Source organism: Cupressus sempervirens, chromosome 4 (assembly GCF_028749045.1).
Source record: "Cupressus sempervirens isolate cs-2001-9-10 chromosome 4, ASM2874904v1, whole genome shotgun sequence".
In the NCBI taxonomy this organism is placed as follows: domain Eukaryota; kingdom Viridiplantae; phylum Streptophyta; class Pinopsida; order Cupressales; family Cupressaceae; genus Cupressus; species Cupressus sempervirens.
This window is the reverse complement of record NC_143121.1, coordinates 607,484,796-607,556,884: the sequence shown is the minus strand read 5'-3', so window position 1 is coordinate 607,556,884 and position 72,089 is coordinate 607,484,796. Positions and strand designations below refer to the sequence as shown.

Sequence of the window (72,089 nt, the reverse complement as noted above, 5' to 3'; positions counted from 1 at the left end):
TTCCAAGCATCACCACTGAAAAAAACCATAAACAAGAAAACATAAGAGATTAATCAAGCTGAGAGACAAAAGATGACTCCTAAAAATTGGCTATGTCTAAAATCCTAAAGCCTTGAAATTTCCTAGAATCTTTATCTTAGCTCGTAGTGGTTTGGAACCTATCTCAAAAGACACATCACATATATTAAAATATATATCAAGTATAAGGAATTAAATATACATCAACTTATACTTTAACAATATATATTGTAAACCCCTTAGGAAATTTGTTTTGAACTAAGAAGGTGTGAAACCTAAAAGGGTGTCCAAAACCAACTTTGAACTTTTCTCAGACAAGCCTAAATACCCCTTGTCTTTCACACAAGACCAAAAGAGATAATTTCTTGCACGAGGAAGTGCAACACACCCTACAATAAACTACCATCTGTATGAGAAAGTGCACCGAATGACATGAGAAAGTACCTATCTCAACAACTAAAACTAGTGTTGGGTTTCACACAAAGAAGTGCAAATTTGTGCAAAGAAACTCAACACACCATGTGAAGACTTGTATTCTTGTACAAGAAATTGCAAGTTTGCACGATAATCTAGGATAAAAAGCTAGAAAAAAATAAAGGAAGTAAACTAGAAAATGAATTCCTCCACATCAGGGAGTACCAGATCCACATTTCGAGGCAAGGACACTCAAACACAATACTGAAAGATGGAAATAACATCTAGCCATCTAACAAGCAGTAAAGGAAAAGTATAGAAAGAAACATCATAGTGTCTAAAACAACATCACAATAAATAGAAATAACATCACAATGAATAATACAACCAAACTAAGTATGTGGTTCCTCCAAACCATAATAGCATCATAAGACCATCATGGGCCCTAGCCATCCCCTATACGTAACATCCCAAGCTACTAAAAAGATAATTGGTACTATCATAAGAAGGAAATCAATACTAAAACATGCTAGAACATAAGCATAAGGAAATCTAACATGCTAAAAGTAAAGCATAAGATAATCCTACAAAGTAGATAACATCATCTATCATATACTAACCATCATAATAAGAAAATAAAATAGTAACTAACATCATCTAAACATGATATACAAGCATCCCAATGAAAGCATAAATCACAAAAAAACATACTCCAAAACTTGAAGCACCAAGTGAAAACATCCAACAATGGTTGCACTAGGACAAAAGACCATCTTTGTACACCAGTCGCTAGTAGTGATATAGGTAGCTACACCTCCCAACCACATGGAACCTATAGGTCCACACTCACCATTCTGATGGAGATAATGATCCAACCAAAAACACATGCAAAGAAAACATCCATGACTAACACACACACCGGGCAGTATGATGACTAAAACCAAGACATAGACAATGCATAAACTACAAGTCCTAGTCAGACACTCAATGGGCTAAAAAGTAGGGGTTGACATCATGGAGAGTTTCTTGGCATTGACAAGCCCAAGCTCAAATTGTGCAGATTCAAATCCCTCAACAAAAGGCTCAAGCACAAAACATTTTTCATTATCTTAAGTTTTATTACGACCCAGTGTTTTATTTAGTTATCACTTATGTAAAGCTCCCTCTACCAACCCATGGCATCATGATCACTGGGCTGGGAGATATACGCCCCCTCTATATGCTACCCTACCCTATCCATGCTCATCCAACAATGAGTGCCCTTGGGCATGCAAATTCCCAACCCAACTCCAATGATCATAACTTTTGAAAGTACCACAGAAGATTGGGACTCGTAAGTCACCTAACAAATGTACGTACATGTACTTGTGTGTGGTGCACCACCATCATGAAGATCATAACACAAGGACTCAATGAGAACACAAAGTAGAAAGTTACTCAACCAAAAACATACTTGGGAGGATAGATGTGACATGCATCCCAATGCAACATAAAAATGCAATAAAGATCTGGCCAACATCCAAACAGATTGTCTAGGTCCATGATCAAACTCATGCCAAGAAAACCTAAGAAAATAGGGTGGCACATAAAATGTGGTAAAAAACCCAAAATTTGGAAAAAATTTGAAATTAAAACCCATTTTTCCTTTGGGTACAAAAACCATGAAAATCCAAAAATAATTAAGTTCAGACACCATATGTAAAAATGACCAGCATAACAGTGCAAAACCCCAAAATACCATTCCAAAAATAGGGAAAATGTTCATACCTGACCAACTAGGTAGAACCAACAAACAAAAATGGAGGGGAAAACTAGTTCTTAGCATCCTAACAAACAACTACCAAAAATAAAAGTTGAAATAGAGTAGAAATGATAAAATGGGAAGGCCCTACCTAATGGAAAAAGGGGTAGAATCTGAAACATGCATGATAAAATAAATAACCTCTCGATACTGCCAAAAATCATGGCAAAGCAAGATCTCCTCAAGCTAGATCCAATGACATTGATCTTGCAAAAATCCCATGCTCACAGCTCCTAGAATGAACAAAAATCAAATCCTTCAGAAGAGGATTTTAGAAAAGCTCTCCAAATTTCTATTTTCAAAAAGTGAGAAGTGAATAATAAAACCCCTTTTTCAATACTTATTCACTTTTCAAGTGAATAGTTGATTAGGGAAAATAACCAATTAGATTAGCTAGACTCCAAATCAATCCAAAAAAAAAAAAGGTTATGCTCGTAATGAAAATTCACCCAAGGCAAAGCTGCCAAAAATTAAATTTGAGAAGATTTAAAGCCTGAAAACCCAAAATCATAGAAATCACTAAACAAGTTTTGTGATAATTCCAACCTCTAAATGCATAGACATGCTCACTAGTCTAATCACATTATGCAGATGAGTTTGGATTTAATAATAATAGAAAGATTTTAATTTAAACAATTAAAATAAGGATACATAGACCATATAGGGATGACATTGGTAAAATATGAATAGCTGAATCACTAACTCCGTGTGCCATTGCCACAGATATAATTCCTGCCACTAAAACACATAATCAAGTGTAATTGCATATAATATCATACCTAAAGCAATAATGAATTAAATTTCTTATTAATCCATTTACACCACTCACATTTGCATAAAGTATAAAGAGACAAGAATGAAGTAAATAACCATAGCATAAAATCCATCACATAACATAATCAAAAAGTATGTCCAAATACCAGATAATCAGATATCATCATAGATCTACTGTCATCTCAAAATGGAATCAATATGAAAATATGATAAACTGAACAACATAACAGTAAAGCATCTATGATACTAAATCAAAGTATAACATCCAACCCTCAGGTCATCACAAGGTACATAAAATAAGAGTATCAAGTATCTCTCAAATCAAAATAGACAAGGTATAGACTGCAAACACGAGAGGCACTACATTAGAGAAGAGGATCTTGTATCTTGCTAAATTGCAAGAAGAAAGAGAAGAGATGGTTGATAAAATCACTGAACACTAGGGAAGAGTCAAAAGGTTGTTTTATAGAAGAGTAAGGCCTAGAAAATTCATGGAAGGTGATTTGGTGTTGCTATGGGATAAGAGACATAAGCCAAGAGGTATGCATTCTAAATTTTAGTTTTTGTGGAAAGGGCCATTTCATATCATACAAGTGAATTAGAATAATTATTTCAAGTTGGCATATCCCACTGGAGATACCCTTCCACATTCTTATCATGGAAATGATTTAAAGTTGTATCAAATGTAAAATTGAAAGCAAGTAACCCGTGCATAGTAGTTAGATAGGTAAGTTTTCCTTTCATGCAGTTTTCTTTAGCTTAGTTACTTGCTTTCCTAGGTAGTTTTTTGCTATTTTCCTAGTTTAGTCTATTCTTTTTGTTTCCAAGTTGTCACCTTTTGTGTGGAACTAGAGATTTCTAGAGTTCTTTCAAGCATTATCATGCTTAAATCCCCAGACAGAGCTAGATGTTGTTGAAATTTCAATTCATATCTTTTTGCTCTAGGGTTTTGAGTCAAGTCAAGTGTTAATGTCTTGAGTCAATATCTAGGTTAAGCTTAAGGAAATTATCTCTCATCTATCGCTTTATGTGTACTTAGGTGGGAGTTCAAAGAAATATAATGCATTTTTTCATTTGAGGTGATTAGGAAAAGGGAGGGTAAGTTTATGCATTTCCCAGATGAGAGGGAAGTTGTTAAACAACCCTAACTCTATGATCAAGTATTTCATTGAAGACATAATATAGGTAGAATGGAGAGATTACAGGTATATTCAGAGAAAATGATAGAAAAGAATACAAGAATTGAGGCTAAAAGATGATATGTAGATCATAGGAACATCATGGAAACCAGAGAAATTTGATCAAATGCAGGAGAAGTAGATAAATCCTTAGAAATGATAAAAGAACCTAGTCAAAGGTGGTATGACTTTATTTGAAATTAAATTGATGACTAATATTTGATCTGATCATCTACATTCCAAAGTTGACAAGTCATAAGGCTCAAAGACTAAATCCAGATCGTCAAATGAAGACTAAATCGATGGATGATGTTTTAAAGATGGAATTATAAGTATTTAATGATGAATCTCCTCAGCTATCAGATCTAAAAAAATCCATGCTTGTGTTATGTCACTATGGAGTGTTGCATGAAGAATAACTAAAGAGAAATAATGATGATTGGACACATGGAACATACATACCCACACTTTGAGGAAAATAAATGAGTTAAGATCTTTAAATTATAAGCTGTTAGATCAAAAGAATATCCACCATCATCACTATATCATTATAAAAATTTGCTCTATCAATAGTCATGGTGAGATAGCAACAAGTTAACACTTGTCCATAGGACCCAACTAAGGTGGGACCTTCTTTGAGTCATACACAATAATCAAAGGCAACAATGAAGATCGTTGATCTTGGGAAAGATCTATGGCTATTTTTATGTCACCATGGAAAGTTTCTTGATCGATAATCATGGAAACATAGTGACAAAGTAACATGTGTCCTATTCGGTCCATCACATTTCATTAGATGCAGTCAAAATCTAGTCACATATTGCCTCAAAGTAAAGAAATTTGATGTTATATTCTCCAAGCAATGAAATTGTGACACCTATTTGCCATAATGTGCATAGCTGGAAAGTGGACCCACGAAGCAAAGTAAACAAAGGGTTAAATGTCTTTTATCACTACCATCAGATCAAAAGGAGATCATCACTCATCATTATGTCACTATAAAAATTTGCAAGGAAAATAATCATAGCAACATAATGATGACTCAACACATGTACTTAGGTGGACCCACAAAGAAAGTGATAAAATAAAATGGATTGGTTTTAATTATAACCATTAGTTTAAAATTGACAACCACAATTAAAAAATGTAGTGATCATCGTAATATGAAATACGCAGGCTTGGCATGAAACAACATAAGATGGAGAAAAAAATGATTTTCTACAAGATTTCATGGAGATTACAAGAAGATAAACAACCATTACATATTTCTAGAAGTGCCATAGATTCAGATCATTGATAGGAAAGATGCCACGTGGATAATTTCATATTTTATTTCCTTTTCTATCTTGTGACACTTGCTCTGCTAAATTGAGGGATGACAATAAACTATAAATGTATCTCATTTGACAATACAAAGGTTAGAAAAATTGATGGTGAATAGGTCTATAATTCCATTTACCCTATTTGCTTGTCATGTTTTGTGGCCTATGCATAGAGTAGTTTTGAATTAAGAGTTGGAAGACAATCAAGTATGATTCTATGAATAATTAGATGAATTCCATTTTACTTTGATGTTTGTAGTATAGTGATTCCATTTACTTTATTCATATATGGTTTTGTTTCTTCTCTTGTTAGTTTCATAACATGTTAGATGGTTTCATTGGTAAATGAAAGATAATGTGTATGAATCTATTAGTTATTGGTTGGATTCCATTTCATTCAAGGTTGATAGTGAAAGAAATTCCATTTGCCTTCATGCATTTATCTTCTTCATTCCTCTTCTACATTTAGATGGTTAATCTGCATTTAAGTAAGGGTTAGAAATTTCAAGATAAATTACTATAGTCATTCCATTGAGTGTTATAGGTTATTGAAATCCATCTTGTCTAAATCATTTGTGCCTACAAACAATTTGGTTGTCCTTTATTTCTCTCAAGTTAAGAGATTATAATATCAAAACTTCTAATCTCATAAAAACATATTCATTTCATATCATTACAAATCATAGGGAGCTATATCTAATAATTCAAAGGGCAGTGATAGAATACATACACTGACCCATTTTTTGGTAAACATCCTTTTGTCTCTCCAAAACATTAGGTATCAAAGAGTTATTTATAAAATTTAATAAGAGGACAAACTGTTAACCAATAGACATCCTTATCCTTATAGGATTGGCTGGTTACAAGGTGAGCATGCTTTAGAGGGAAGGGAGCAAAGCCTCGTTGATTTCTAGATTGGGAAATATAAGGATCAAGTGTTGTGTGATATTATGGACATGAATAGTTGTAATGTGTTGCTTGGTAGACCTTGGCAGTATGATTGTAGAGCCATGCATGATTGTGTCAAGAATGTATTTATTATTGTGAAAGGTGGCTAAAAAAATTCACTAATTCCTTTGTAGAATGATGAGATTAGTATGATAAACCTAATTATTGGTAGCTAAGTTGGGTTGAGGGATTTTGAGAGGGTTGGATGTCAGCATAGAAAGCTAACCTTTGGAACACCTAACATGGATGTGAAGAAGTAGAAGAAGAAAAAGGGAAAGAGTGTGCAAATTAAAGACTTGGAGGATATGTAGGTGAAGAACTAATTTGGAATTTATGTGCTAAATCCTAGAAGATGTTCTTCTAGCTACTAAGACATATTTTCAAACCTAGGGTGTTTGATGTAGGAGAATCCTAGGGTTTTTAGATATCTTGCATGTTGGAGGTGTTTTGGTTAAGTGTTGTGGACTCAGTCACCAAACAATGGTGTTCGATTGTTGAAGGGTCTAGTTTTGGTTGAGGAGCTTGGTCATTGAAGGAGGCTTGATCATTGTTGGAGCTTGACACCTTATGTAGTGCTTGGTTTGTATTGGGTTGCTTGAAATTCTCTGTGTTCTTGGCATGTGTTGGTTTCTTGAAACTCTTTATGTGTTTGACACGTACTGGGAGCTTGACATGTACTAGGAGCTTGATAGTGCTTGGGAGTTTATTGATGTTCGACTTGGTCTTTCTAACACTCAACTTGGTCTTGGTTCCTATTGGTGTTGAGTTTTTGTGAGCCAACTTTTGGTATTTAATTTGTGTTGTAGCTGACTTTGGGTACTTAATTTATGTTTTAGTTGACTCGTGGCTCAATATATATTTAATGTAAAGGTTTTAATTTAATTTTTAATGAACTGGGCTGACTTGTGGCTCAGTTGGGTATAAGTAAGGGGTGTTGAGGAATCTTTTAGGAATTATGATGAGATGAAGTGATCTATCTTGGAGAAGAGGATATGAACTTTGAAGGGCTAGTAGCTATGGCTTGAGAACCAAAGAATAGGTTGGTGGACTTGAGGTATAAGTATGGATTCTTTTTGGTGTTCTTATCCAGTTGTGGATTTGGACTAGTTGAGATTAGGTTTGTACATTGGATCTTGCATAACTATTATTGTAATTGCTATTGTATTTGGCCTTAACCCAGAAGGCCTTACAACTAGGCATATTGCATGTAATTAGTTATCTGTGATTAAAGAGTTGTGATTTGGTATCATATCTTATCTTGTTGTTGCATTGTTATTCTGTTTCTATTGTGTGGTTATTTTATGGGGGCTAGGACATCTCATTTGGAGATTCTCCTACCTTGTACTGCATGAAGAATGCTTTGAAAAATATTGTTGATTAGAGTTCCAAGATTTTCAAGGCTTCCAATGAGCATGATAAGATTCTGATCAGCAAAATGGAAAATTCTACTTGAAAGAAGGCTAGTGTTGTTGTTCCAAAGGATCCATGTGATACTATTAAGAATAAAAAAGGGATTGGAAGAAGGACTAGGGCTAATACTAGGAAGAAGGCCATGACTACCACTTTAAACATCAGTCAAAATAAGGAGGCTTCTAAGAAGCTAGACTAGGAGCACACATCATAACTGCTATAGAAAATGGGTTAATTCATAATTTTTTCCTTGTTTTATGTATTTATTTTGTGTTTTCTATTAGTGGTTGGGGTGGTGTTTTTTTGTTGCTATATTTGTTCATCCATTGGCTCTGTCTCTTTACTATCCTATTTTGTCTTATGGGATTAATGCCTAATCTTTAGGATCTTTTGTACAAGGTTTTAGGGGGCCTTCAAAACCCATTTTCTTAATAAAAAAAAGAAAGAAAATAAATCAATCTAATCCCATAAAAACTAGTTTGTAAGGTGTTGTCGTAGGCTTGACATGGCTATGTGAAAAACTTGGAATAGAATAAGTAGATGTTGCAAAGAGACTAAACAAGATGGGTGTAAAAAAATGGTGGATCAAATGTCTTTATGGATATACATAGCTGATTCAATAATCAACTTGATAAGGGAGTTAACTAGCGAAGGGTTCCTTTAGAAACCAATCTTAATTACCAATTAGGCATAATTTTGTCACATTAGTTAACCCAATCAAAAGAAAAACATAGATCCACATTTGAAATATTTCTTGTAGAACTAAAAAGGGTACACAAAATAGTATTTTTTTGGACCCTTGTTGAATTTTTTTGAAAGTCATAGCCATAAAGGTCAAATAAGAGGGTTACTTCCTACTAGGCCTTATGCCCCAAATGGTGAACTAGTTTTCTCAAGTTGAGATCCAAGGGTTGACTTGAGTTAGTAAAGATAGGGAGAGAGTGAAATGCATCCACAAGCCCTCTTTACAATGTATGGTGATAAGATCCTCATATGCTTGGGTTAGGTGAAAGGGAGTCCTTAAGGGAAAGAAGGGATTTGATGTGAGAAGTTTAATCTCACAAATGTGATAAGATTTTCTAATGTTGGAAGGATACAATAGTGTGGTCCAAGGCAAGTCCTAGTGTGTTAGGGTATCTTGAGTAGGACTAAGGAGTTGCGAGACCTAGAGTTGGCTCCAAGAGGAAATTTAGAAGAAAGATAAACTAATCATGCCTTGAATTGCTCTACATTAGTTAAAAATATAAAGGGATTAAATAAGAATCCATATATCTATTATAAAACCCATATTTTTTTGATAAATCATAAAGATTATAGGCACACCCAAATTGGATACACCTGCACATCACAAAAGGCACAAATAGTGAAGAACTCATAAATTGGATTACAAAGATAAACAAGTACATGTTATGAATCTCCATAGGATCCCAATAAGGTAAAATTCATGAATGTGAGATTAAATTCCTACAAAATTTTATGGCATGACAATGTACAAACTATAATATGGAGTAAAAGGAAAGAGACAATTAAAAGTTACAAAAAATGGTTCAAAAATGGAGGAAAAATTCTTATCTTTAGATTATTAATTAATTTTTAATTTTTTTTTCTAAAACTTAAGACACATGAAACTCATGTGAAGGATTATACCAAGGAGTTCTACAAACTCAAAATAAGGATTGGACATGTGAAAGATGACCTAAAAAAGATAGTAAGGTATATGAATGGTTTGTGTTTGAATATTCAAGATGAAATTAGTATGCTAAAATAAAGATGCATCGATGAATCTTGTCAAAGTGCTATAAAGGTAGAAAATAAGTTATCACTTGAGGGCAACAATATAAATCAAGATGACAAGAAAGTTCCATTATTGAAATGAACATGAAAGTAGTGACAAGGAAGATTAATGTGACAAAGAAATTAGTGTTTCACAAAATGATTATTTCAAATAAGGTACAAGAGAAATGATATTTCTCAAGAGGAAGAGTCTACATAGGCTCATGTTATCAATACAAATAAGTTGGCATAAAGAATTTGAATGTCCATAAATATAATAAGATGATAGTAAAAAGATAATGGATAATAATCATGTTCAATATTAGATACAAAAAGTTTTGTGTCACTTTAGCATAGAAAATATCTAAAGTAAGGAGGACTATCAATGTTTTAAGAGATTACAAAAAAATTTATATAAGATATTGTGCAAATAAGGTAATTATGGAAAGTGGAGATACATGAGAACAAGCCTCTCAAAAATTGCTGGAGAAAGTCAAGTAGATGTCATGTGCCTTTGGAAAAATATTTTTTTTAGGTGCTTATCAACCCAATTTAATTATTCCTAGGATGAGGTAATACAATAGGCATTTTTTCTATTTATTTATATATCCTTGAAAAATTTAAAACTTCAAAAATATTTTTTTAGAAATCTAAATTAAAAAAAAAAAATTTACACCTCTAAATGAGATGCAATATCTTGGTGATATCCCCAAGTTAGACAAAAGTTAGTATTATTACAAGCAGGTTATTCAAGCATGATGAGACAAACCACTTTAGGAAAAAATATTAAGTAGTAAATTTAAAATATTATATTAATTTTCCTCTATGGTGTATATGAGATTGTTCGGGTCATGTTTGGTATAAAAAATTAATTGAATCAACTAAATATAAAATTGTACCATAAAACATTAAAGAGGTTGCATCTAAAATAATTATATGACAAAGAGAAATACTAAGCATTAGCAAAGAAAGAGTCAAGGATGAAAAAAACTAAATAATTTAGAGCTCACTTTGGGAAAATTAAATCTTTTGCCTCTTCTAAATTTGATAAGACTACTATGAGAGTTTGGTTAGTAAAACTAGGTACTTATATATCTCTCAAAATAATGGTTGACTTAATGAAGATATACCCTTCATCTTGAATAATTTTCTCATGACCATTGGTGTGGATCGATTACAAAAAGTCATAGTCTCATCCATGCCTGTGCATATTTTCTTGATCAAAATATTTTATTGAAAAAATATTGAGGTTCATTTCAAAGAGTTAGCCCAACACAAGCATAAAGTTAGTGTGGATGAGTATGTTTATAATTTTTAAAAGCTTTTTGTTATAGTAGCTAATATTTTAGAAAAGATGGTTATTGTACTATTTGTGGAATGATGTTTGTTTCAATTTCACAAGGGGATAAGTCACAATGCATTTTAATCCCACTGCATTGTTATAAGTAACCATAAAAAGTACTTCTTTTCAATTTTATTTTATTTCTAGGAGGTGGCAATGCCTCAAGAAAAGTATTATAAGGGGCACATAAATTCTATACAAAAAATATCTAAAAAGACTCACTTTTTTAGAGCTTGAAGAGTTTGTAGACTCCCAATATCAGGTGTAAAAGGAAATTGAAAATGTAGAAACAAATTGTGGTACACATGTATCCCTTTCCAAAGCACCCAAATATCACATCTTTGGAGTCTCATAAATATTATTTAGTTAGGAGGGATTATGTTGATTTATAGTGGGATTAAGATATTATTTTTGAGAGAGTAGTTGCAAGATGGGGTTGAAGATGACAAGACTCAAGGTCTTTAATGTCATACTATTTGATAAATCTACTCTATATTATGCAATAATGACTATATCAACTCAACAAAACTTGTATCAAAATAAGTTATATGTGTTGACATTCCAGTCATGTTTGTTATTAGTGACATACACTTATTAGGATTGTGAGTTCATACTGAGCATATTGTATAGTTAACAGTGTGAACCAAGTCCTACAGTTGCTACTGAGTTCTATGAACATATTTTAGTTCAAACCAAGTAGTTACTATAGAGTTGAAGATCAACAATTTAAACTGAGCATTACAGTGTCTGCCAAGTTTACCATTGTAAATTGAGCTATGTAGTGGTTAATGATTTCATAGTTGATGTGATGTGAGTCTAGTGTTGACTGAGCTACTCAGCATTAACCAAGAGACTCAGTTTATACTAAGCTCAAGGTGATAGTGTTTACCGTGCTATGTAGTGTTAACCAAGTGATTCAATTTATATGCCAAGTTTCATAGTATTTTTCGAGTCACCAATGCAGACTGAGTTCAAGACTACTTGGAAGTGATCAATATGGACTAAGCTTCTATGTCTATCAAGTGCATGATGGTGCCAAGTAGCGACAGTGGATGCTAAGTATCAGAACCTCATCTAGTTAGTCTTCAGAGCTTGAGTTTCTACACTTTGGTTGACTTTGCAATATTATGTGTAAACTTGTATTGTGGCTAACTTTGTAATTATGTAATTGGATTGATATAATGTAATGTGTTATATTACATCCAATGTATGTATGTATCAAAAGGAAGTAGTGTAATCATCAGAGAAGAGCATAAGAGAGAATTATAAAGGCTATAGTAGTATAAGGAGCAAAAAAGATTCATCTATCACAACAAGGTGATTTGTACACTCAAAGGAATCTCATTCAGCAAGCCAAGTTGTAGATCAGAGACCAGCTACCATTTCATCCTAATTGGTGGATCAATCAAATCCTTTAACAAGGTAGACCTAACAGTTTTATGTAAATCTCTTTACCAAGTGCATACTTTATTGTATGTTTGTAAATCCTTTCACAAGGTGGACCTAGCAGTCCTTATTGCTCCTAATAGGGCAGATCATCAGAAGTGATCAATATAAGCCTTAACATGCCAACTTTATACTGCAGTACTAAAGCTTGTGGGTATCATCCACACCCTAGTTTTACTTTCTATTTGGAGGGTTTCTAGGTCACCAAATCTTGTGTCAAAGTGTTATGTATGCTTCCATGTTTTCTCAATTTCTAATGCATGAAGTTAGATCAAAATTTATATAAAGGATTACTTTCTAATTGGGATAAAAGTTTTAGAAGTCACTGATTCACCTCCCCCCTCTTAGTAACTTAGTTTGTCATAATATTTCCAACAATTGGTATCAAAGTATTGTGGTTCTTAGTGAAAAGTTTAATAATTTGAGCAAAGATCAAAGGCAATGGAGGTATTTAGACTTGACAAGGCTATTGACAATGAATAACTAGATTTGGAATTGGCCATTGGACAACTCAAGAAAGAAAAAGAGCAACCCTCCCAATCCCTGAAAAGAAGAAAAGATCTTGCAATCCAGATGAATGATTCACTTTACATTGAAAAAAGAATTCAAGATATCATTCCAAGCAATTTAGATGAAGCTGATGAAGCTATCAAAGAAATACTAGAAAAGAATAATACTCTTCAAGAAGAAGTAATAAAACTAAGAAGAGAGTAAGAAATTCATTCAATAAGATTGTGAAAAGTCATGGAAGAGAAAAACAAGACAAGAGAAGAGATAGAAGGAAAGAACAATGAAATTCAACACCTATCCCTTCAACAAGCACACTTCATTGATCAAATCACCAATGCAAATGAAGCAATCATGAACTTGAGATTAGAGAATGAAAGATTGTAGAATGATCTAAACATTGAAAGGCAAACCAATAAAAGAATGTTAGAATCCCAAGCAGACATGAATCAGTTGAATGAACAAAGTCACTTTAGACAAAAAGAAAAAGAAAGAATTGAATATATAGAAGAAGGAGAATCATCCAAGCAAGGAGCTCAAAGGAACTAAAAACCTACTTGTAGTCACTATGGTAAGATAGGTCATACTTTAAACAAATGTTGGAGCAATGGGAAAGAAAAATTTAATGGAAAAAGCTACAATTGTAATCAACATGGTCATAGAGCAAATGAATGCAAAGAGAAACCAAAATTTGAAGGTAAATGTCACAAATGTAAGAAGCATGGGCACAAATCATCAAAATGAAAAACCAAGATATTGAATCTAGCAGAACAAATTGTGAAAGCTATATTTGGTTGGGACTATAACACTTAGTGCAGATGCCATTACTTGTGGATAATTCAGACAGATTGGTATGAATTGTGTAAAACATCACATGAAGAAAAGAGATACTACCAAAAGATGTTTCATTTGTATAGAACTTGGTCACCTTGCCAAGAACTATATGAATACTAGAAGAATAGAAGATGAAAAGAAGGAAAAATATGACAACATTAGAAAAAGAGAGAAAACAATGAGTTCCAAAATCTACTAAGAATGCAAGTCTGGGCAATGATGATCAAGTCACTCAAGAATTGGGTGACTCTACTATTTCAACTTGATTTCTTAGAAGGAAAAATGGAACTAGGCTACCAAAGAAGACATCTAAATAAGTTCGAGCTATTAGGAAAAAATATCTATATCAACATTCAAGATGTGAAAGGGATCACCGAGTAAAAGGTACTACCGAGTTATCTTTCTTATTGAGTAAGGTTGAGTCATAGACTCTATCAAGAAAGATCAAGAGTAACTAAGTTTTACATGTGCTTACCAAATGATGAAAGACTTTACTGAGTAATCAATGCAAGCAAAGTGGATGACAGTCTTTCAAATTCATCTAACTTTTGTACTAGTCATTTATGGTAAAATTTGATAAAAGGAATGAAATTGAAGTCATTTTCACTGTGAATTTTTGAGAGCAAATTGTGCAGAGTGATCTTCAAGGGTATTCAAGCAATTTGAGTGATTTTTCATCAATTTTTTTTGAATTCTCTCAAACCCTAATGAATGAAGATGACAACAACTAGTAGCAAGGCAAAGTGAGGGTTAGACATGCTAGTTCAAGGTGTAAAATGGAAGGCACAAGACTTCAAGCTCACTCCTGCAATTGTTGAAACCCTAGACCCGAATGGAGTATAGTCACAAATCCCTTCCAAGGTACTATTAATAAACAACATCCGTTCTCATTTTAAACATGTGATTCAAGATATTGGCACCCTAGAAATGGATGAATGTTTAAAAGAATTATGTGTTGATGGAATTTTGAAACCTGAGCACCAACATCTTGAGGCCAAAGGTTTAACCCATATTCCTTACATGCCTCGTGATTTACAAGTCAAATAGATTAGGTATATTCTTAGCTGTGTGCACAATGGATAGTTCTAGTTGGAGCAACCTATTTTGACTACAAAGAAGATGATTCATAGGATTATTGGTCTCCCTATGTTGACTCAAGCTAAAATGACAAAAACCCTAGGTCAGGTTGAACTGGAGAAGTGAACCCTAGTTGAGTGGGATGGTAGGGAATGAAAATTAGTAGTGTCACTATCATGGAATTGCAGTTTGGAATTCATGTTATTGCACACAAGATCTAAAGTTTGAGCAAGTTGAATAGTGTGTCATGCAAAGTAGTTTGAATAGTGTGCTGAGCTACTTTTGAATCAATTCAACAGGAACATGGAGAGCATCAGAACATCAAAGAATAACCCATGTAAGTTTGGCTCTCTATTAACATGTTTATTCTTTTATGCTCAAAAATTCTTTCCATCAAAATGTACTGTTGTGTGGAAATATGTGCTAGTACTATATTAGATTAATGAATATATTGCTAAGATGGGATAAAATTATACCAGTGGCATGGATAATTATTTTGATGCTTTTAAGGAGAAAATGAATAATAGATACTAAATCCCCAAGAAACTAGTTGAAGATTATAAGGATGATGTATGTTTTATGGTGGATAGGGATAAGGTATATATTTAGGCAATTAGACCTAGAATTACATGGGTGAAACCTCTAGGATATGAAGTAAATAGTGATGAAACCAAGGATATATTTGAGGCACTGATTAATGAACTAGTTGACCCCAAGGCTACATATTTTGGAACATGTAATGAGGCTAAGGCTTGGATAGAACTAGAGGTCAAGCTCCCTCAGGCAATTAGCAAAGGCAAGAAAATAATTGCCAAGTTCAAAAAAAGTTCAAGCTCTACCCATTTCAAAAGGATTAGTTCTTTGAAAAACATGTTGATATAATTTCTTAAAGACAAGGCCATAATCATAGCTACATTAGTAGATATCCAAAATATGATACTGTTAGAAATAGAAATAGATAACACATTGACCAAGGTTACCCATTTCTCACCCGTGCGTACTACATTTACAGCACAAGACATAGCTTAGGTGTTCTTGCGGGACATTGTTAGACTTCATGGTGTTCCTCGTAAGATCATATCTGACAGAGACTCTTTGTTCACTTCTTCATTTTGGAGAGAGTTGCAGTTGGCTTTGGGCACTAGGCTCAATTTTAGTACAGCGTACCATCCTCAGACCGATGGCCAGACTGAGTGAGTGAATCAAGTTTTGGAGGACATGCTACGTATGTACGTGATGGACCATCAGGTCAAATGGGAGGCATACCTTCATCTTGTTGAGTTTGCCTATAACAATGGGCATCATTCTTCCATAGGTATGCCACAGTATGAGGCTTTGTATGGGAGATCGTGTAGGACACCCTTGAGTTGGGATAGGATCGAGGATCGAGTATCTATTGGTCCCCAGTTAGTAAAGGAGATGGAGCAGCAGGTGACCCTGATTAGACAGCGCCTGAAAGAGGCATAGGATAGGCAGAAAAAGTATGCAGATGCGAAGAGGATAGATCGAGAGTATCAGGTTGGTGATAGAGTGTTCTTGAGGGTACGAACACACAAGAGTCCGATTCGATTCGGAAAGGGCTCTAAGTTGGCACCCCAGTTTGTTGGGCCATTCGAGATCCTTGAGAGGATAGGACCTGTTGCATATCGTTTAGCTTTGCCACCTAGCCTGTCACGCATCCATGATGTGTTTCATATTTCTATACTTAGAAGATACATTTATGATGAGTCTCATATTATAGATTGGGATGCTTTACAGGTGGAGTCAGACGGACAGCTAGCACTGGAGCCTATCTGCATTATTGCCCGACAGACCCTAGCACTTCGAGGCTGAGAGCTGGACCAGGTTAGGGTCCAATGGGATTGTTACGATGAGGTCACAGCTTCATGGGAGGATGCAGTGCAGATGCGATCTCAGTACCCATATCTTTTTGATGAACTCCAAGAGGAAGTTCATGCCTAGTGGGGGAGGATGTGAGGCCTCTCCCCGGCCCATCGTAGCATAGTGATACATTACTCTTATTTTTGTTATCCGTAACTCAAGATGTCGAGACATTATATGATGCTTAGAACATATTTTATTATTTCATGTTGTGTGATGTTATTTCAAGATATATTTGATGATTGTCATTTAATGTTCATGTATATGTATGTTGACGAAATCAGTAGATGCAGGATTGAGATTTGATTTAAGATATTTCAAATGGTTAAGAATTATGAAGGGAGAAGAAACTTTATTATGTATGTTTTAAATTATGAAAATTTTTGATACATATACATTTATATACATGTGATTTTACGGGACTACTGATGTGTGCAATGAGTGTGCAGATATTTAGCCGAGAAACCCTACTGAGGAACAAAACTGATCTCCATGTGCTAATTTTGGAAACCTTATTGTTCATAATTCAAGTATTGTATTATGAGATGTGTGAATGTATCTTTCCATGTTAGTATTTGTGAATGTCTCGAAATTATGTTCTTTCAGTGTCGCTTGACACTCCTAAAATGTTTATGTGCTTATTTTGCTAGTTAGAGTTGTTAGATGGACCTATTTTATTCCTAGATTTTATTTTGTCTCTAAACCTCTTTCCTAAGGATTTTAGCATGTTTTTATTCTAACCTAAGGGTATGGGTATGGGTTAGGGGTCTTTTCCAACCCCTAAGCCCCTAGCTTTGACTTTTGAGGGCACTCAAAAAGTCCCTTTTTGCCTTTGTGCGAAAATTGCAAGTGGTTGTCATGAGTTGTCTTACCCCACCTCCTTTTAGGGTTTAACCATGGTGTAGGTTGTATTAGGAGTTTCTAGTGTGGCTAGTGGGTGAAAATAGTTATTGCTCCTTTTTGGGTGGTTGAGTTGGAGGCTTATTTAGAGGCCTTCCTTGGTCTAGTGGTTTTGTTACCCAATCTCTACATTTAGAGAGGATTTCTTGAAGCTTGAAGGAAGGAGGGATACTCTACTCAAATTGGTTCATTGCCATTACCTCTTTGTGAAGGTAGGAAACTCCCATCTCCCTTATTCAGTTTTTAGGTTTTGTTTCATGTTCTTGTTACCTTGTTGTTGTTTTACTGTTGTATGGTTGTGGGTATGTTGGGAAGATTTTTAAACCTTGTTATTTTGGTTGTTTTCCTTTCTTGTTTATGTTTGCAATTTTGAGTTTCCTTGCATTGGTGTTTTGGTATTACTCACCCTAGGAGAGGGCAGAAGCGACCAATTTTGGGAGAGGTCTGTTTAGTTGGACTCCAACCTGTGTAGGGTCTCTTCTCAGGATGAGAAGACGGATGAAGGGTAGGGTGTTATGGGCCCCTACCCGTCAGCACAAACCTGGTATGAGTATGACAAGTTTAAATGGAAGAACATAAGTTCTTGGTTATTGGCCCCGATTGGGCATCTGAATTGGTGTTGTGCTTGACTTCTCCAGTTGGAAGAATCCACCTCTCCCTAGTCTTGATTTACTGTGAATCCTATTGTGTAAACCATGTATAATTATGCATGCTTGATGTTCTTTTGGCTCTGCTTGGTTGTCACCCGATCAGTTATTGATTTCCTCCATGGTTCTTGAAATGAGATTCAAAAAATATTACAAACTCCTTGATTATGATCATGAAGAAGATTGGATAAAAATTTTGTAATTGGGATTGATATCCTATGAAGTTGTATTTTTAAAACCTTATTGTATATGGCAACGAAGCCGGGTTTTCTTCCTGATTCTTTCCCGGCTGAGCCTTGGATCAGGTTTGCCAATAAAATTGGTGTTTTGAGCATTATTTTTGGTCATGTGATTAAATTTTGTAACACATTATTTTGGATGGATGCACATCAAAAAAAAATTAGGATGAAATGATGATGGTTTAGTAAGCAAAATTTTCTAGTTACTTTTATGTTCAAAATGAAAATTATGATTGAGGAAGGAAAACAATGGCTATGGTGGATTTATTGAAATTCAAGTTATTTAGAAGATCAAACTAATCAAGTATTATTGTGACAAGATTATTAACACCATGTTTAAATCCATTCAATTCTACTCCCTTGTATAAGTGATGGAAGGATATTGATCAAAGTATGATCTGTGAATGCTCCTACATAAAATTTGGTGTGAATTGAATGACAAATTCAGTCCTGGATCAATCTATTTTAGATGTGATAGAAATTGTATTGAAACTTACCTTAATCATCTAATAGATTAAGAGATGCTCTATCAGTTTTGTAAGCCATAAGAAATTTTAAGAATTAACTTAAGATTATATTAGCAATATTTTAGCCTTTCAATTTTTGATCCAATTTAAAGTGGATTAATTTAACTTTTCATACCACCCTAAGAGGATATTCATATGCAAAAAAAATAATAATAGAGGGAACAAGAAAATTTCCAAGCACCCACCTACAGGATGCTGGAAATTGTATGAGGAAATAGTCTATTCTCTTGTTGAACAGAGAATATTCCTTTGATCCTTTAAACAAATAAAAATATATATATTTCTAAATTTTAAATGATATCTGAATTAGTTTTGAGCAATTAAAAAGATATTCTAAAGACTATCATCATAATTTAAAAAAAACATAACTTATACTCTTACCTAGAAAACTTTATGCACTAACTCCTATTCTACCTCCTTCACCCTAGGTGATTTGACAAGCCCTCTTGAGTTGACTTGGAGTGTAGTGCTTACCCATGCAGACTGCCATGTCAATAAAGTGGGCAGATAGATTTGTTTGGGTTCTTTGATTGGTTGGAAGAGATACATTAAAGTTTCCCCCTTCATATCTTATTTCACCTAGTTGTTTTCCTTGTACCCCACCCCTTGTCTTTCTAGGCGTGCACCTTCTTGAAAGGAAGACAAGACAAGTGCAGGCCTTGGATCACGTGTTCATCTACTTGGGGGTATGTGGGTCCTTGTGCAATAAAAAGGTTTGTATGCAGGATGATGTTTTTAGATCTCAAACCTTTCTCCCCCTTGCCTTGTTTGTGCTGAGCGCATCTTACAAGGAGGAGCTGCCTTGGGCAGCGTAAACTTTCCTTGGGATAGCGCACCAGCCTATGGGAGGCTGCCCATGATTGTGGGTGTAGGGTCTATGTGGAGCTAGGTTAGTGGGTAGGGTTTTATAGAGTTAGGTTATTATTAGCATAGGTTGGTTAGATTTCTTTTATATGTTTGTTAGTTTATTAATAAATTTGATAAGTATGATGTAGTGTAGTATATGTTAGTATAGGTTATTATTCTTTTTCTTTAGTGTTTTAGTATTAGTATATATTTTTAATCTATTTTAGTTTTAGTTTAAATTTAGCCTTTAGAGTGAAGTGTAAATATAGTTTAAATAATTATTTGACAGGTTATGATAATTGTTCTTTGCTTTTATACTATGAAATAGTTAGACTTATAATTCTTTTTGATCGTTATTCGAATAATCTAAATATATTTTTCATTAAAATATTTTTCTTAAATGATGCTATAATGGTTAATGTTAATAAGATTAGATGTAGATTGTGTTATTCTCATAGATCTAATAGATTGTTGGATTACGTATGAGTTATTGAAAGCCAAATTAAAATTAATATAATGTTTAATATTGATGTAAAAATGAAACAAATGTCAAAATCAATTTAATAATGAATGTGCAAATTTAACGACCTAATTATACTCATTGACTTTAAACTTAAAAGGGATGTCAAGACATTGTTAGGAGACCTCATATCTGTTTTTCGTTGACCTATACCTTAACGGGTGCAAATTAAATTATCAACTTAGTGGTGTTATTTGTCTTTATAAAAAAAAAAAAATTGTGTGTTTTTGCCCTCGTGGGTTTGGGCATGATAGACTTGCTCAAAAACTTGGATAACGACAAGTTTTTAGCTGAAAAAATCTTAGAGCAAAAAAAACTTGTCAGATTATTCTCTGAGTTTGACATCTATGATGGAGATGGTTGACTATTAAACAATTAAGTGTACCTACTCTAAATTATAGGCAAGCACTTTAGCATAATCAATGGGCTTATGTACATCTTTGATTTTCATTTGTGTTTCTATTTCCAGTATTGATTTGAAGGAATTCAACAATGTGATTCTATATGGTTGGATGGATTAAGGTCCATGGGCAATCAAGTACATCCATTTTAATTATAGCTGGCAACTATACAATCTAAATTCTTACTTTTCTTTTTGTATTTATTATGCATTCCCTAATGTGGATGTCCGATATGTAAGAATTTTAGTTGTCCACTCATGACTCATATATTTGGAACATTTTAGTTTTCATTATAGTATGCACTTTAGGTAGTCTATTATGAGAATTAGAGCACTGTGAAAGAACCCACCTACATATTGCTTCAGGTTCAAGAGGTTTTTAATTTTTATCCTAGGTGAAAACTACTTTCTGTGCTAGAAAGTGTTCAACCTTTTTATTTTCAAATCATCGGGTTAAAACACTAAACATGAGATAACTAATGATAAGAAATACAACACAATGAAAACCATAAAGTAATGTATTGGGAAGGTCGAATAAAAGATCAAAATTCAAGGGCAATTGCTAGCAAATTTTCTAATTCTTTTCTTCATTTACAATTTTTCGAGAGTTTTTGTTAATTGTTAAGTATACCAAAATTATGTTTATTGAGAATAACCATTTCTTTTATGGTTTTACAACCTACTACTTAAAAAGAGAAGAATTTTGTAAGCTTTCAAGGTCATGCAGTCTAATTACATAGGTTGAGATTCAATATTTCTTTCTAGTTCAATTTAATTTCCTTTACTGAATACTAAGCATGGAAACTATGGGTGCTATTCAATAACTATTTCTGGTAAATTCCTATATGTAATAGTTTACATTCCTTGCATGCAGACACTTGGAATAGGAGCTTAAATAAAAATGTACACGTTTCATTATAATATTTAACTTCAATTCTAAGTCTACTTTAGAAGATATGACTTATCTTTAGAACCTTGTAACTAAATGATCTTCAAATCGTAAATGCATTTGAGTCAAGAGTAATAGCTAATGATAGATATGTATGTATGTCAGACAATTAACAGACATTTTTTGTTTATTTATTCAATCTAACAACATACGAGACACTTAAGGCTTCCTAACACATTTCAAACTTAATCACAAGAAGTCCAAGGTCATTTTATATCTAGATGTACCAAGGCCCTATGGTATCTCAACCTCTGGGCATGAACAATACCCATATTCATGCTTCATTGTCTAGTTATAGATCATAAGAGCAAAGGGAATTGTTACATTAAGTACCATGGTAGATTCAAAAAGAAAAACAACATCAAACATACCCTTATTCTTGTGGCATTCCAGAATGAATGCAGATTGATGGAAAGTTGCACTCCACAAGAAGCTTGTTCAACTCTGTAGCTCTGTTAACACTCTTGAAAAATATCAGAACTTGATTGAAGTTTAGTGCATCAAGCAGATCATTTAGCTTTTGGTTCTTCTCTAGCTTGCTCAGTTTGATGTAGTGCTGGAAGAATCTCAAGACATCAATACCAGACACAACAAAAGAGAGAATGGTTTACTATTTTATTGGACATTATTAAACTCAAATAAATTCAATACCTAAACTAAACCATGAAGTGTCAATTTTTCCTTATCATCAACATATATCTCCATAGGCTATAAATGGAAACAAATGTGTGTAACATTAGGTGGTGCGATTGCCATCAAGAGCCAACAGTGCCACAACAATCCCCTCATTGATCCAAGGAGCACATGTTGAACGAAAAGTACTAAAAAGGTTCAACTAGCAGCTTTGTGGTCCAATATCCTATCCCTGAATTTTGAATTTAATACTTTGCTATATCATTGAATTAATTATTTGTATTGTTGTCACAAAACTAGTAACCCATGTCTCTGCCATGTACAATGAACAAAAGTTGGCCACCATAGAAAATGTAGCTCTGCACTACCTCCAAGGCAACTCTATTTTTGTGAATGCAAAGAAAAGGATTTAGGTAACATGCAATCCCAACTTTGGAATTACAATAAAGCTATGGCAGTCTAGTATTGATGACCGATGATGAGAAAGAAAAGGAAAACAAGGGCTTGGCTAAGAAATATAGAGCTTCAGGGAAACATGTATCACCTTTGCATATGTGTGCTATCAACTTATGGTCAAAACATGAATCACCTTTGCAAGGGTTAAATAAACATCTTAAGATCAATACTATAGAAATAAGCATAACTAGTATTCCACCTGAATAAAGCCAATTTAAATGAACTGACTAGTTTCCCCAATCATTAAAGTAATATATAATATAGGATTAAATAGGTCAACTTATATAGAAGACATTACATATTGCATGAATCTCTTGCAGACGGGCCAAATCTCCTTGCTTAGAGTGGCAGAGAACATCATAACTTTCTTGTCATGAGGGGTCATGTTGAAAATCTCTTGGACATGTCTCCACATGTCTATAGCATTAAAAAAATAAAAAACCATACTAAACAGACTATGTAATTAGAATCTATTTAAAAAGTTATCTACTAACATACCAAGTAATTTTGACATTCTATCACACTCATCAAGGATGAAATGTTTGACATTTTTGAGACTCAAATATTTTTCCCTTGCTAGAGCAAGTATCCTTCCAGGAGTACCCACCACTATGTGTGGACACTCATTTTTTAGCAATACTTTATGGACTTTAATGTTTAGCCCTCCATAGAATACAATCACCTTCAAGTCTATTAAATAAGTGATAAATCTCTCAAATTCATGGCATATCTGCAATATAAAATAGAACTGGTAAGAAAATATTATTAATGGGGATCCTTATACAAACCTTCAAATGGTGTCTATCCTTATAAAAACCTTCTAACTTGCCAAACAAATGGGGATCCAATGGATTGCTAGGGGAATGCCATTTAGCAAAAAATGTATTAGAATCCCAATGAAACCAGCAACAACAAGTAGATCTCTAACATATAGTAGATCAGGCAACTGTTCCTTTGAACAAAAAATACCATCTATTCTTAGAGATTCAATATTAAACTTTTCAAGAGCAAAAAAAATCCTCTTGGACGCATGGGGTGTTCCAGCCTCTGATGGCATGTTGCAAGTATTTTCCCTTGAAATTTCCTCATCTCCAATTTTATGATCTTTGAAATGTAATAATCAATATTGAAGGAAATCAATGAGACACAACATTAAATAAGCATAGCAAGCCAAAAATTCAAAGCTTGCAAAAAAAAAAAGGGTCTTTTCTTTGGGGAAAGCCATTTGAATTACAATGTAGCTCTTCCATTCCTCTATCTACACTTTACTTTTTTCAAAGACAACTATTGAGAAAATTAGAGCAACAAAATTCTAAATTAATATTAACAATGAAAGAATATAAAACTACCTCTTTATCATTTTGGTATTTGGTTATACTCATAGGGTTCTGCGAGCACTAAAAATCATGGAGAACAACATCCATAAGTAATGAATCTAATCTCAAATATCGTGCCTTGGTAAATACTTTTAAAAGATGCTACAGATTCACCACTAAACTTACATCCATTATGGCAGCTTGAACTTTTGGATTCTCAAATACCATGACAACATCAAGATTTTCCATGATTTTTGAAATCACCTCTTCAATGTGAGTCTTATTTTCTCTGCATAGAATAACCACACAAAATTAAAAAATCAAGATATCAAAATCAAGGCTTCCATGCATGATATTTTAGTGACAATAGTATATTGTTGAATTGAATAACATGCAAAAGAGGCTATGAAGTGTTAAGGTAAACAAGATGAAGCTAATAATGATAAAAATATAATTTATGGCTGAGCCTTTCAAAGGTTCCCCATAACAAAATCATCCTATGGCTCAAACACAGAGGTTATACTCATGATATTCTAAAACAAATTCAAATTCTTGATCCCAAACAATGTCTAGGTATTCTTCCTATTTCCTCAAAGGTGGTAAACACATAGTATCAAAAGTTAATATTTTGAACTTCGAAAGTGAAAATAATCTCATTTGGAAATATCAAGATCAGACAATAACCAAAAATAATAATCATCATCAGCTTCAAACAAAATGCAAAAATATTAAGAAAAGACAACCCTATTGCTGAAATGCGGACCCACTTGAGGCCAACATGCATAATTAAAGAATGTGATTAATAAAATAATGTATGTGACAACAAGAATATTTCTCAATCACATGTTTGGCAATTATAAAGATATTGCTACCACAATAACACTGAGTGATACATGGAAAGAGGGACAGATATTATTGATGGAGTATAAACTCTTCAATCACTTTACCTCAAAGTTATCAAGCATAACTCTAAGTTAACAAGAAGCCTTACCAATGATGTAGTGACTAGATACATATCTACAATAATCATTGGAAGTGCCAAAGTGGTGCACATGAAAGATACTCCTTGCGAAGACCTAAATGTTTCTGTGTGATATCCCAACAACAGTTATATTATTCCTCAGACTTGGAAATTAAAGGCCTATGAGATCTAAGGTGGGAAGTAGCAATTTTCAAATAGTACATTGAGGACAGACAATGGGAGAAAGTTCACCTCAATGGTATTCACCAACTTTTCAAATCAATAGGGAATCCATTAGTAGTGTACGACATCATGCACTCCACAATAGAATGGAGTGATCAAACACATAAATAGGAAAATTGTTGAAATGGCTAAGTGTATAATGCATATTCAAAATGTAGCATACCATTACTGGGAAAAAGTAGTACAAACTACTATACACATTCTCAATTGATGTCCTAGTGAGTGTTTGCAAAATACTACTCCTAAAGAGTTTGGATAGGTCTTAAGCCTCCCATTGATTATTTTTGTATTTTTGGGTCTATTTCTTTTGCACTAGTTAAACATAACACTGAAGATAAACTAGATGCAAAAAGTTAATAATTTCAACTTTGTTGTCTATAGTGAAAAATAAAAAACATATTGCTTAATTAATGTAACTACTGACAAATTAGTTGTTAGTAGAGACGTAATTGGTTTTAAAGAAAAGACATCTTACTTTATAGATGATGATTCATGAAAGAGTTTGTAAGTACAAAAGATGATTCATCAAGTAGCCAACATTTAGAGTCTGGTGATGACAACGATGAAGATAAGCCACAACTCTCTTGGATACAATAAGTTCTCCTCCAAGTCAATCTTTTGACTATCCATGAGAAATGCCCTAAACTCGTCTAAAATGGTTTGATAAAATCATCAAGGATGTGAAAGAAGATGAAAAAAAAATGCTGAAATGAAGAAGAAGTTGTAGAAGGAAATAGCTAAAGTTTTTGAGCATGCAAATTTTGCCTGAATCTTGAAATTCAAACCAACCCAATTTAAACAAGCCTCCGGGTAAACCAAAATGGGAAGCTGCTATGAAAGTAGAACTTGATGCCTTGACAGAGAACAACACATGGAAGCTTTGTGAATTACATCATGTAAATAAGTCTACTAGTGGAAAATGAGTGCACATCATGAAATATAAATTAGATAGCCCCATTAACAAGTTCAAAGCTCCACTTGTCATGTCCACATAATAATGGAAAAGGATTTCTAATTTATTTTTAGTTCTATTAAAGCAAAGCATACATATTACTCTTATGTAAGTTTATAAACCTTCAAGAATATTTCAAGCTTGATCTCAAAAGAGCCTATTGAAGTAAACATAGAGTATAATGTCACATGAATAGACATGAGAATCATATTTATGGACTATCACACATTCCCTCCCCTTGCAAAAGTGGATGTCTGCTACTACCTATTTCAAGGAAAATATAATCTCACAATTTAGATTAAGTACTAAACCTATTGGTTTATTAGTGCCTTCTATTGGGAATTATTATGTAATATGTTAAAGATAACTTTCATGATTCTTTCACTGGGGAAGTGATTAAAATAGATCAGGTATATGATTCAATTCTTATTGGATAGAAGACTTGTCTGCATGTCTACTGCATTGTATTTTTAGCCTTTTACTTTTGTTACTTTTCAATAATTGTATAGAATTTTTCATTTTTAAGGATTTGGTCAAACATTAGTGTAGGGTTAGGGTGTATTTTCAAGAGAATGGACTTCAGGGAATTTAGATTAATGGGCACTAAATGATAAATTATAAATTTGAGTAGAAACATAAGTTGCATATTGTAGTTTGCTAAATAAATTTGGTAGAAAAATCTTAGAAATTTGTTCAACCATTTTTTAGGATTCAAGGAACATTGGCAAGAGACTTGAGGCTATAGAACTTGAACTAATGCCCATTAAAATTAAATGTTCATAACCATTGAGTAATAGTGACAAATATGCTTCATAGTTTTGATGAACTTATCAAACTTATGTGATTATATGGAACCCAAGAGTGGGCAAGAGAATTAGTGTGATGATTATAAAAAGATTTGGGTATTGAAGTTGGTTTATGAAAAGCTATGAAACTATTTCAATAGTAATATGCAGAGGAAGATGGAGATGAATTATTCAGAGAATATCTTTCACAGCCAACTTGTTGCAAGTATCTTGAGACTGAAACAGAGAGGACACTGGTACAATAAAATCTATAATTCAAATTAAACACTTTGGCTAAGTTCGTGATTCAAATTAAACATAGATCTATCTATTTGAAACCCCCACAACAATTAATAGTAAGAGATGAATCAAAGAAATGATCAAATTAGTCTAAATCATTTTTCTTCTAATTGAAGAGACAATGAAAACCTACAAATATAGAGAAAATGAACAAAGATTCTCCAATGAATAAAATGCTATTGAACATAATAGAAGGGATATTGCTCACCCTAAACTACTAGTGTCAATTCCAAAAGAATGAGCTCATAGCTGTGGATAATGGAGGTGGTCAGAAGCCATAAAATGTTTTAGAGAAACATTCTCTAGTTTTTATTGGGAAAATCCCCAATACACAAGAAAATTTTTCATTAGATTATCCTTCATTTGGAATAGCCCAATCAGATAGTGCCAGGGTGCTGATGACTAGCTATTCCTAGCTCTATTGTAGTGGATCAAAACCTCTATCCCACTACACCAGAATGAGAACTACTAAAATGTTTGTACCACAAAAAATGATGTCATTAGATGCAAGGAGACTTGTGATTCTATTGCGCACTGACCAACTAGTAACTTTCTATAGTTTTTCTCTTAGCCATATTTGAATTTTAGCTAGAGATGAACTGCAGTTCAAGTAAATGAAATCTTCAATTACAACCATTGCTCAAACATCAAATCCTATTCATGCAATTGAAAGGAGTACTTCATCCTATTGCCTCCATACTTTTTAGTTGAAACCATCCACTAGGACACCTATAGTATAAATCCAATCTCTAAAAGGGACTATTGTATACAACAGTTTCTTTCCCATCCAAGTTCTTGCACATCCTTGGATTTGTTTCGCCTAGCTGCGTGCCACATCTATCTCCTGTATGCTTGAATCTTTGCATCCACAAAAGATTTTTTCCTTAGACCCAAAAAGGCTTTGAACTTACTTATTTTCATTAAGAACCTTTATTACCCTTTGTCCATGTTGTACCTTAACTCCACAACTCTTGGTGACTAGAAAAAGCATCTCGCCATGGGAATCCACCTCATGTATTAAATCCATTATGTCCATCACCATTATACACTCCAATCTCCCTTGTAGACCATTCCAAATCTGCACAATTTTATCTACAAATCCACTAATAAGACACTTGCTCGGCTCAAGCAATGAAAAACATGTCACTGATATTTTATGCACCCTGACCTACTGCATTCATCCACATCTATGCAACCTATGTCGTTAGAGTAACCAGTCCCTTCATAGCTCAAAAGACATTGTCATTGGATAATCTTTGCTAAAATGTGGCAAAGAAAGGAATGAAGAAAATATACCTATCTCAAGTGTGTGAATGAATCTTTCCCGTGCTCACACCTTGCGAATGAATTAATTTTTTGCCCATGCTCATACCTTGCAAATGAATGAATTTTTTACCTGTGTTCATACCTTGCGAATGAATGATTTTTTTTTGTTTTTACCTGCGAATGGAACTTTTTCTTTTTTTTTGTTATAACACTGAGTTGGTTGAAATTCAACTTAGGAAAACATAGGTTGGACAAAATTTTGACCAAAGCAGGCATATAATTTTTTTTTTGACCAACATGGGAATGAAAACAAAAAATAAGGAGGATTCATAGCTTTGGTCAAAAAATTTGGTAGAAAATCATGTGCAACTGTACTAGTGTTGAGTTCAACTATCTTCAACTCATGTTTTAGGATCTCATTTTCTTTCTTCAGATCTTCAATATGATCATCACTGGTTTGATTAGTAGGTTCTTCCTATTTTAGGTCATCTATCTTGTCCTTCAATTCACCAATGTAGGCTTTTACATCCTTGTATCTATCTTTGAGACCATCTCTTTCATTAGTAAGAAGATCAATCTATTCAAGTGCTTCTTCAAGGTTTTTCTTCAGTTGTTCCATATCCATAGTGATATTATTCAAGCTGTTAAGCCTCTTCTAAATAACTAGTCTTTGATACCAATTATTAGAAATAGATAATATTGAGAGGGGGGGGGGGGGGGGGTGTGAATTAGTATTTTCTATCTTTTAACCCACAATTGAATATTATTAATCATTTTATGATGTTCATAATAAAATAAACTAGTAGTGCTAAGAAATGTAAACAACCATATGCAAAGAAAGATCATAACACCATATTTTGTTTACTAGGGAAATCCTGGCCAAGAGAAAAGCTCAATGGGGATGGAACCCACTAGATGATTCACTATATATAAGGATCTAGTTAAGGATATTGACCCTGTTAGGAGTCTATGAAGCATGTATAGTGTCTCAAGTCCCTATTAGAAGACTAGGCCTTGTTAGAAGCCTCAACCCTATTAGGAGTTGCTTCAACCCTATTATGAGCTAGTGGATTATATACAAATGTGTGCAAGAAGAGCCGACTACCCTAACATACAACTATACAATAAGTTCTTCAAGAAATACGTATACATACAATATTGACTTGTTTGCAGTACTTTGTAAACCTTCTCATTCATGATTCTTCACACAATAGAAAATGGGCACATATCAATCTACATTAGATCTTCACATTAGATATCAAAGTGTCACATTCACTTGTTACTCTCATTTCACATGATCATATCAACTTCGCATCACTGAATCATTCGCTTTCACTTTCACAACTCACAACTCACTTTGCAAATAAAATATTTTACTTATATGGAACATCTTAGTGAATTCTTCTTTAGTCGGCTCATATAACATTATTAGAGTCAGCTCAACAAGAAAATATAACTTAAAATAATAAATCAAATCATTAAACATATTCTGCTGATATGCTCTATTTTGTACTGTGTCAGCACTGCATTACTATTTTCATCTTAACTCGAGTTTTGTTGATTGTATGGACACCCACACTAGTATATGTCATCCTTATGATGTCATGCATCTCTGGTCAATTGTGAAAGAGAATATTCTAATGGAATATTCTATTATCATAAAAACTGTCCTATTGCTGTAACACTATCTGATACTTAGATAATTTTCTTCTGTAATTGAATGGGGTTAATTTGCAAAGAAAATATGTTGCCATAAATGACAATCATGACTTACTTAATTTGATTGATTGGACATATTACCAATAGATACTCCCTAACATGGATGCACTACAAAAGCATATTTCTTATTCAAAAACTCTCATCCATGATAATAATTTCTCTATTGCAGACCATATGATCAAACTTTCAGCAGAAGTGTAGGTGGCATTGCACACATGCAAGGTCTTGCAAGAAAACTGGGACAAGACTTTGGCAATCATACTAGAGGTACATTTAGATTTCTTGTCTCATTTTAGTATTACTATGTAAATATATATTGTATAACTCTTTGGCATTAATGTCAAAAGAGAGAGAAGATATTGGAGAAGTTATTGAAAAGATATAAGATGATATAAAGAGGAGAAAGATGTAAAAAGATAGGGGGAGAAAATTGTAAGAAAGTGTAGAGAAATATATATTGTATGTATAATATACTATATATTATCTTTGGAGCAAGCATTACCATGTATAGAAATGTAACCTTTACAAAAACAATTTTGAAAAATCTCAAAAATAGTATACTCTACTAAGTGGGAGATACAAGGTGATGGATAGTTTAGTTTTGACTGATAAGTGTTTTTGTCACTAATGCAAAAGGGGGAGATTGTTGACATTCTTGTCATGTTTTTTATTAGTGACATACACTTATTTAGATTATGAGTTCATACCGAGCATATTGTATAGTTAACAATGTTAACCAAGTCCTATAGTTGCTATCAAGCTCTATGGATAGATTTCAGTTCAAACCGAGTAGTTACTACAGAGTTGAAGATCAACAGTGTAAACCAAGCATTACAATGTATGCCAAGATTACTAGTGTAAACAGAGCTACGCAATGGTTATATATATATATACACACACACACACACATATATATATCTATATATACGTACATATATATATCTATATATACATTTATATATGTATATATACATATATATATGTATATGTATATATATATCTATACACACACACACACATATATATATACATATATATACAAATATGTATATATATGTGTGTGTATAGATATATATATATATATACATATACATATACATATACATATACATATATATAGATATATATATATACATATATATATATACATATATACATATACATATATATATATATATACATATACATATATATGTATATTATATATATATATATATATATACATATATATATACATATACATATATATATACATATACATATATATATATACATATCTATCTATCTATCTATCTATATATATATATATATATATATATATATATATATATATAGAGAGAGAGAGAGAGAGAGAGAGAGAGAGAGAGAGAGAGAGAGCTCACAATTAATGTGATGTGAGTCCAGTGTTGATTGAGCTACTTAGTGTTAACCAAGAGACTCAGTTTATGCCAAACTCGAGGTGATAGTGTTTATCGAGCTACGTGGTGTTAACCAAGTGATTCAGTTCATATGCCAAGTTTCACAGTATTCACTGAGTCACCAGTGCAGACCAAGTTCAAGACTACTTGGAAGTGATCAGTATGGACTGAGCTTCTACGTCTACTAAGTATATGATGATGCTCAGTAGTGACAGTGGATGCTAAGTATCAGAACCTCACCGAGTCAGTCTTTAGAGCCCAAGTTTCTACACTTTGGCCGACTTTGCAATATTTTATGTAAACTTGTATTGTAGGAAACTTTGTAATTATGTAATTGGATTGATCTATATGTAATGTGTTATATCACATCCAATGTATGTATGTATTGAAAATGAAGTAATGTAAGCATCAGAGAAGAGAAAAAGAGAAAATTACAAAGGCTACAACAATATAACAAGCAACAAAGATTCATCTATCATAGCAAGGTGATTTGTACACTCAGAGGAATCTCATTCAACAAACCAATTTGAAGATCAAAGATCAGCTACTATTTCATCCTAACATGTGGATCAGTCAAATCCTTTAACAAGGTAGACCTAATAGTCTTATGTAAATCTCTTTACTAAGTGCATAATTTTTTGTATGGTTTTAAATCCTTTCACAAGGTGGACCTAACAGTCCTTATTGCTCCTAATAGGGTAGATCATCAAAAGTGATCAATGTAAACCTTAACAGGCCAACTTTATACTGCAGTACTAAAGCTTGTGGGTATCATCCCCAACCCAGTTTTACTTTCTATTTGTAAGTTTTTTTGGTCACCAAATATTGTGTCAAAATGTTATGTATGCTTTCTTGTTTTCTCAGTTTCTAATGCATGAAGTTAGATCAGAATTCATATAAAGGATTAATTGCTAATTGGGATAAAAGTTTTAGAAGTTACTAATTCACCCCTCCCCTCTCAATAAATTAGCTTGTCATAATATTTCCAACAATATGATAGTATCTAAAAATCCCCTTAAAGGTAAGAAAAAAACCTACCATGTTGATGCTCAATTTTTTAAATGAGAATCCAAGTCTATTTTTTAGTGGCATGCCTCTAGGATAATCACATGATAAAAGTTTTAGACATATAATTGAGTTGGAACCAAGTATAGAAGATATCATAACCACTCCATATAGAAATTATAGAGAGCATACAAAATAAATTAAGAGTACCAAAAAGAACTCCTTGAGATGTGTTATATAATGCCTTGTTAGAGTCTCTTTTCATCCTCAATTGTTCTTGTAAAAAAAATGATGGTTTTATGTGTACATGTGATGACTATAAAATTATAATTGAAAAGAATAAACAATAGACATTGGATTCCTAGGATATATGAATCAATAAATAAACTATATATGAGATTAGATTATTTCTAAGATTAACTCAAGTCTAATATATCATCAAATTTCTATGAAAAATAAGTTCAAAATTTATCTTATAGGTTTCTCTTTGGACTCTTTAATACCCTCGTTACTTCCAATCATCTATGAACAAGATATTTGGTTAGTATTTGATGAAATTTATGAATATATTATTTGATGACATTATAATTTAAAGGAACATATGGGAAGATAATTTGAAGCATTTGGATACACTTTTGGTATTTTGGAATAGCAAATTTTCTTTCCTTATATATTTAAATGCTGATTAGGTCTAGCAAAAATCTTGAATCGTGGTCGCATCATATATTCCAAATTCTTTCAAGGGGATCTATAGAATATATAATCCACTTTATATTTCTTTCCTCCTATGATTTGACATAATTGATTAGCTTTTTTTTAGGTTATACAATTATTGTGAGAGATTTGTATTAAAAGGATTTTCTTAGTTGTCTCTCTCACTTATAGGTTTGATAAAGAATTAAGTTTTTGAAATGGGATCATAATAAATAAATGAAAAATTGAGACTCATTTACCTTTTTGAAGCTTTCTATTTCATTCATGAATGATCAATTATGCTCAACTTCAATCTTTTAGGAGATCTACGCGTTGTGTTTGCTTATTCTTTTTTCAAATATTGATTTCCTTAGATACAATTAAAAATGCAATATCCAAGTTAAAAGATGAAAAATTGATAGGATTAAACCTAACTAGAAACAAGAAATAGGAAAACAACACAAAAGAACATATTTAGGAATTAAATACAAAAATAAACCCATCACTGGAATGTGGAGTTGAAAATTCTAGTTAGGCATACTAGTGATGAGGGCACAACTTGAGATAAAATGAATAGAACAAAAAAGAGACTTATATTATCTAAAATAAGTTACTACGTGCATTAATAAAGAAACATACCCAACTATATGCCCTATGGGCTTACAATATTTTCATATTATGGAGAAAAAACCTTCCCATAGTACCTTCTACACATCAAGAATTGGCCTTAAGTAGATTGAATTAGGCTTAGGGTTAGGAATAAAATTCATATTTTTCTATTTTGTGTCCAATGCCAAAACAAAAGGTTCTAGAATTCAATTAGAAGCTGGTGCAAAAATAGAAGGTTCTAGAAAATGGTAGTCCAACTTTTGGGAGGCATAAAGGATTCTAATTGATGAACTGTTTATATTTCCAAAAATCTCTTTGAGCACTCTATAGCCCTATGGATCACTTGTTTCCACCCCACATTTTTTGGGGCCACACAAGGCTATTTAATGCCTTAAACTAGGCTTCAAAGTATTTCTAGGAGGTCTTCCACCAACTTAAAACTACCATAAATTTCAAACCATGTAACCTTTGACCTGACGCTTGAAATTTCAATTCAAGCCTTCCCTCCAACATATACCCTCTAACTCTTAATAATTATGACTATATATCAAAAAAGAACCCATTTTCTATATTTGAACATATCTTGAGGTGTACAAAAATACTAACCTAAAAAGTAACAATGGAAATATGAGAGTTAAAATCTCTATTTGGCTCAAATGGGTGTGCATAAATGAAATAACATAGAAAAAAAACTATCAATAAACATATTTTTAGGTGATACATGATAATATTTACACCACTGGATGCTCCTGCATAAGCTAGGTCCCAGATTTGAAGATCATTTTCATCAATTAAAACTTTGGACTTTGTATCCAAATACAAAACAAATCATTCCCTATAAAATTTAGCCAAAAATTATCATTAAGGTGTCTTTATTGACATAGTTCATGAGTTTTTGTTTGTTTAAATTTAAAACTATATGTATTAGGCCTCTCTACATAGTTCTACAACTTTTGGTAGTCATGTATGAAACCTACACATAGAAAAAGAGAAACATTTGTTGCATGGGGGCTTTCCTAAGTATAACCCTTAGGTAAGAATTAACCTAAAGTCTTTTGATGCTTGACACATGCTGCAATTTCTTTTTTCTTGACACATACTAAACTTATTGTTTGACTTCAACTAACTTTTTGCTTGGCCTGCACTGACTTTCTCAAATTCTACTATTTTCTTAGTTAGGCTTGGTACAAACATTTCTTTACTTAGCATCCTTGTAATCTTTTCTCAAGTGCCCTTTTATTATAGCCTTAAGTAGATAAATAATACACTATATCATCAATTTCTTGCTTGGTCTTAGTGCTCCTTTTATACACCATATAACTCAACCTTTCTCTAGGTTCTCTTATTATCCTTTCTTTTCAAATCATCTTCATCAATTAATCAAATGATAACATTCAGAACCAAGTAAGCAATTCTCATACCAACAAGTAGTAGTTTTGACATCAGTGACAAAATAATGATTGTTCCATAATAGGTTTCATCAATCTTCTTCATTTTAACAATCTCCCTCTTTGGCATTGATGGAAAACCAATACCAACAAAAATACCAAAAAAAAACTTAATACCTTTTATTCAAATCTTTCCCTCTATTAATATGTGTGCCTTCCTCTATATACTTTGATCTCTTCTTCTAATTTCTCCCTCATATGATCTTGTCCCTCATTGACAATCTTTCTCCTTCCTTCTCTGATTTGATGTCTCTGATATCTCCCTCTTTGACAACAATGCCAAAGACTTTTCATCTATATATGTAGATATAATCAATTTAGGTTCTCCCTTAGTCACCCTACATGTGACTATAAATCTTCTATTTTCAGCTTCTTCTTTCCACTATATCAAGTTGTAAAATATGCCATTCAACTCACTTGATGTAGGGTACTATTCTTACTTATTAAGTAGCTTTGGATAGTGGTATTACCCCTAGCTTACCTCTAACATATTCATGTGCATCCTTAGATAAAGCCTTTGTGAATATATTAGCTATCTGTTCTTTGGTATTCACATATTCCATTCTTACTTCTTTGTCTTGAACCAACTCTCTCAAGTAATGATACTTGATTGCAATGTGCTTTTTCTTTGTATGCATCACATGGTTCTTTGATATGTTTATAACACTTGCACTATCATGGTATACTACTATAGGTTTAGTGATTTCTTCCTTCATTCCTTTGAGTAACTATTAAATCCATACCACATTTGTGTACTGCATATTCAGCTTTAACAGTAGATTGCAAAATAAAATTTTATTTCTTGCTAGTCCAAGAGACTAATATTTTTCCTAAGAAAAATGCTTCACCACTTGTACTTTTCCTATCATCAATGTTTCCAGCCCAATCAACATTTGTATAGGCTCTCAACTCAAACTTGTCATTTTTCTCTTAGTATAGACCATAGTCTTCTATTCCTTTAAAGCATCTCATAATCCATTTAACATCTATTAAATTATTCTCCTTAGGATTTGCAAAAAAAATTGCAAAAATCTCACCAACTAGTACAATATTAGGTCTTTTATGAACTACATATTGCAATTTACCAATTATAGACCTGTACAATGTTTGATTTACTTCAACAAAATCATCAGTTTTGGATAGTTTGTGTCCTATCACCATAGGAGCACTAATGGGTTTTTAATCCTCCATACCAAAAGTTATCAAGATTTCCTTTACATACTTGGACTAAGTGATGTAAATACCATATTTCATCTGATACACTTGAAATTGAACAAAGAACTTTATTTCTCCAAACATAGACATCTAAAACTCTTTCATCATTTCATTTACAAATTTCTTACAAAATGGATTTAATCCTCTAAATATGATATTATCAACAAATATTTCAGCTAGTAAGATTCCTTTACCTCTTTCTATCCTTAAGTATAGATTGCTATTGTCATCAGTCTTCTCAAAATCAATCTTCAGAAGATAGTTATGCAGTCTTTCATACTAGGCTTTGAGAGCTTGCTTCAAACCATATAAAGCTTTGTGCAATCTACATGCCATGTTATTATTGTTTGGATCAAAAAATCCTACAAGTTGTTCTATGTAGGCCTCCTCTTCTAGTATACCATTTAGAAATGCTGATTTAACATACATTTGATAAACTTTGCATCCTTTGTAAGCAGAGTAAGCAAGAAGAGTTATTACTCCTTCCAATCTTAACTGAAAATGTCTCTCCATAGTCCATTCTCTCTTCTTGTGCATATCCTTTGCAAATTAATCTTGCCTTATTCCTTGTAACTTCACCATTCTCATCTAGTTTACTTCTATACACCCACTTGGTTCCAATAACATTCTTTTTCTCTAGTTTGGGTACTAGTGTCCAAGTTTTGTTCTTCACAATTTGATCAATTTCTTCTTTCATGGCTTGATTCCAGTCTTCATTTTCTAATGCATCCTTCACTAACTTATGCTCATGCTTGCTTAACAAAAATGTGTCATTTCTCAACCTATTCCTTGTCATTGGTCTACCTTCTTTATCTCTAATGATTTTTTTCAGCAAGGTGATGTCTTTTGACATACTTTGACAACCTTGGCTCTATTCCCCTTTCTATAATGGGTCTTTCATGAAGTTCAATTTTAGATTCATTGTGTACTTCTCTATCAAGTAACTCAACATTCCTTTCATGTAAGTTGATCATAGTATTAGAATGTACCTCGGCTTCTAATTGCAACTTGGCTCCTGAATGCAACTCAACTCCTAAATGTAACTCAACATACATTGTATGTGACTCGACAGTCACTACTTCTTATTGATTAATGACTTGGTTTGAAAAATTATCAACATTATCAAACATGTCTTCATAATAGTACATAAAGGTTATGTAATTTTTAGGTTCCTTCTTTGGTTCATCTTCATGCACTTCTATATATTCATCAAACTTTACATTTGCACTTTTCACAACTTTGTTAGTGTTAGTATTTAAACACTTATAAGCTTTACTTCTTGTGGAATAACTTAGGAATATAACTTCTTCACTTTTTGCATCAAGTTTACCATTTCTGTTGTCCTTAAGAATGTAACGCTTACTTCCAAATACTTTAAAATATTTGACATTGGGTGAGTATCCATACCATAATGCAAAAGGTGTGGAATTTGTACCTTTCTTGATTTGTACTTGGTTCAAGGTATAGATAGATGTACTGACAACTTCTCTCCAATATTTCAAAGTTATATTCTTCTTCATCATTATTGTTCTAGCACAATCCATTACAAATCTATTCCTCCTTTAAGCAATCCCATTTTGTGGAGGGGTCCTAGGTGCAAAAGTTTGTCTCTTGATTCCTTTGTCATTGTAGAAATTTTCAAACTCATTTGATGTAAAATCTCCACCTCTATCAGATCTTAGACATTTCAAGCTCTTACCAGTTTCCTTTTCAACTCTTTCTAGATACAATTTAAACATTTGAAAAGCATCATGTTTTTCTCTTAAAAAAATTATTATCATCATTCTTAAGTAATCATCAACAAATAAGATAATGTACTTGTCACCTTTGTAGCTTTACACATCAATTGGTCTACATAAATTAGTATGAACTAATTCTAGAATTTCTTTTGAAGTATGAGTTTTACTTTTAAAACTAGACTTTGTCATCTTACCTAACTGTCATTGTTTACAAATCACATTATCAAGTTTCTTCAATTTTGACAAACCTCTGAATCTTTTCATCTTACTGATATTGACCAAATTATCAAAATTTACATGACATAGCCTTTTGTTCCATAGCCACACATTTTAAATTGTACAAAAAGACAAGTAACATCATTTATGTCAAGATAAAATAGATTACCCTCTATTTTGATCTTCACTTCTAATTAGTTTTCCATCAGTGTCATAGATCTTATCCTTCTTGTTATCAAATTCAACTTTGCATCCTGAACAATTGTGACACACTCAATAGATTAAAGTTAAGTCCTTCCACATAGTAAGCATTGTTACACATGAACTTATCTATCAATTTTATAGACCCTTTTCCTTTTATTAGACAAGGTGCATCATTACCAAATCTAACACTATTTCCTTTGTAATACTCAAGGGTAATGGACTTACTTTTGTCTCCAATCATGTGATGTGAACACCCACTGTCAATGATCCATCTATCACTTTTATTCACATAAGATATTAATGTAGTTGCATCATCTTCATCAATCATCTTTCATAGTAACATAGACAACTTCATCACCATGATCATCAGATTCATCATTGGATTCTTCTTCAACAATGTAACAAGATTCCTTTCCCTTGTCCTTATAGCCTTTGTTACTATCATCTTTTCTACCTCTATATTTGTCTTCATTCTTGCTATTTGAATTTTAAGGACATCTTGCTACAATATGACCAACCTCATTACAATCAAAACATATGATGGGTAACTTACTTTTGTATTTTCCTTTGCCTTTGTGAAATTTCCTAGCCAATAGTGCTTCCAGTTCTTCTAGCTCTTCATCATCTGCATTAATTTCACTAGCAACATGTTTGACCATTTTATTTTTCTTATCTTTAGGTTCTTTTAGTGTCACCTTATCTTTGAAAGAAGATTCAACATTCTTAGATTTAAAATTATCAAAATTTGAAACTTTAAAAATAGTGAGTCTACCAACCAATCCTTCAAGGGTTAGATTACTACCAGGAGTACACCTCAATTCTTGTATAGAAGAGACTCTAATAGCATAGATAGGAAATATGGTTCTCAATACTTTTTTGATCACAGTCTCATCTTCAATCTATCCATTAGATCCTCTAATTGCATTAACAACATCTTTGATCCTTACACAATATTGGACTATATTCCCACCATTTTGCATTCTCATTTCATCAAATTTTCCTCTATGACTTTCATCTTGAGCTCTCAACACATTCTTGTCTCCTCCATAGATCTTCTCTAGGGCATCTCGTATCTTCTTAGCAAAATCACATCCTATGATGTCATCACACTCTGAATAGTTTATAAGGGAAGATGAAATATCCAACATTGCCTTATTGTGCTCCTTCTTCTATTTCAATTGTTCTGTAGTTGGGGCTCTAGTTGGATCAACATGTTCAGTGGTGATAGTCGACTGTGCATATTCTTTGAGTCCTCCTAGATGTAGCTTCATCAAACTTTTCCATACAAGAAATTTTTCCTTGTTTAACTTGGGTACCTTCTTTCTGTACATTTTGATCTTTAGCTTCAAGTACCTTCAAACTTTTTCTCACAAGTACTTGGTGTAGACACCTAAATTTGATTACATCAATAAGTAATCATATTTAGTCATCTCCTAGGACATTATTGATTAAATATTTACTATTTAATTAATTAATCATCATCCCCTAGTTAATTAATTAATTAATTAAATTAACTATAGTCCAATTGATAAAACCAAATGATAACCCAAAATCAATTTATCAATTAAATCCCCATTCCTCTATTAAATTAGATAATTCATCAAATCTATTCAATTTAATTTCATACTCCCATTTTATTGAATAAAACATTTAATAAAATATCTAAAATCCAAAAGCCTTCCTAAACCCTATCCTAACCCCTAATCCAACCCATTCACCCATACTAACCTCACTTAACACCTAACTAACCCATCCCATCAAAAGCTAACTCATTCACCACCTAACCCCCCTTCTAAGCTAATCCAAACCCTCTTCTAATCATGTGCACAATCATAAACATGGGTTAAGGCTTGCTAACCCAAGCTAAAGTCAACAAATATCTTCCCCTCACCCTCCAACATAAATGACCCTCAAATATCTCTTACACTCCTCTTAATGGCTCTTACACTTTCATTCATGAGTCTTACATACTCAACCACCCTCATCAAGCCTTTGACCAACCCTTATCCTATCCTCTCACACTCATCCTCTTTATGACAAGTGTCACCTCCCCATTGGTGCTAAACTAGCACAATCCATGTGCTCCCCTTTGAGTGCATTCTAGCCCTCCCTCACCATCTTGCCATCCTTGCATCTTGACCCTCCATTCCTCCAACCCTTGGCCTATAAATTGAACCTCCTCCCTTCAAAAAATAAAAGTCCATCCTCCATGCAAAGTTATAATGATATTTTGAGAGCACACACACTACCAAAATACCATTATAATGGCAAAATCACTCCATGAATCCATTGTTGCAACCTTATTTCACTCACCCCATCCATCCATTTGAAGCTTGAGTTATACTTGGGAGCACACATACCTTAAATTGGGGACAAATCTATTGTATCATTGTGTTATACCATTTGGAGCTTACCATTCTTGGTTTGTCTCCATTTGTGATGATAAAAAATCAGTCATATCTTAAGTGTTTACTCATTTTAGTATTGTTAATGCTTTCCTTAATAGCTAGTATTCATATTACAACACTAAACTAGGTGATACACTTGGTGCTTTGGTACCAATTTTTTGGAATGTTTAGAATAAATGAGAGGGGGGGGGGGGTGAATCAGTTATCTAAGGTCCAAAAGTACAAATAATTTTTTTTAGTACTCCAACTTATACTTATGCATGCATTGATCATTCAAAATCTTAAAATTTTGCATATTGCTATCCTAGGTCAAAATAAATTTGTAGAAATGTAAACATGTAATACAACAAAATTAATCACACATTTGACAGAAGGATTTTACATGGAAACCCAATTTTGGAAAAATCACTAGTAACATGCTACCAATTTTCACTCTTCTGAAGTGAGCCCTGTGAGGAGCTAACCTTGTTAAATGTTACAATGAACACTATTAAATGTGACATGGTTAAAGGATTTCAATCACCCTGTTAGGAATGAGCCTTATTAGAGGACTTTAGAACATTCCATTAGAATGTCACACTATTAAAGAATTTACTCATGACTATTAGGTCAACCTTAGTCCAAAGGATTTATCTAGATTGATACGATTGTTAGAAAGTAACAATAGGACTTGATTTGATAATAAAAAATTCACTTGCATATTATGGATCTCACATGCAGTCCTCCATTCTTCTTGGCATTCATCCTCTTTGTTTCTAATAGCTCGTTCACCCTTCAAGCCTTCATTTTCTTAAGCCTTCTTTCTAGTATGCCAACTATAGACTCTTTCATTCAGCCACCATATGAAGCAACACCCTAGATTTCTTGTCTATCTTAGGTTCAAGCTCTTCACAAATTTCTTCTAGCCTATTATCTCCTTATATAGAGAATTTAGGTATTTTTCTTCTTAACCACAATAATCCATTTTAGGGCTAGGTTAGATTCATTGAATCTTCCCATTTTCCCATTTTATTCCCTTTGGAAACTTTTTTTACAATCCTCTTTGAATTTGTCTCAAATTGGGTTATCTTGAATTTTGTGTTACTAGATCATCTTAGTTATGTTCCACACGCTTCAAACAATTCAAGAAATCAAAAATTTCAGCTCAGATCTGTCAAATCTTTGATTAAACTCATTTTAATGTCACTCAGTAATAACAAGCTATTTTCTTGGAAAACACTATCTTCTGATGCTTGGTCAACACTAGGTTGCTTGGCATACACTAATTTTTTCTCGGTCACTACTCCCATCTTCTGACACTCAACACATTAAGATTTCACTTTTCTTAGCACATACTGAACTTACTGCTCAACTTCAACTGACTTTCTGCTCAGCTTGCACTAACTTTCTTAGCTTCTACTATTTTCTTGGTCAGGCTTGGCAGACACATTTCTTTACTTAGCTTCCTTCTAGTCTTTTCTCAAGTACCCTTTCATTATATCCTTAAGTAGATAAATAATACACTATATCATCAATGTCTTGCTTAGTCTTAGTACTCCTTTTATACACCATATAACTCAACCTTTCTCTAGGTTCTCTTGTTATCCTTTCTTTTCAAATCCTCTTATTAATAAATCAAATGATAGCATTTAGACCAAAGTAAGCAATTGCCACACCAACAAATAGCAGGTTTGACATTAGTGACAAAATAATGGTTGTTCCATGATAGGTTTCATCAATCTTCTTCATTTCAACAATCTCCTTTCAATAAAATGTACATTGTAACTAATGGATTAGTGTGGCTACTATATTTATAGTTATTTGGTGTAACATTATAAAGGTATTAAGGACCACGTATAGTTGATTCACATCAAGTTGTAGAGGAAGAATTAAAGGTATAAAAAAGTTAGAAGAGTTTTATTAGAGACTAGTACTCTATGATAAGGAAGACTTCAATAATAGATAGAGTGATAATGTTTGGATTAATGAGATTCCTTATGGTATATTTAGTTGATGCACAATTAGAGGCATGCTCAAGTATTGGCTACAAGTGTTAAATAAATAAGAGGTGGGGCGGGGGGGGGGGGGAGGATAAATCATTTATGTTCAATTATCTTACACCCCCTTCAAACACTTTTGCTACCAAAAAAACTTCATAAATATCATAATAATTCATTTGGTGTACTCATTCAACTTCTCAATTAACTCATATATCCAATTTACTTCGAATTATTCATTGACTGTTCTGTTATTACTAACTGATAGTAATAAAACTTCATTATTATCAAACATTAAATTAGTTATTACCAAGTTGCAGTAAAATGAAAATAACATCTAAAACAACTTGCAACATAACAACATTCACACATTTGACACCAAGATTTTTAATGGAGAAACCCTGTAAAGGGAAAAATCACTTGGAACCAACAACCCAAATTTTTCACTATTCTGAAGTGAGCTCTACTAGGAGCCAACCTTGTTAAAGATTTACATACAAATTTTTAATGTGACCATGTTAGAGGATTTATACCAAAAGATCATCTTGACCTTATCACTCTTTGATCCTATCTAAACAATGGCTAGCTCTAAATGACTTATAAATACCAATAATCAATGTTACCATATATGATTTCATAGACTTGTTAGGTCCACTTGGTTAGGGTGATTATAAAATAACAACACAAATGATATGTTAGGTTTAGTACTACCTTGCTTGTCCAAATCTCCTTTTTTTTTGGTCTCTTTTTGATTGCTATCCTCTGATCTCTTTACTTGGCTTCACTCCTCTATTTCACTCGTTCAACTCCACTTTGATATTTTTTTTTCTTGGTTCACCTTGCTCTTTATGTTCAACAACTTCAAACTTTTATCTTCTCTTTTAATCTTCTTCAACAATATCAACAACCAAAAACTTTATTTAACTCCTTAAGTAATAGTCTTTGTGCTTCTAGATTCTTCCAATTATTGTTGCTTAATCTTCATCATCTATTTCAAATTCATACCAAATTTATTGAGTCTAGAAACTTGGAAAATATAACTTTCACATAACTTTGTGTCCATCCTTATCATTCTTCAATATCCATCATCAGATCTTCATTGTATTTTTCTAGTTGTTGATCTTGTAAAACAATTTGACTCACACCTTTGAACTTCTCAAATATTCTTTATATCCATCAAATATTAGCCTCAGATTCCATCTTTACAAAATTTTTCTTCTTACTATTACTTAGTGAATAAAACATTTCACTCAGGTAATATAACACCTAGTCAATACTGAACTTACTTGGTTAACACTAAATTTATAACTTTATTTTGCCAATTGTTCTGTGAACACGATAGTCACTTGATGAATATTGTCTTCCTTATTTAACCTTGTCACTTGGTGTAGCTTGTGTAGTACCATACATTACAATATTTCATGATTGTAAAATAATCAAACCAAAATTACATTATCACCATCCAACTCATTCAAGTGCCCATTGAATACCATACTTATCGACTTTGTTTGCAACACACTTTATTCAAATCCTCTTCATTAATCAAATGATATGACACTCTACTTAATTAGCATAATTTATAGCCAACTAATACTTGATATTAATGATAACATAACAAATTATACAACTCTTTTACATACATTCCTAGCATTCTCAATTACATTATTAGTTGGGGCTAACAATCTCCCCCTTTGGCATTGATGACAATACATAACATATGATTTTACATTACAAAACATCACATAAGATAATCAAATGTATGCATTGAAAAAAATACAAATATTTAGTTCATTTGTCTTCATTTTGATTCTCAGCAAAAAATGTACTCATTCTATATCTTTAGCAATATCAATATTCATTAACATTCGCCCCCCCGCCCCCGCCCCCTTAGGATATGATCTTTCTTTTGCTCAGTAGAAAAATCAATATTTCTCCCTTTTTGGTATACTACTCCTTCTTTGGATATCTCTCCTCAATGGTTCTCTCTCTCTTTTCTATACTTCTTCCCTTGGTAATCTTCTCCCCCTTTGACAACAATACCAAAGGTCACTATAAATTCCAATGTGAAAATTTTAAAACCTTCTAGTTATCCTTGTACCTTGCATGTACTATTTACATTAGTTTCATTAGTCATCTTCACAACTTTAGGAAACTCCTTAAGAGTGAACTCTTGCATCAACTCCACAAAGATATTTTTTTTCATCCATGATTTGATGCAACATGCATCTTCACCTAGTGAATTTTGGATAGGGACAAGACCCCCATTTTATCTCTTAGATACACAAAAGCATCTTTAGGAAATGACTTAGTAAAATGTCCATAATTTTCTCTTTAAACTTCACATGTTCAAGCCTTACTTATTTCTCTTGTACTTGTTCCCTCAAATAATGATAGTTGATTGATATATGCTTTGTTTTTGCATGCATTACTGGATTATTTGAAATATGTATTTCACTAGTGTTATTATAGTAAATAGTAATAGGCTCTGTTATCTCTTCTTGTATACCTTCCAACATGCTATTAATCCATAAAATATTTGAACAATTTATTGTAGTAGCAACATATTCAACTTCAGTAGTAGATTGTGAAATAGAACTCTATCTCTTGCTTATCCATGTTATTGATCTTTCTCACAAAAAAAAAGCTCCACCACTTGTGCTTTTTCTATCATCAACACTACCAACCCAATCAACGTCACTAAAGACTTTAAGATTAATGTCATCATCTTTTTTATACCATAGGCCAAAATCTTTAGTTCCTTTTAGATATTTGAATATACTCTTCACACCAATCATGTGTATTTCATTAGGATTAGAGGATAACCTTGCAACTATACCAACAACATGTGTAATATTTGGTCTACTATATACAACATACTATAGTTTACCAATCATAGATCTATATTATATTTCATTCACCTCTCTAGTAGTGTCTTCCTTCGATAATTTCACTCCAGTCACCATAGGTGTACAAATTGGTTTACACTCATCCATCCCAAATGTTTTCAAGATATCTTTGACATATTTAGATTGAGTCACATATATACCTTTTCTTGTTTGATGAAATTTCAAACCAATAAAAAATTTGATCTCACCAAACATTGAAATCTCAAATTATGTACTTATTTGATCAACACATGTCTTATATAGCATGTCATTTCCTCCAAATATAAATGTCATCCGCAAATATCTTAGCAATCAACACCATACTTTCACATTCAAATTTCAAATATAGATTATTCTTCTCACTTATTCTAGAAAATTCAATCTTAATCAAATAGGAATGTAACCTTTCATACCATGTTCTCAGTGCTTGTTTAAGTCCATATAGTGCCTTGTTCAATTTGTAAACCATGGTCCTCTGATTAGGTTTGATGAATCCTTCAAGTTGTTTAATGTAGACTTCCTCTTCAAGTATTCCATTTAGAAATGCAGATTTGACATCCATTTGGTATACTTTGAACTCCTTGTAGCTAGCATAGGCCAAAAATGTTCTTACACCTTCCATTCTTTCCATAGGTGCAAAAGTTTCCCCATTATAGATTCTTTCTTCTTGTGTATGACCTTTGCAAATTGGTCTTTCCTTGTTTCTTACCACTTCTCCATTTTTATTCAACTTATTTTTGAAAATCCATTTGGTTCCTATTATATTCTTATCTATAGGCCTTGGTACTAATGTCCATGTATTGTTATGCTCTATCTAATCAATATCATCAATTATAACATTTATCTAACCCTCATTGTCCAATGCAACCTTTACTATTCTTAGTTCAAAATTAGCAATCAAATAGGTACTATCTCTTAACTTTAATTCTTTTTTGTACTTCAACACTTTTGTCACTAGTAGTTTTTTCAGGGGAGTGATTCTTTCTCATATATTTGGCCAATACAGGTTTAGTTCTTTGACTTTCAACAATTTCTCCACTTAGTAGGTGTTCAATTTCTCTCTCAGGTAGTACTGTTTGGTGCTCAAGTAAAACAATATGTAACTTGAGTGATACTATCTAGTGCTTGGTGATTCTCTATTGTAACTCAGGTAGTGTGTCTAGTGCCTCTTCATACACATACATAATTTTTTTTTAATCTCCATGTTCCATTTTTCTTTCTATATCATTCTTATTTGCAAACTCATCAATCCTCACATTTGCACTTTCAATCATTTTTTTAGTAGCTTTGTTCAAACATATATAGGCTTGTCTTTTAGATGAACAGTGAAGAAATATACCTTCATCTCTTTTAAAATCAATTTTACCATTCCTTTCATCCTTGTGAATATAACACCTACTTCCAAAGATTTTGAAATAAATTATATTTAGTGTATGACCATACTAGAGTTCATAGCATGTCTTATTTGTTCCTTTCTTTAACTTAACTCAGTTGAGGGTATAAACAAAAATGCTAATTTCTTCTCTCCATAATATATGAGAAAACTCATTTTCAATCATCAATTTCCTTGTACAATCCATATTTATTTCTTTTCTTAACAATTCCATTATGTTGTGGTGTACTTAGTGTAGATAAATATCTCTTAATACCATTCTTAGCAACAAAAGTTAGTGAATTCAATAGAGATACACTCACCACCTCTATTAGATCTTAAACATTTTAAAAATTTACCAATTTCTTTATCAACTGTAGCTTTATACCATTTGAACATATGAAAATAATGGGATTTCACCTTCATGAACATAATAGTCATCAATAAACAATATGAAATAGTTGCCACCATAATAACTGTCCAAACCTATTGATCCACATATATCAACATGCAATAGTTTTAGGATATCATTAGAAGTGTGTGTTTTGATTGAAAAACTAGATTTTATCATCTTACTAAGATGCCATTCTTTACAAAAACATTCTCATATTTTTGTAGATTTGGTAAGCCTCTAAATCTTTTTTATTTTATTTATCTTCACCATGTTCTCAAAGTTTACATGACACAACCTTTTATGCCATAACTAGACATCCTCAACTCTAGCAAATAAGCATGTATCAATAGTAGGATCAAGATAAAATAAGTTACCCCTTGTTTTCATCCTAGTTCCAATTAGATTTCCTTCATCATCAAAGATCTTGACTTTTCTGTTATGAAATTTCAACTTGTGATGTGAATTATTCAAATGAGAAACACTCAAAAGATTATACTTTAGTCCTTGTACCTAGTATGCATCATCACATATGATCTTATAATTCAAAATTAGTCATCCTCTACCTTTCACTAGACATGGAATATCATTACCTAGGTTAACAGTTCCATCATCATCAATTTCTTCAAATTTATCAAACTTACTTAGATCACCATTCATGTGATGTGAGCATCCACTATCTATAATCCATGAATCATTCTTGCTAATACATGAAATATTGGTATCTTCACTTTCATACCTTTCTCCATTGGGATCTTCCTTGATAGCAACATATATCATCTCAACGACTTCCTTTATTTCATTAGTATTGGGCTTGGTATGCTCTTCTTCAACATTGTAGCATGATTTCTTCCCTTTGTCTTTATAATCCATGTTCTTCTTATACTTTTAATCTTTCTTATCATTTCTATCACTCTTACTTTTGTTAGCAAACTTACCAACAAAATGACTGACTTCATTACATTTGAAACAAATTAGGAACAATTTACCTTTGTATTTTCCTTTGCCTCTTGATAACTATTGAGCTATTGTTTTACACAATGCTTAATGATAGAAATCCTTTTGAACTCCTCCCTTAAAAAGATAATATAGGATCAACTCCAAGGTTCTGGGTGATCTTGTGACCTATTAAAATCTGCTCAATTAAAGATAAATGTGTTTGTTCATCCTTTGCTAGTTCCAACCAATTTGGGATGAGATGTTTGATCTATTTGCTATTTTGAAAAATAACCACAAAAGAGATATATTTTTGGTATTTTCTATTTTATGATGAATGCAATTTATCGATGTAATTATATGAATTCCTATTTTAACCAAGTGTTAGAAAATAAAATAAAAAAGATAAGGTAACGATAGATTAAAGCAAATAACTTGAAAGGAAATTCCTAATGGACATAAACCATGGTAACAACACATCTACGAGTTAAATTATCAAAAAAATAAGGTAGGAAACCAATGAAAATATGAGCAAAACTTTCTTAATTCTACTGATGCAATCATCAATAGGAACTCAATAGTAATAGAAATATGTTTCACTTCTCATCAAATTAAAAATTTATAGAAAGTGCACTCATGTAAGACAAGAAGCTATGCAAGAACAATAGGTGATATTTTCTCCAACTCGGTATGTTAGAAAAATTTGTTAACATGAGGAAAACACCAAAACAGAAAAACCATTGGCTCCATTATTTTTCATGAACATGCATTCACAAAACTAACACACTCCAACAAGAATAACTACACTTAGAATGAGAGAACCAATAACATATATTATTGCATCAAAATAACATCCTGGAGTACATATTACATCCATGTATTTATAAGAAAATATCTCCTCTTTTTTGTTGAGAGCGAGATCTCTTAAAATGCAAACATATGTTAAAACCTAATAAAAACGATTCTAATTTTATACAAACTGACTCTCTAAGTGGTGCTAAGTAGGTCTCCACCCTTGGTTATGTCAATTAATTAGTGCATGAGACTTTACACAACTTAAAGCAATGAAAGAAAAAGTAGATAAGAAGAAGGAAGCTACAAGAGCATCTAAGAGTCACTAGAAGCTCTAAAAATGGAAACTTGACCTTTTTTGGGTGTTTTTGGGAGTTGAAATGCCATCAAAATGCATTTCTAGTGCATGGAAAGTTCTAAAATAGGAACTAGAAGTTGATTATCAGAGCACTATTACTTCTTCAAAATTGTTGGCACACCTCTATGAATAGCGCACTTGCATACCTTGATGATAGGTTCCAAAAATCCAAAATTTTCTTAAGTGTCAAAATTGAATTTTCAACATTTGGTTCTTATTCCTTCCTTATCCCAAAGTGATATCTATATGTTTTCTCTTGAGTCTCTCTATGATATCTTCTACTTCAGTAGCTTCTGGAAAATCCAATGTTGCATATTTATCTTTAATTGTTTGGTGATAATTTCTAACCTCCATATGAGTTTCTAAAAAATTCTCAAGTTTAGTGTCCAGTTCCAACAACACCTCTTCAGTCTTAAATGCTTGCCTGATATCTTCATTAGATGAAGCATCCTCAACAGTTATTTAGAATTGTTGGACTTTTGATTGCACTAAATTGAGCTTAGTCTTTGACTCATCTTCAAAAATGTCAAGGCAGGTAGTGTTTTAATACTTCTTTTCTTCCAAAATCTACTCTTGAGTCTGATCTCTTAATCTCTAAATATCCTCATGCAGTCCCTCCATGGAATTATTACTAGTAGCTATCTTCTCCATCCAATCCTCAAGTTTTTCAAGCTCTTCCATTGTATATACCTCCATGAGTGTACAATACCTTTGACCTTTTATTGATGTTAAAATCTATAGGTCTTTTGCCTAGGTATGTACCTCATCCATCAACCCAAAATCCTAGTTCACTATGGACACTAGTTTATCCATGCTCAACTAAATATAGCGTAATAGGTTCAAATTTCCCTGTATTATTTGTGAACCCTTTTCCTCAAAATTTTCATGCCATTGTTCACATGCTCCCAAAAAATGAATTAACCTATACAGTCCCCTTGTCTTTTCTCTATAGTGCCACAACAAGAGTGATCTCTAGATGATCCAAGTCTATTGGGCCCACTACTCCATGCAAATAACCTCTTAGAAGCTTGTTGTTTTTTCTACAACATCAATAGTTTAGACTCATCTCTATCCATATGCTTAAATGCCTCTTTTATGCCTGTAGTGAGTAGTACTTTGGTGGTATCTACCATGGGCCTTCCTAATACGACCTCCTTAATCTGATAATCTTTAGGAGTCAAATCCTTTGTGTCAGCATGTGGAGGAGGGATGGATATATGTGCAAGCAAGTCTTAATCTTGGTTCTTCATAATGAAGGCCAATGGTCATGCATCACCCATAGGTGGCTCAAACTTCTTGGTGGCTTTTACTAGCTCATCCATTCCCTCCTCATTAGTTACATTTAGCTACCTCTTCTATTAAATCATGACCTCCCTCTTCAGCCAAGTAGGTGCAATGCCCATTGGAGACATATATTTGACTAAAGAGGGGGTTTGCACTGTAGGTCCCTTTCCCTTATCAGTCCTCTTTGGAGTCTTTTCCCATTGCAAGGAGATCACTAGTTTGAGTCTTTATATCTACTTAGGCTAAGGTCTCAACCTTAGTATCATGAGGAATTTGTTGAGGTTCCTCATGCATTAATCCCTCCTTTGATACTTCATTGGCTTGCAATTGTTGGGGTTCTTCTTCCTCCACTACCTATTCTTCTAAGTCTATCACGAGAGGAAGTGGTGTTGCTAAATTTTTTGTCCAGGAATGACAAGTCCTAAGTTGGTAGTGGTGGTAGGCCTAGAGGCCCTTGAGGTAGAGGTAGTAATTGGTTCCTATCCTCTCCCAGGGATTGAATCATAGGAGTATCTTGTATCTTCTCCCCCACCATCTCAATTCCCATCGACATAAAATAAAAATCTAAGAGGTCAAAGACATCTGTCTCTTGACTCTCCATGTCTATGATCCACTATTGCTACTTATCCTCTAAACTAGTAACCTGAATAGGTTCTTTTGGGATGGATGGTGGTGATATGGTGGAGCTTCTTCTTCTTCCCCCTTCCATGGCCTTAGCTAAATGAGTCCTTTGACTCAAGGGGACATATTCAATTTTCTCCCCTTCCTATTCTTCTATTTGAGCTTCAAGAATGGTTTCTAGAACCTGTGCGAGAGGAGTATTATTTTTGTTGGTGTAAATATGTATTTACTATTTAAACTTAAGTTTACTTAGGTTAATGCATTATTTTATTTTTTTATTTTGTGAGACACTTAGGGGTTTGTGCACCTTTTTGAGTTGTCATGTTGACAACATAGAAGTATGCAACTCTATTTTAGCACATGGTGTCTACAAAACTAATTTATGTGTTACACCCTTATAGGCTTATTCTCTCATCATCACACTTACTTCCATGCTTAATGGAGGATAACCCATATCTGTTGGACATGTGCCTAGTTGTATGACTTATCATGTAGCTGATTATGAGGCATTCTAGATGCATCTTAGAGGCCTTTATATATAGGCACTCCTAGTGTACTTTCATATGGCATATTGAATGAATATATTGTCATTCTGATCATACTCTCTCTTTCTAGTCTATGGTTGTGCTTGTGTTTGAGTTCTTAGTTATTAGAGCTTGGAGAATTTCTCATCACATAGCCATTTTGAGACCATTTTTGCTTCAGCATCTTAGCCTAAATCTGGAGTACTATAGAAATTTAGAGCATCTAGAGCTAGATTTGACCTCGCCATTGTGTCTGGAATGCTGATTTGGTGAAGATCAACTATAAATTCAGCTACCTTAGGCCAAATTCAACTGTAAGGAATTTTTTTTTTGCAAATCAAAACTCGGAGGCCCTGATTTGCAATATGGGTATGATCTTTTAGATCTACAATTTGATTAATTCAGATCTACATTTTTAATTCTCAACAATTTTATTTTTGTCAATATTTTCAAAATTTTTTTCCCTTCAGACAAGTAGCACATAATTTTTTTAACAGAACTGGGCAGTGACACCCTGACTCTGTAATTTGGAGGTTATTTGTTCACAGAGGAATATTTTATAAATCACACGCTTAAATTTGTGGGCGTCATCAAATTTTTGGGTGGCTAAAAATTCTAGCCATAACCTATGAAGATCAGTGGTAAGTACTCAAACAATGGAGGTCTCATCATATTTTTTGGCATAACACGCCTATATTCCTCCCATACACTAGCAGGCAAGCACACATAACTATCAGTGAGCTCGCTTTTACTTTCAAAGTGAGAGTCTATGTTTTTATAAAATTGTGTATTAAACTCCCATGACAATGTGGGATTTTAATCCCTAAACTCTGACCATCGCTTATTCAAAATTTGGCACCCTTTTTTGTTCATTGGCCTTGATGCCAGTTAACATTCCTACTTGTTCAGCATTCCTAGCCTGCATGTGATTCTTCGGCACCACAGACTCTTTTTTTGACATTTCGGCCCCTGTCACTACAACTTTCCTACCACATAGCCCACCTTTGAAACTTTGGTGACACATGGTACCTTCTACTGCAACCTATGTAGTGCCTTCTACTATAACTCTGTGGTGGACAAAGACCAGTCTTCCATGTAGACAGAGTTCCCACTTAGCAGACAAGTAAGCTAAAGTCAACATATGGTGGACTACCATAATCCACATCACCCTACCCCATGTCATGCATGTTAGCACTACCACATCAGTGACTGTATGGTTTGTACCCTGTGCCATGTCAACAGTTCATACTGCACGTCAGTAAGGGGCCCAAATTTTTGTTAACTTCATCATTTCAAGGGAAAAAAATTGATGATTGTCTGACCATCATTTCTAGGCCATTTTCAACTACCACAATAGCTTTTTGACTATCAAATTTAAGATAGTAGTTTTGCTTCTAGACCCGTCTCCAAATTTATTTTCAATTTGGTAGCCTGACTTTGCAAGCCCATAACTCGAACATCTGAACTCCAATTCAGGTGGATTTTTTTTTTGAAATTGGTAGAATTTCTTGAACTTTCCAGTGGTAGTGTTGTTTTTTGGTTTTGGTGCAATTTTTTTTCAAAAATTATATTTTTTGTGACTGTACCTACTTAATCCCACATTTTGCAACTTCAAATGCTCCGTACGGGCACATCTGGTCACTTTTTCAAGTTCCATTTTTTCGCAAGTGTATTATTTTTCGTCTACTTTCTAGATCTATAGTCAAATTCTATGGTTGTGTTAACACAATTCTCAATTTTAGAACTAAGGCTTTCTCTACATTGTAAAGCTTTTATTACTTTTTAGAATTGTTGTACATTTGAGCTATAGTGCTTAATGATAGATTTGGGCCTCAAAAGACAATTGTAAAAGAACAATTAGAAAGCCCACTTTATTCATTTTGACAAGTGGCCCATTATACACACACAAATTATAAAGTGCCAAAAGCATCTTTTTTTGGGCAGGTCTTTTGATTGAGTGAAAGGGGGGTGTGTATGTTCTTGTCTCTCTCTTTTGTGCTCTTTTCATTTTTTGCATCATGGGTTCATTTAAATGTCCACCTCTAACTTCACACAATTATTCTACATGGAAAGATATTGCATGGAGTAGATTAATGGAAAAAGGTTATAGTCTTTATGTTGATGGTACAATTACCAAACTTAATGATGCTAAAGAACTCATTCAGTGGAAAAAAAAAGACCAATAAGCTTTATGAATTATCAGGAGTTTTGTACATAGAGATCTCTTCTTTCACATTGCCAGTTGTATAGAATCAAAACTTGCATAGGACAAACTTGAATCAATGTATGGTAAGGTGGATGAAGAAAATGGATTTCAGATTGAGGATGATCTACTTCTCTTGGATCCAAAGAACTTTGACACAATTCAGGATTACATCAACAAAGCCAATGAGTATAGGGCATTTCTTAAAGATTGTGGAAATCCCTTGAAGGATGAAAATTTTATTCATCTCATCTTGAAGAGGCTACCTTCAAAGTATGCTTCCTTTGTTTCAAGTTTCAATACTCACAGGTTGACCATGGGATCTTCTTACCAGAAACCTACATTTGATGCATTTGCAAACATGTTGATTGTTGAATAATCTCACTTGATGGATTTAGGACTTCTCATGACATCAAAGACCAAAGCCTTGGTGGCTAGTGATGAGCACCAATCAAGTCAAGGAGGGAAAAGCAACAACAATAAGAAGTAGTGGAAGTAGAAATCACAATCTGAGACACAACAATCCTCCTAATAGCAAGGCAATTCTTCTTCCAACAAGAAGGGAAGTAATGAAAAGAAGGACAAACTTTTTTGTGCATATTGTAAAAAGCCAAATCATGATGAGCATCATTGCAAGACTAAAAGAATCAATGAGTTAGAAAATCTACTCAGGAAGAACAAAATTTAAGTGTCAGGTACTTCCATGGATTCAACTCCAACCTCTTCAAAGGGAAAAGGACAAGCACTTACAAAAAATTCAAGTTCTTCTTCACAATGAATACTTGACTCAGGTGCCTCCTATCATATGGGTTCTTCAAAGGAAGACTTTTCTTCATTGAAGTAGTCAAAGGTACCACACATCTTCATGGGAGATGATACCAAAATGGAAGTTGAAGGAAAAGGACATGTGGAAATGGAAAATGGGGAATTCAAAAATGTTCTCTATGTTCCAAACCTTAGCTCCAATCTCCTTGCAGTTTACCAAATCACTCACCTTGGAGATGGTCATAAAGTTGAGTTCCTTCCTGATTCAGTGATGGTGCATAGTCTTAGAGATGATTCATTGGTTGTAGTGGGGAAAGTTAATGATTACAAGAGGCTTTATTCCTTCTCCCACTTTATTCCTAAGTCTCCTTCTCAAGCCTTGTTGACTCACTCTACTTCACAAACTACATTATGGCGTGAGTGGTTTGGTCATCTTGCCTTCCACCATCTTCAACAACTTTGCTTCAAAAACATGGTCAAAGGTCTACCTAACATCAACTTTTCTAAGGGTTGAGTGTTCATCATGTTCAATGGATATGCATCTCAAGGAGAAGTATTATAAAGGCAAGTCTTCTAAAACACTAGTTGTTCTCTAGTTGTTTCACATGGTTTTAATAGGACCCTTTGTAGTGATTTTAGTTAGCTAAGGCTGCTACATCCTTACTTCTGTTGATGACTTTTCAAGATTCACATGGGTCTACTTCCTTCATCATAAGAATGAAGTGGTTGATAAGCTTCAAGCCTTTAAGACTCATTTTGAATACAAATCAAGGAAAGCCATCAAGGTTCTATTGGTGGACAATGAGAATAGATATGTGGACAGAAGACTTAGACAATTTTGCAAACACGAGGGAATTGATCTTCAAAATCTACCAGCATTTAGTCTACATAAGATAGATGTCACAACACTGAGGATTAGGACTCTCAAATCCATGGCAAGTTGCATGATAAAAGCCAAGTCTCTTGATCCAACACTTGAAGTTGAAGTTGAAGCCATTAGTAGTGCTACTCACATACTTAACAGGTCTCCTCATAATGCCCTAGATAGGAAGACTCCTTTTGAGGCATGGTGCAGAAAAAAACTAGTTGGGAATCACTTTAGAGTCTTTGGTTGTCCAACATGAGCAAACCTATCTTCCAGGGGATGCAAGACACCAACACCTAGGCCTTGTACTTTCATAGGTTATGAAGACAATGTTAAGGCTTACAAACTTATGGATCGAGAGACTCATGAGATCTTTGTGGAGAATGATGTACACTTTGAAAAATTTTCACCCAACTTATCCTTTACTCTTCTCCACACATCATATACTATGGAAAATGATAGTGACACTAGCGATAGTGCTTCAAAAAATTTAGACATGTGGGGTTCTATTGATAGTTGCATCAAGAGGTCACATCATCAGTCTAGTCCACATGCTTATATTTCCATAGTGAAAGGTCGAGCACAACATGGTAGATCTCATCTTCCAACTCCAACTTTAGTTGATGACTACATGGTAGACATTGCAGGTTTGTTTGTGGAGTCACACATCATAGACTTGGGAGATAGTCTTGATGATTTGCATCTTCTCTTTGATGAAGGTGATCCTTCTATAGTTGTTGTGAGGGATCACTTTGACCCTCATGTCCATTCTCTACATGATCAATCTTGATAGGTTGGCATAATTGTGGATCCATATGAATGGTAGTTGTCAAAGGTCTCTTTATCAGTTGAGGATATAGATGGTTCATTGGAACAGGTTCAATAGACATCCTTGCTAGATATGCATTTGTTCTTTTCAGAACAGTTGGAAGGGGTGAACATCCACATCAACATAGGGATACTTGAGTAGGTTTCAAGGCAACCATACATCTTCAAGATTGCACATTTGCCATTGTTTCTTCTAAAGGGGAGGAACATCATTTTCCACTCATGAACCAGCCTCTTCCTTGGAGTAGCACTCACTTGTTGACATTCTTCATTTTGGGGATGAGACTACCTTGTCTCTCTTCCTCTTCTTTCTTATGGGGAGGAATTTTTCCTCTTATGAGGTATAGTTCTTCTCATTCTTCACTTATGTATTTAGTAGATGTATGTCATAATGAGGGGTCTTGATTACTCCATCCATTTATGCATCTCTATTCATCTCTCTTTTTGGGGGAGGATTTTTCCCATGAGGTTTTTCCTCTTTCTCCACTTTATGAGAGATTTCATTTCATTATGTACATGGGTACCTAACATGGCCTAGTAGCTGGGACCCATCTTGCATTTCATCCTAGTTTTTGTAAGCTTAAGGGCATTCCTCTAAGTTGCACTTAAGGGGGGGTGTTGGTGTAAATATGTATTTACTATTTACACTTACTTAAGTTTACTTAGGTTAATGCATTATTTTATTATTTTATTTTGTGAGACACTTAGGAGTTTGCACACCTTTTTGAGTTGTCATGTTGACAACATAGAAGTACACAACTCTATTTCAGCACATGGTGTCTACAACACTAATTTGTGTGTTACACTCTTGTAGGCTTATCCTCTCATCATCACACTTACTTTTGTGCTTAATGGAGGATAACCCATATCTGGTAGAAATGTGCCTAGTTGTATGACTTATCATGTAGCTGATTATGAGGCATTCTAGATGCATCTCAGAGGCTTTTATATACAGACACTCTTAGTGTACTTTCATATGGCATATTGAATGAATATATTGTCATTTTGATCATACTCTCTCTTTCTAGTCTATAGTTGTGCTTGCATTTGAGTTCTTAGTTCCTGGGTGAATTTTGCCCTAAGGAAAATTCTTACAAGTTTTCTTCAATTTTCTCCTACATGACCCTTGCATAGTTAGCTCAAGCTTGGATTTCTTAAGAGATGAGGGGGAGGCTTCTTCCTCTTGATCTACTAATTTCAACCTCTATTCTTCCTCTTCTTTCTCTGGTTTATGTTCCTTTCTTGGTGGAGGCACTTGCTTAGTCTCTTGGATTTGAGCTTCCTATTCATCTTGAGGCTCTACTTGTTTAGGGTTTTTTGTGGTTGTTGAGACAACTAGGCCTAAACTATTTTTTTGCTATCCTTTTTCCATATCTTCCTTTTCACTTCTCTATCTACTTCAAAATACTCAATTTCCTACTAATGTCTATGAACCATTTTTAGTCTCACTGGAGATTGAGCTGGGAAAGTTGGTACTATAACCTTTACACCGTTGCCTTTGATCGGCCATGTTGTGGCTTTTAGAGGGACAATCTATGGAACTACATCATATTTTAAAGGCTTCTTGACCCATTTTCTTGTTAGTTGGACTATGTGGTGGGCTTTATTATTAATGTCTACATTCTCATCCCTACTAATCTCTGCATTCATGATCAACCTATCATAGATTTTGTCCCAATTATACAATGGATCTAGGAAATCTTTAGTGTCTTTCTCTATAGCCTTGAGTAGGATCTTCATTTTTGAGGCCTTTTTTGCTAGCTATAGAGTCATTCTATAATAATCCCTTATTCAGCTATCATAGTCATCTATTGCATTCATCTAGTGATCCTCCAAAATGAACAAATTCCCTGCTAGATGCTACACCATCTCGATATTATCAAAGTATGGGTGAGGGTAATTATACTCTTTTAAGGGATATTGATCTCATTCCAAATCAAAGTTCATGATGTCTTGCTTTTGCTTGACCTTGAAAGCACCATGGTGATTGGCCACACCCATGTCTTCTTGTGATGTTTTCTCATTCTATCATATAAAGATGTGAGTTGCCTAAAAATCTCCAACAAAATAAGCCCATCAAAAAGATATCTTGGGAGCTTTATTGGGTTCACTTGTGTGCTAAATACTCTTAGGTATGTAAATTTTTTGAATTGAATATAGTAGGCACCAATCTCTATGATTCTAGATGCTACTTCTACTAACATCCATTTAGCATAATCACCTTCTATGAATTGGATGATTACAAATATAAAACTGTTATTTAGTATCCTACACTCTTTTCTCTAATTTAAAAGCTTCTTCTTCACCAGCTGGGGATATACCACATAGGACCATGCATTAACATCTTGCATGCTACCTTTTTTCTAAAGTCATTGGTAGTTGGTTATTCTAGCCACCAATAAGTACACCAAATATGATGTCATATAGAATCTGGGGTCGACCTTAATAGGTAGTAGTTTCTCATATAGGTTATCATTTAATATTGTAGCCTAGTCAATTGGTATCATGGCGATTTGGATAGTTTCTATAAAATAGACCATCTAGATATTGAGATGTCTAGCTACTGGTAGACCCATGACTCTTCTCAAAAGTACAATGGCATATCCCACGTCATCCTTCATATATCCCTAGGTCATGTCTACTTTGTTGACTCTATGGCCCACTAGTGTTCTATCAATAAAAAATGATCACTAGATTATCTCTTTGGCTTCCTTCTCATGATCTTGATACCATCTTTCTACTCCTTCATAAGATATGTTTACATACTGATTGACTTTAGGCAAGTGGAAGACTTTCTCAATGTTTCAAAATTAGAGGTCTAAGACTATCTCACCTGTGACACTCTTGACAACCTTCTCTTTAATGAAATAGTATTTGGCAAGAGCCATGATGAGTTCTGAAGATTTCATGGAAGTAGGATATGACATTGCATTGACTAACCCTGATCGGATGAGTGCTGAAACCATTGTGGATCTTTCTCTTAGCTTATTATAGATGGTGAGGAAGGCATTCTAGTCAATGTGTCCAAGCTTAGAGTCTCTTATTTTAGAGTGTCCATCTTGAAAGGGAGATTTCTTTGGTGTACCTTGATATTTGAACACTACAGGTTTGGGAGTAACCTTTTTGCAGGTTAGGATGATGAAGATGCTATTTTATCTACACAAAAAGAAGAAATTAGTCTAGAGAGATAAAAATCTAAGCCAAAATAAATGCTAACTAATAAAAACCCAGCCCAAATGCTTCAAAATAGTGAAAAACTAGTTCAATTTGCCCATAAACCTTGATATGTAAAATAGCACAACTATCGCACCCCTAAAGGTGCTCTAAGTGCACTAAACGACCAATTTTTAGATTATTTTAGCATAGTTGTGCACATGCACATGGGCGCACCTAGGTGAGGTACACATATGCACATGTACACAACTAAGACATGCACAGAGTGGCAAGTGCAAAATGAGGAGAATAAAACTTATCTTTCTATGTTTTGGAGTGCACAACTAGTGCACACATGTACACCTTGGTGGGGTGCACATGTGCACACCCTATATGCCTTAGGTTGCTAATGAAAGCACAAAAAGGTGCGCATGTGTGCACCTATGGAAGGTGCACACATGTGTACCTTTCCTTAGGATTTATGCTTAACTTAGTTTTAGTTTCAAAAAGAAAAGGTGTGCACATACACACCTTGAAGAGGTGTGCACAACACCTTTTCTTGACTAAGTGTTGTGTAAGGTTCATTTTTTAGTTTTTTAGGTTTTTCAAAGGTGAGTAAAGGTGCACATATGTGCACCTTGAAGAGCTATGCATGTGTGCACCTTTAGTGTCTTACGTTGTTTGAGTGTTGTTTGTAGGGAGAAAGTACAACTGATGAGGTGTGGAGGTGTGGGAGTTGATCAAGCATGGAGGAGAAGTGAGGAGAAAAGGAGGGTTTTTGGGTTTATATAGACCTTGACCCAGGGTGCGTACCCTCTGGAGGTGCACAAATGCACAAGTGTGCATGTCCAAAGGGAAATGAGTATGCACCTACACACCTTGATTAGGTGTGCATGTATGCTAAGTGCGCTAGTGCACATTCATACAAAAAATGTTTGGAATTTTGATACTTTCTCTTGCTTTGATACCCCAAACTCACCTAGCCAGAGACTAAGGCTTGACCCAGACTTGGGAAGAGTTCAAAAATTACCTAGGCCCCAAACTAGGGTTCTAGGAGACCAGAATATTACTTTGGGGTCCCCATTTCTAGGAGAAATGGGGGGTGCATTGTGAAACTACAAAAAATAGCCCCTACAAAAGGAAGAAATGAAAAAGGCATTTCTTCACCAACAAGCATTCTTCTAACATGTGCCAAATAAAAAATGAGTCCTCAAAACTTCAAATAGCTTCCAAGTTCCTTGATAGTCAAAACCTCATAATCTTGAATCTTCAAGCTCAATATATGCATAGTGTATTCATTTCCTTTGATGTTCAAGGTGCAATCTATCATGAGCCTGTAGGAGCTTGGAAACAATCCTCCCCTCCACTGACCCATTCATTAGGAATCCTCATAGATCATGTGTATGATCAATCACTGTTTAACTAGATGAGAGAATTTGTTCAGAGGGCTCTTAACGAGTTACCATATTTTCATTTCAAATCCTAAGTAATCTTTTGGATCCTACTTCATGGAGCTTGCATGTTTCTATTTGATTCTTCCATGAAGTGATTTGTATAGATATTGGATTAGCCATTTTAGAGGGTATATCCTTATTGTCAAATTACCTTTCTCAAACCTTTTGGAATACTTCATTCTTAACACCACCTTTCCTTTTTTTGTTTTCTTTCTACACCCTAACCACACTTAGACTATGTGGCCAAGGCATTGGTGTCATTTCTTAGATTCTTTCCTTATTTTGATAACCTATGCATTCCTCTTTTATGAACTTTTGGAAAGTCTCACACCAAATAGTGAACTTACCAATTCTTTGAAAAGATCTATTGTGATGTGGAGCCTAATCAAACTCAAAGGTTTATTAGGTGCAATTTTTTTCTCCATATTATTTCTACAAGGGTTTTGAAGTAGCACCCCCAAGATGGGGTCATACAGGGTCCTAGGGTAGTTCCCCAAGTGTGCTCCTTGTCATTGTACAAGGTGCGGTTGAGGGGCAACACCCCTATGGGGGTTTTCGAGGGCAGCACCCTCGAAGCCAAAAATGACCTTATATTGTAAAAGAAGTTGACTACTATTTTTCTATTATTCTAGCCCTAATTTTTTAAGTGGAAAAAACTTGTATAAAAGGCTTAGGGTTAGGGATTTTATTATGAATGGTGATATTATAGCTTCTTGTAGCAATATTGAGCTATAAGGGATTACAAATTTAATTAGGTTGTAATTACTAGATAATAATAATATTGGACTTGCTGTTGGTGGATATAGCCTAGGGATTGGGTGAACCACTTTAAATCTTGGTGTCTTGTGTTCTCTTTTATGAAATTTATTATTTTCTAATATTGGTTATATTTGCATATAATTGTTATTTTAGAACAACTTGTTGAGTTGTCATTTTGCACGATGCTTAATGACATGAATTCTTTTGAACTCCTCTCTTGAAAAGTCAATCTTGGGGATCAACTCCAAGGTTCCAGGTGATCTTGTGACCTACTAGAATCTACTTAGTTGAAGATAAATGTTTTTTTTCATGAGGAGGCCTTTGCTAGTTCATTTGATTTTAGATAAGATGTAGAATCCATTTGCTGCTTCAAAATAAAACACACAAAAAATAACTATGTTTTTGTATTTTTTTATGTTTTCCAATGAATGCAATCTAATGATGCAACTAATATGAATTCCTAATTTAAAAAGGGGTTAGTAAAGAAAATAACCAGTAATTTAAAGAAAATAACATGAAAGTAAAATCTTAATGGACATAAGCTACGTAAAAAACACATCTATGAGTTAAGCTTTCAAAGAAATCGACAGGTAACAAATGAAAACATGAGCAGTGCTTCCTTGATTCCACTGATGCAGTCAGGGATGGGAAACTTAATAATCATATGATATTTCACTCTTCATCAAATTACAAGGCCACAAAAAGTGCGCTCATACGAGACAAAGAGTTATGCAGGCACAATTTGGTGATTTCTTCTTGAACCAGATACGTCAGTGGAATTTGTAAAACTGTAGCAAACACCAAAAACAAAGCAATAAACTTTTAGCTCAATCAAAATTCCATGAACATAAATTTACAAAACAATTACACATTTAGACAAGAATCACTACACTCCAAATGCGAGCACCAAAAGCATAATATTATTGCAAAATAACAATGACCTTGAATACATATGACAATTCTGTATTTATAAGAAATCATCTCCTCAATTTGTGTTGGGAGTGAGAGATATCTTCATGCAATAATATGATTTTAACTTAATAAAACAAATTAATTATATACAAACTAATAATCTAACTAGTGCTTAGTAGGACTCCATCCATTTTATATTCATTAATTGGATGCATGAGCCTTTACATGTCATAAACAAAGAATTTATGAGTAAATAAGAAGAAGAGAGCCTTCATTTGATGTGGAAGTTTCTAGAAGTGTCAAAAATAGAAGCTGATCCTTCACTATGCATTTGTTAGAGTTAAACTGCTGCCATAATGTATTTCTGATGCATGGAAAGCTCTACTTTGAGCACTAGTAGTTATTTGTTGGTGCACCTCTAGAAAAGTGCACCTCAAAAGAAGTGCACCAAAGAAACATCTCACCTCTGAATTCTTCAAAATCCTTCCAATGCTTTGTAGCCAAAAAGTGTAGTAGCGCACCAGCTCACTAGCTCACCAACGCACTCACTCACTAGCTCACCAGCTTACCTCTGACTTCTCCAAAATTCTTCCAACACTTTTTTGCCAAAAAGCACAGCAGCTCACTAGCTCTCCAACTCATCTCTAACTTCTCCACAATTCTTCTAGCACTTTGTTGCTAAAAAGTACAGTAGCTCACTAGCTCACCTCTAACTTCTCCAAAATTCTTCCAACACTTTGTTGCCAAAAAGAATAGTAGCTCAGTAGCTCACCAACTCACCTCTAAATTATCCAAAATTCTTCCAACAATTTGTTGCCAAAAAGTGTAGCAACTCACTAGCTGACCAAGTCACCTCTGACTTCTCCAAAATTCTTCCAACACTTTGTTACTAAAAAGTGCAACAACTCACTAACTCACCAGCTCACCAGCTCACATCTGACTTCTCCAAAATTCTTCCAACACTTTGTTGCCAAGAAGTGCATCACCAGCTCACTAGCTCACCAAATCACTTCAAAGGTCCAAAAATGAAAAATCTTACTGAGTGTCAAAATTGAAATTTTGGCTTCTAGGTTTCTTGGTCAAGATCTAAACATAAGCTAGGAGAATAGATAAGACCACATAATGACTCAAACCTTAGACTAGGGCCTTGAAAAAACCCAAAATAGAGTAGGGGGTCCCTATTCCTACTAGGGAATTGGGCATGCATTATGGAACCACAACAAATAGCCCCCAAAAAAGGAAGAAATGACAAAGACATTTCTTCATCAGCAAACATTCTTTGGACATGTGTCAAACACCAACTGAATCTTGAAAATTCCAAGCAAATTTTAAATGAATTTAGAGTGAAAACTTCAGGATCTAAACCCTTCAAGCTCAATGTGTGTTTAGTGTATTCATTTCTTTCAACATCTCAAGATGTAGTCAATCAAAATCATTCAATAACTTGGAAACAATCTTCCACCCTTCCTGGCTCATTGTCAGGAATCTCCATGAAAGTTGTTTATCAATCCTTTGCCTGACCAGATGAGAGAATTAGTTCAAGGGCTCTTAGTAGGCTATCACTTTCCTTTCAATTTTTTTCAGCATATCCTTTTGAATCATTTTCTCCATGAAGAAATGGTTTGGTACTAGATAACTCATTTTGAATGTGCATCTATTTGGCTTTTTAGATCTCTTAGAATCCTTCAGTCTTAACACCGTTCTTTCTTTATTTTTTTATTTTATTTTATTTTATATTTTCTTCTGTATTCTAATTATGCTTAGACTATGTACTCAAGACATCGATGTCATTTCTTGGATTCGATCCGTTTGTGAACATCCCTTGCGTTCCTCTTTTAGAACTTTTTGGAAACTCTCATGCTAAACAATGATCTTAGCAATCCTTCAAGAAGACCCCTCTATTTGAATCAATTGGGGTTTAGACCATCCCTCATTGCTTTCAACCTTGGTTTAACAACACTTGAGACAATCGATCTTTTAAATTTTGCAAAGTATTGAGAACTTGTTGTTTCACAATCCTGAGTTCAAGATTGAAAATCCTCTATTACTACAAGTAACATCCATTCCTCAGTTGGTATAAGACACACAATCATCTAAATGTTTTGACAAAGAAATACCCCTTCCTAAAATTGGAACCAAAAGAGTAGTTAGTAAAATATTTTAAGAAAAAATCTCAAGTGCACCTACCCCTGGACTAACACAACTTTGAAAACAAACACATGACTGAAAGCAAACACACAATTGAAAGCAAACACACTTGCAGAAAAAAAACACTTGCAAAAATAAAATCTAACTAATTCTTTTTTGTTTTGTTTTTTTGTTCTTTTAGGCTTCAAAATAATGTTTCAAAAATTGCCCATTTATTGGCAATGGAAGAAATTTCCCCTATAAGGAACTAAGCCTAAAAGTATTTTCTTCGAGAATCTCCACAATCTGATAAGGACTAGTCCACAAGCATTGAAACTTGGTATGGTTGCCCATCTTTTCTTTCGCCTTATCCCAAAGTAGAACAAGGTCAAAAATTCTGAACAATTTTATCATGGCCCTCTTGTCAATCCATCTCTTGACAAAAGGTTTGTTTTTAGCCATATGCTCCAATGCAACTATCCATTTCTCATCTATCTCTAAAAGATTCATCAATCTGATTTGTACTTTTTCAGCATCTTTAGTGTACTTGTTCATGAATTTTAGAACAAAAATTTGAGATTTAGTAGGGATACTATTTCTTTTCCATAAACAAGCAAGTATGGAAACATCCCAAAGAATTCTTTACCCTTACTCGATCCATGCATAGAGCATATTTGAGTTGTGTATGCCAATATTTAGGATTCTCCTTCAATAACCATCTTATTACTGTGATCAAGTTCTTTTTTGTAGATTCAGCTACCCCATTTCCTTCCAGGTAATAATTTGAAGAGAACTTGATGATAACCTAATTTTCAAATGCCCATTGAGTCAAGAATATTGATGTGAAAGCTGATTCATTATCACACACTAAAGTGAATGGCATTCTAAATCTAGTAACAGTGTGTTCCTCTAAGAAGTCTATTACCACCTTAGCAGTGTAATTTCTAAAAGTTTCTACTTCTATCCATTGTGTACAATAATTGGTGGCTATGAGAATAAAAGTGTTTCTAGTTGACAATGGTGGATTGACAGGACCTATGAAATATAGCCCCCACTTTGTGAAGGCGTGTACCTCATATACTAGCTATAATGGCATTGTTGGGTGTCTTTCTCTGTTGGAATTACTTTGACAAATATGATAGGAATGTACGTGCTCAAAGGTGTCTTTGAATATTGTGGGCCAAAAATAAATTGATCTTAAAATCATATGAGCAGTCACCTCTATAGAACCATGCCCTCTACCATACTTATCATGAAACTGCTCTAGAACTTCCTTTGCTTCCTCATGTCCTAAGCATTTCAGGTAGATTCCTTCATAATTCCTTTTGTACAACTTTATATCATGCAACATGTAGGACTCACACTTTATTTTGAGTCCCCTATGCTGTGAACTATTCATCCAACTGGGGCACTAGTTTTGCAAAAGGTAGTAAACAATATCTTGATACCAGACATCTGTTTCTACACCTTGGCCAATATCAACTTGAGATACTATCATTTTCTTGTGATCTTCCATATCAGTCTCATTGTCAAATCTGAATTCCTTTTCATCCTGAACCTGGTTATTAGCTATCATTTTGGAAAATCCTTGACCTCTGACCAACCTCATGGGTTGAATTTCTAAATCAAATTCTTGAAGTATTGCCATCCACTTCCCTTATCTTTCACCAAGTTCATTTTGCATTAACAATTTCTTTACTACTGGATCAGGTACAAACACATAAACTTTACTTCTTAGTATATAATGATAGAATTTCTTTACTACCTTAATCAAAGTAAAAAATTGTTTGTTGAGGTTGGAATAATTCAACTCAGCATTTCGTAGAGGACAACTCATAAAAGCAATAGGTCTTTCATCTTCCTTTTCCTTCTTTTGCATTAGGATTCTAGTGCATGAATGCTCTAAAGCAAAAGAATATATCTTGAAAGGTAGCTTATAGTCAAGACTCACTAATACCAAGGTTGTAGAAATGGCCATTTTGATATCCTCAAATGATTTTTTAATTTTTAGAACCCATTTTGTCTTAGCTCCCTTTTTGAGTAAATCATTGAGGGGATGAACTATTTTTGCAAATCCGCTTGTGAATTTCTATACAAAATTTATCTTCTTGAAGAAAGACTTGAGTTCCTTCTAGCTAAGGGGATGTGATAACTTCAAAATGACGTCAACTCTATTAGGATTGATGGAGATCCCAACTTCAAAAATGATATGACCTAGGAGCTTTCCTTTAGTGACTCCAAATGAAAATTTCTTGGAATTGAGGGATATGCCATATTTATGACATCTATTGAATACCACCTTAAATCAGCAATGTGAGTGCTTCAATCCTTTGAAAGATAGTTAAATCATCCATGTAGATGACTATAAACTTATTGACTAATCCCTTGAAAGCTTCATCCATGGCTCGCTAAAATGTAGCACCTACATTAATCAGTCCAAAAGGCATTCTTTTGTAGGCAAAAGTTCCCCATTTAGTTGTAAAAGCCATCTTTAGTTGATCTTCTTCATCGACCATCACTTGATTATATCCTAAATATTCATCTAAGAAAGACATCATCATTGAACCATTCACAATTTGTAGAACCTCATCCATTGAGGGTAAAGGATAATTGTCCTTTTGAGATGCCAGGTTCAAGTTAAGAAAATCAACACAAAGAAAAATCTCTCTAGTCTTCATTCGTACATGAATCAAATTAGCTACTTGTTGTCACAAAATTTTACACCCTTGTCCAAAGTTTTTACCTAAGGACAACTTTGTGAAACATGGAAACAACCTCCAAGTTGTGGGACTTGAACTATGAGGTTGAGTCTCTAGAGAAAGGCCGACTTCCTTTACTATTAGGATACACCTTGTAGACACTTAAAATCATCCATAAACACTATATTAATTAATTTTAATATTGCTCGTGACACTGTAATTAATTATATTGCTCACATTCCTCTACTTATTTCATTAAACTAATTAATTAAATGAGTTCATTCTCCTAAGTATTTAAATCTAATTTAAATACTTCTAGCCTTAATGTGTTAAATTAATTTAACACATGATCCTCCATGTTTCTCCATTTTTAAATAAATTTTATTTATTTAAATTCTCCACATCCTATTAATTTCTCTAAACCCATGATTAAATTAAATTAAATTAAATTAAATCTTAAGCCTAACCTAGAGCCTAGCCTATAACCATCATTTTCATCCTCTTAAGCCTACTTCTTCTCTAATCCCACTTAATCATTCCTAATCATCTCCCTAATCCCCCTCATTAGCCTAAGAGTGTGCTCACACATGTGTGAGATGGCATGCCTACACACTCCCCTTTGCACTCTTGTCTCCCACTCTTCTTCTCAAGTTTTCTCACACATGTGTGAGCAAACTTTGAATTCTTGACCATTTTTATGGCTTGCATGTCACCTTATGTGGCATCTACATGGATGCCACCTCACCAAGCTCTCTCTTGAGCCTATAAATAGAGGGCTTGTCTAAAGCATTTTGCATCTCTCATTTTATTGCATTGTTATCATGTTGGTTTGATATTTGAGTTTGCATTCATAGTTTGAGCTTTCATGGTAGTTTGAGTTTGCATTAGTAGAGTTCTCATAGTGATTTTGTAGGTTCATACTAATCATTTGGTAGCTGATTTAGTTTGCATCTTGCATTGTTCATTTAGTTTTCTTCATGTATTTGCATTTTCATTCCATAGCTTATATTCTTAGTTAGTTTATTTTATTACATATCATCTTCATTATTGAATGCTTTCAAGAATGACTTTCTCCATAGCCATTTCTTGAAGTGTTCTTCATCCCACATAGCTTAGGATCTTAGTGCATTTTCATTCACATTTGCATTCACACTTGCACTCACACACTCAAGAGATTCATTTATTTTTGTGTTTGGGAGAGCACACCAAACATACCCCCATCTTAACACACCAATAAGGCCTCTTATGAGTGCCTTTGTTGAGCTGTAGAGGTGGCTGGAAGATTTGGGTTTGTTAGCTACTTAGGGTTGCAAAATTCAAGCAAGCATTAGTTAGTGTTTGTTCCTTTCATTTTGATAAATCCTTGATGCAATTTCAAAGTTTTTAGCTAATGTTTGTTTGTTAACCCGTGCTCCTAATAGGTCACATTTTCTAGCACACATTTTGGCATGTCTGGTGGAACCCACTTCCCTGATTTCATTTCAAAAATCTACTAACAACCTTGGTTCAGTCATAAAACATCGCATTGTCATCTTCGTAGGTTGCAACGTTGTTTGAGATTGTCATCTACACAGACTAGCATCTCCACTCTTTAGCATCTACGTAGTAGTTCAAAACCATACTTGCATTTCTGTTTAAACCATTCTGTCATCTACGTAGATCGATGTCTGCGCAGATTAGCGTCTGCGTAGATTCACATCTTCGCATGTTCTTTTTAATTTTTTATTAAAAATCTATTCTATCATCTCCGAGGTTTGTTTTTTCATCTCCACTTTGAAAATTGTCTTCTGCGTTGTGGGCACACTAAACTGTCATCTTTGTCTCAAAAACTGTCATCTACACTTTTTGTGATCTACTTTGTCGTCTGCAATTTTTTGATGACCTTCTATTCTATCATCTGCGCATTTCTGGCGACCTTCTATTTTGTCATCTGCGTATTTTGTCATCTGCGCATTCTGTCAGCTCTGCCTGCATTCTATCATCTGCAATTTTTGCTTTTTGCTTTTTTTTTAAAAGTATAAATCAAATTTTGACTTTTGGTGGTTCCATAGAATTGAGGTCATTCTAAGCTTATTCATGTATAGAAAAAATAACAAAAAAAGTTAAAATAATTTTTTCCCATAGTAAAACCTTCTTTTTGGTGTTTTTCTTGTGAGGCTAATCAAGTTTATTTTTTCTTGCAGATTGGAGCATTTTAAACATGTAACCATATTTTCTTGCAGGTTTTTCTTAATGTTCATTACTTTTGGGAATTAAGTTTGAAAGACTTAAAACAAACAATAGTGATTTTCATCACTAAGGGAGTTTGTAGTGATTTTTATCACTTAAACTTAAGGGTTAATGAACTTGCATGTTTAATCACTTTCATTTGAATGTATGATGCAAGTTAATAAGTAAACCCTAAACACACTCTTGAATGCCTAAAGGAAAACTTTTGTGAATGCTTGCACTTTTGTTGGAATGCATGTTTAGGGTAGCAAACATTTAGATTTGGTGCATAAAAAGAACTCACACCATCTTGAATGCTTTAAAGGTCAATGGACATGTATGCCTAGGCTAGACAACATTTAGAATTGGTGCTTAAAATGAAGTCACACACTCTTGAATTCCCTAAAGTAAATTGATTTAATTTTTAGCATCTTTCATTTTTAGCATTTCATTTACACACGCTTGCTTTACTTTCTCGTTGAAAAGTCTATGTTTTTCATTTACATTGGCATCATTTCAAATTGGAAACAACCTTGCATGTTTTAATCACATGTGTCTTCAAAGTAGATTAAAAAACTTAAAGCTTCATTGGGAAAGAATGCGTGTCTTTTAAACCCCAAGGCCACCTACGTATTCTCTCCCCTTGCACCTTCGGGTGATCTTGGGTGCACAAGAAATAAGTGGTCTTGTTTTTCTTTTTTTTAGGAGGCCTACTTGAGAATTTCATCACCCCTTGGGATGACCTCAACTCCAGTGTTTTGGCAGAGTATAAATAGCGGGAGGTGAATCGAAAGACACCTCTCTTGGAAGAAAAATATTGTCACTCTTGGCTAAGCCTCAAAGAAATTCATACCTTTGGGAAGTGAAGGAGGAGATTTGGGTTACCATCTCCCCCTGGCTGTGTGGCAGTATTTTCTTTCATCTACAAATTTGGGCCTCACATACCTTGTGTATATCAAGGACACCCTCTAATTGATCTTTGTACATCCTAATTGCAACCTTATAGGTTTTTTGGTGTGTTCTACATGCTTGAATGTTCAAAAACCTCCCCATTCAAAGGGGACAAACACCATCTAAACTTGCCTTGTACATATTTCCTTATTTGATTTTGCATTCTAAATTTGAAAAATCCAAAAACATTGTAAAACATAAAAATCCAAAAAAATCATAAAAGTTCCAAAATCCAAAAAAAAAATTAAAAACATTTCAAAACAACAAAAACAACAAAAAGAAGCTCATGTTTTCTCCATCACTTCTTCTATCCATCCACCTCATCATCATCATGCATCTCTTGTCTTAATCACATCTTAATCATTCAAATCATTCCTCAAAATCTTAATCATCTCTATTCATCCAAATCATTTCCTTATTTTCTTAATCATTCAATCAACTTCATAATCTTCATCCTAATCATGGTTCATAATCCACATCAAGATCTAATTCCCTCATTCAATGATTCATTCTCATGATTCTTAGTCCAATCCCTTGTCAAATTCATTCCTTTCTAATCAATTCTTAATTCAATCCATTTACATATTCCTCCATAATTAATCTTTCTAATTTCATTCACACCTTCTAATTCAACTTTTCATCAAATCTTCTACTTTGGTCATAGGAGCATTTTCATCACCATTGGAC

General features: G+C 33.7%; 1 pseudogene; it reads right to left on the bottom strand.

The window, feature by feature from the left end:
• Positions 1-22,126: 22,126 nt before the first annotated feature.
• Positions 22,127-48,836, bottom strand: LOC149562698 (DEAD-box ATP-dependent RNA helicase 15-like; annotated as a pseudogene).
• Positions 48,837-72,089: the final 23,253 nt, after the last annotated feature.